The 70093-nt window shown below is 52.6% G+C and overlaps 1 protein-coding gene across 1 annotated transcript; it reads left to right on the forward strand.

Moving 5' to 3' along the window:
• The first annotated feature begins 448 nt into the window (after nt 1–448).
• On the forward strand, nt 449–37659 carry UBE2D2 (ubiquitin conjugating enzyme E2 D2). The gene is made up of 7 exons (XM_075900117.2): nt 449–797; nt 18060–18123; nt 19479–19510; nt 19592–19669; nt 19754–19859; nt 34644–34737; nt 36781–37659. Exons 1-7 carry the CDS (start codon nt 774–776, stop codon nt 36824–36826), a joined length of 444 nt encoding a protein of 147 aa, XP_075756232.1. The 5' UTR covers nt 449–773; the 3' UTR covers nt 36827–37659.
• The last annotated feature ends 32434 nt before the right edge of the window (nt 37660–70093 follow it).

The raw sequence follows: 70093 nt of genomic DNA on the forward strand, positions 1-70093 counted from the left end.
GGGCAGCACAGGCCCCCAGGGGGTGACACGCGGGGCACTGTGGTGTCGGGGGGGGGGTACAGGCTCCCGAAAGGCCAGGAGAGCACGGAGGGGGGCTTCAGAGGGAGGGGAGGATCCGGGCCCCGGGGTGAGGGCAGGAGGGGGGGGGGGGGGAGGGGAGGGGAGGATCCGGGCCCCGGGGTGAGGGCAGGATGGGGGGGGGGAGGGGAGGGTCCGGGCCCCAGGGGTGGGGGGGGGAAGAGGCCCGGGGGGGGGCCCACAGGCTCCGCCCTCTCCGAGCAGCACCGGGCCCGACGCGGAACCTCCCGACGCTCCCCCACCCCCCGCGCAGCCGCACTAGGCCTTCCTTCTACTCTACCTCTCCCGGAACCTCTTTCTTTCTCTTCTCGCGAGAAGTTATTTCACTCCCCCTCCCTGAATCGTATCCCTCCGCTTCTCCGGACCCCTTTCTGGAGAGTTCTGTGTGTAAGGAGAATGGGAAAATAGTCCTTCGTGCCCGAGCGGGCCCCATCACCAGGTGCTGCTCCCCCTCCGCCCGGCTGCCCCGCTGGTGACTACTGGGATGGTGGCGGAGTGATACGGCCTCGGAGGCGGCAGCGCATAAAGGCCCCGCGGAGTGATGCGGTAGCAGCTGCGGCAGCGAGCAAGAGCCCAGCGGCCGCCGGGGGGAACAGAGAGCGAGGCCCGACCGCCGCCCCGAGACTCCGCCGCGCCGCGCCCCTCCCCCCGCGAAATAATCCCGAGCGAGCCCCCCGCACCGGGCCCCTCACACAATGGCGCTGAAGAGAATCCACAAGGTAAGGGCCGCGCGCCCCCCCCATGTGCCGGGCAGGGGGGCCCGCCCCCCCCTTACGTAACCGCGCGGCCCGGGGCCTCTCTTTGTTGCGGGGCCGGCAGGTGCGTTCGGGCCCCGCGGCCTCCTGGCGAGGGCCGGGCCGGGCCGGGCGGGGCGGCGAGCGGGTGACACGGGCCGGGAGAAAGCGAAAGCGGGGAACCCGCGGGGGGGGGGGGGGCTGGGCCTTCCCGCTCCCCGCCCCCCGCCCCGACCCTTCCCGCACGAGCCCGCTTGCTGCCTGTAACGCCGGGCAGCACAAGGCAGGGGCAGGGCTCGGCCGGGCCGCAGCGCGGGCTCCGCTCGGAGGAGTCCAGGTGGGGGGGTCTGGGGTCACACCCGGGGCAGGGAGCCTCGGAGTCAGAAGGGGGGTTTGGGGGTCACACCCGGGGCAGGGAGCCTCGGAGTCAGAAGGGGGTCTGGGGGGTTTGGGGGTCACACCCGGGGCAGGGAGCCTCGGAGTCAGAAGGGGGTCTGGGGGGTTTGGGGGTCACACCCGGGGCAGGGAGCCTCGGAGTCAGAAGGGGCTCTGGGGGGTTTGGGGGTCACACCCGGGGCAGGGAGCCTCGGAGTCAGAAGGGGGCCTGGGGGGTTTGGGGTCACACCCGGGGCAGGAGGCCTGGGGGGTATGGGGGTCACACCCGGGGCAGGGAGCCTCGGAGTCAGAAGGGGCTCTGGGGGGTTTGGGGGTCACACCCGGGGCAGGAGGCCTGGGGGGTATGGGGGTCACACCCGGGGCAGGGAGCCTCGGAGTCAGAAGGGGCTCTGGGGGGTTTGGGGTCACACCCGGGGCAGGGAGCCTCGGAGTCAGAAGGGGCTCTGGGGGGTTTGGGGGTCACACCCGGGGCAGGGAGCCTCGGAGTCAGAAGGGGGCTCTGGGGGGTTTGGGGGTCACACCCGGGGCAGGGAGCCTCGGAGTCAGAAGGGGGCCTGGGGGGTATGGGGGTCACACCCGGGGCAGGGAGCCTTGGAGTCAGAAGGGGGCCTGGGGTTTTTGGGGTCACACCCGGGGCAGGGAGCCTGTTAGGATCTGAGGGAAGCCTCAAAACTTCTCCCTCCTCCATGTCCGTTGTTGCCCAGGAGTTCTCTTTTGTGGCCTTTTTTTTTTTTGTAGGAGTTGCCATCTAACCCTGAAATGCAGGAAGTCCTCCTCAAGTGCAAGCTGGCTTTTATTTAACTTCAGTGTTGTGTGTGGCAACTTAATAGGCACATGTACTTGAGCTTCTAGCTGAGGGAAAAATACCAAGTAAGAATTTTAAACCTAGAGAGGTGATGAGCAACCCAGGCTAGTGAATGGGCTTCATGAGTGGCCCTCCTCAATCTCAGTGGACTGCAAGATTGTCATAACCATACAGTTTCCCGGGATAGGGTAGTCTTGCTAACTGTGCTTGTGTACCTAGAATTTCTGGAGTGTGCCAGTTGAATCATAGCAGTGGTTTCATTGGATGCAGAGGGAGCATAGAGCTCTCATAGTCAACATGTGGCATCAACACACACTTCAGTTTGCATACATATCACTTCAGTAACAATAGGAAAATAAAATGTTTTGTAGGCCACACACAGAATCCTAATGGGCTGCAGATTGCCCACCACTGTTCTAGGGAAAGCCTTAATTGATCATCTTACTCTGCGTAAACATTCTGGGTCCATCCAATTTGGTTTAGTATCTGAAGCTACTGTGTATGAGATTCGTGTATTTTGATGGGCAGGCCTACTAAAGTCTCCTAATCTATTCTTCCCTTTTTAATCTGTTATGCCATTACAGGTTGAACCTCTCTAGTCTGGCACTGTCCAGTCCAGCAACATCTGTGGTATGGCATAATGTTAGCCGGATGTTCACTTATCGTGGGTGTGGCAGAGTTTTTTTTTTCCATGGTCCCATAACGTTTGTTTACAGCCATCGGTCCCTATGTCAACTTGCTGTGCTGTGGTTTAGCTCTAATTTACCCCTACATGTCTTCTGAGAATCCTGTAAGCAATGGAAGTATTGGTAATCTGCTGGGCAATATTGACTTCCCGTGATTGGGCAGGTTCTCTGGTTTGGCATCACTCACGTCCCAAGGGTACCAGACCAGAGAGGTTCAACCTGTATTGGCATCACCGATTAAACTCTTAACTGTTAGTGGAGGGTGAAGTGATCATAGATGTCAGATATTCAGCAGCTCATGATCTTACAATGTCATTGTTATATGGTACATCTCAGTAGATAGTTATTTAACGTATTTGCAGGAAAATGCACCTAAAAATCTTGTCCTTGCAGGCTAAAAATGTTTATAAACTCTTGTCTCCTAGTCTTTTTGCATGAGACCATCAGTTTCTCTTTTACTCTGGAAAGTGTTACAAGAAATTCTTAAGTAGTCATCCTCATAGTTCATAATAAATATTGGCAAGGGACAGCTGTCCAAAAGTAGACTCTTGAGGAATCTTTTGCCAACCTACTTAGTGCGCCACTTGTTTGGCAGACTATTCCAAAACAAGATCCAGCCTGGATTACTGACTTTTGAGTTCAAACCCCATGTGTGTATCCTTCCTGAGTGTTTTCAAGTGTGGATTACTTGTTTAGATTCTCCAACAAAAGTTGGATAAAAGGTACAATCGGTGACTGGAGATCTGTGGGGCCATTTCTGTTCTGATGCACACAGCAATGGACTTGCAGCGCATTTCTGCTGTGATTGCATGGCATTTGTAAGTGCTCAAAGCTTTCTTTTAATGTTTTGTATTGATCAAATTAAAGTAGCTCATTGAGTGCCCAAAAGTACTGCTTTGAGAAGCTTGTAAGCTTAAGATTTGTCTGCATGGGGAAATTTATTGGCACAGTTATACCAGGTTACCTATAACAGTATAATTCCCCCATGTGGATCTGTGCCTGTGGAATTAGTGCCTTTTTTCTGGAGTAGCTTATGTTGCTTTGACAGAACTTTAAAGTGTCTGACTTGGAAAAAGGCACTCTTCTTCTGGGGTAAAACTATATACATGGGCAATTTACCTGCTAACTATAGTAGTTTACTTTCCATGTAAAAAAATAATTGTTTTTTTATAGTCTCAGAGGGGTAGCCATGTTAGTCTGTAACTAAAAAAACTTAACCATGATGTAGCAATGGTCCCTGAGACTTATAGATATGCTGAGTGTGGCCCTGGATCTACAGGTTCACTTAACTGATATGCCTTTTAAATAGCATTTGGTTTATCTTTGCTTTTGGCTGAGTTAAATACCAGTTTAATGGGTATCATTTCCATCTGCACAGGTCAAGCACCCAGATCATGTTAGTGCTGTCTACAAGTGGTTTAGATACAAGTGGTTCAGTGTCCTTATGGCTTTCTCAAAGTTTCCTGGTGTCCACTCATCAGGTCTATGCCAGGAACTGAGGAGTATTCAGAGGGAGTTTTAGCCAATGGTAGAACAACACTAGCACAAATATCATGAACACGTTTAGGCATTAGAGTGGATATTCTCTTTTGTGCTAGGCACTTGTATCAATTCTCAAGTCTAGATCTAAGTGGTTAGGCTATAACATGGCTGCTCCCTTTAATTTTTTCTATCCATGTGTAGATGTGCAAATGTGCACCACCAGTCGAAACACATGCTGCCAGCTAAGGATGCTCTGCTAATTAGCCAAGTGTCATTCGAATCTCTTCTGGGTGGCCACTCAAATGCTCAGCTTATAGGCACACTGAATAGGGCTTACTTTCGTCACTCAACATTTAATTATTTGTTTTAACGACCTAAAACTTGAAAAAAATTGTCATTGTAACAGAGGGAAGACTGAAACTGAATAATTCTTCTTCTGTTCATGAGGGTGCTGGTACTGTGGCTTCCTGTAAATACTGATCTCATATTCCAAGATAATTTTAACAATTTTTGGGGAAAGATGGGGCACTTTAACATAACCATATAAGCCAAATCTTGGTATTATATAATTATCTCCAATAATTGAAAAAAGGTTGTGGCATATGCTGAACAATGAAAGAGGCTGTATGTAGTTTTAATCTAACATAGGAGGCATTCCAGTAGAGTGAAATGCACATTCCAAAATGCTAACTTAAAATGGGGCAATGTTGAGGGAAAGAACATCCTTTTGTGGTGTTCTCCCTAAGCCGTACACTTCTACAGAATTCAAGCTTTCATTGAAAACATTTCTAGCTCTTTACAATAATTTGACACTTATGCCCATGTCTAGGTTGGCTTTTTCAATTTTGGACTGTGGGGAATGAATAGCAATGCGCAATTTAGTGTTGTAACTCCCATGTTGCAGGCACTAACTAAAACTTTGCATTGATGCAGCAGAATTCTTCCCCTTTAAACTGCCTCAGAAGTTGGGCCAGCAAATTCTCTTACCTTTTCTTGCAGAGAAAGTTGTGAGAAGTAGCAGCAGTCCAGCATGAAGATTAAGTCTCTTAGATATGTTAACATATGGGGTATAGGTTGAACCTCTCTAGTCTGGCACCTTTGTGACCCTACCAGTGCTGAACCAGAGAATTTGCTGAACCATGGGAGTTCAATATTGTCTGGCAGAATTACCAACACTTCCATTGCTCACTGGGTTCTCAGAAGAGGTGTAGGGGTAAATTAGAGCTAACATACATTACAGAACATTCCTGGGAGTCAGGACAGGCGGCTGGGACCCTGGGAAATTTGGCCACCCCCATGATAAGTGGCCATCCGGCTAACTCAAATCATACCAGAGCACACATGTTGCTGGACCAGAGTGCCGGAATGGAGAGGCTCAACCTGTATCACTGTTGCCTATAGGAAGATGTTCATTGTGATTGAGGCACTGAACTGGGATTTGATAAAAGGTTCAATTTCTAGTTCTGCCACAGACTGTGACCTTGGGCAAAGTCAGTTGTCTAATTTGTCCTTGGCTTGAAGGGGTGGGTGACTAGCTCACTCATGATGTATTCTAATTATGTAGGGATGAGAGTAACAGAAGTTTGATCCAAAAGAGAAAGCCACTGATCATTTTATCAGGCTAGTATTCTGGTGGGGTGATGGTACAAGATGGTCACTTAGGAATCCGTCATTTCAGAGGTCAAAGTGAAGTTGCTTGGAGTTTGTTGAGCTTTAGATACTTTTAGAGGATCTTGTATAAAATCTGATATGGTGGCCACATCTTACTCAGCAGGTGTCCCCAATAGAATCATTGGCTTTGGAGTTCTACATTCTCTAGTCAAAGTAATGGACTTTGTGCTTCCAAGAAACTTTTGTTCTAAAACTGTTGAGGTCTTAGAGAAATTAAAGGCTGTAAGATGAAGTGTCCTGTTTCTTGGAAAAATTTCCTTCAGGTTGCATAAGGGGCTGTCTCAGCAGATCTTGTCTGCATGTTTGGTGACTCGTATCTAGAAGGTTTGGGAAGCTCTTCCCTGTTGGCAGAAGCAGATCTTCATGGAAACCTGAGGATGTGCAGGATGATCTCAAACCAATATGTTGCCTACAAAAGCTCTTGGTACCATACAGATATTTTGGGTTAGACTCTAAGTTACTACAGAACTTGTTGTGTTAAAAGTAATTTTAAAGTGACAGACTAACACTGTTACCTCTCAAAACAGTCAGGAGATATAGAGTCCATCCTTCCTCTCCACTGTCTGGGGGATACTTGCCCTAACTTTCAGGCCTGTGAAGCCATTTTGCTTGATCTGTTCAAAGTGATGTGCTAAATTCCAGCTCTTCTTTTTATGGCTCTTATGGGGAAACGTCTTTGAGAGATTTTAGTTCTATTGAAAACAAATTATAGGTGGTATTTGAGCCTTACAAAGGGAAAAGACTTTTTATTCGTGTTTTTTCTTATCACACAGAGGATCTGTAGTCTGGGGCAGGATTCTGGATCACTGCAAACATCTGAAGAAATCAAAGTCTAACTTCTTTGGAGAGTATAATACCCCTTAGTCAAGGGACAGCTTTAGGGCATCTCTGCTTTGGAGATAACTTACCAACATGTGGAAACAAGCAAAGGCTAGAGTATCCGCTCAAGTCATAGTGGACCACAGTAATTGCTGGCACAAGATACCATTAGACAGACCTTCTCATAACCATAAGAACTGAATCACTAGTATCTGAATGGATTGTGGTGGTGGCTCAAATGCAAAACTGTGTGTGCACGATGCTAGCTAAATGGAAAGTTAATCCTGTGTTCACACTATGCTCAAACACTTTGACTTACAATATCCTCTGGGTACTTAACCCACAACTCCAGAAGCAGTGCATTTTGGGAGAGTTCAAAAGGCCACTGATATATTGTGGTACACTAGTGGAAGCACTAGGTGAACCATGTATCTGCATCCACACTGACACAGGTTCCGTCTTTACTGGTTAAGCCACTGATGCACAGAAAAATCAGTTGGGGGTTGCAGGCAGGTGGTGGTGGAGGACTAGCCTCTGGGGGGAGGGTGTGCGTCAAGATCCAGGCAACCAGGGGGCTGCCTCTGGCCCCTGGGCCTTAGGTTCCCTGCCCCTGGGTTAAGCATAAATAATAGATTTCAGTTTTAATAAAATTTCACACCAGAGTGAGACTATATAAAGCTCTGGGCACTCTTGATGCATTGAGACTTACAAGTAGGTGAAAATATATGAAAACTGACCACAGCAGCACTCAGCATGAGCAGTAAGTCTTGTTTTCAAAACAGGATGCCTGTATGGAAATTACTTGTTCCTTGCACTCTGTTCTGGAATCCAGCTCTTAAGGGCATCTGCAGGTGTAAAGTAACTTCCATGGGGGAAGGGATTTGTATATTTGTTTATATCCCCAATGAATGGGATGTATGGCTTGTTCTGAACATGCCCATAAATTGTCAATTAATGATCAATGTTCTGTGGCTGGCATGTGAAATACAGTTTTTGTAGAAGTAATATGACTTGTGTGTAATCCCCTATCTGCAGTTTCTGGAGAACTTTTTTCAGAAAGTTGGAAGTTGCTCTAACCAGTTTTAAGGTACAGGCAGGTGTCACTGTTCTGTTTACCATAACAGCAACTTTGCCTAAACTTCCCACTTGCCTAATACAGGTGGGACCTCCTTGGTCTAGTACCCTCAGGACCGGAGTGGTCCTGAACCAGAGTTTGGCAGATGTGGGAGAGTCAAGGCTTCCCTCCTGACTGTCAGTCCTGCTCCTGGGTGCCAGTCCTGACCCCTGAGCTGTTTCCTGCCTTGCTGGCTGTGTTCCCGGCCATGCCAGGCTAGTGCTCCCCACTGTGCTGGTTCTGTGCCTGAACTTGGCCAGCTGGTCCTGTCTGGTCCCAGCAACTTGTGGTCCAGTAGATGTTACCAGTCCAAAGTCTTGGGTTTTAGAGATTCAATCTGTATATACTCCTTACTGAGAGCTACTGTTGTTCCCCACATAACCTTTTGGGCTTTGTAACTTTAAACCTCTGTACCTATTTGCTTCATAGATCTTATATAAATTTTCAAAGTGAACAGCAACTTGAGTATCTGTAGGGTTGAAATTCAGTGAGACGAAAGCTACAGATGAGGATGAAAAGAGAACTTGCTTTATGTCCCATGAGGGATGTTTCATAGTGTTTATGAGCTATGACAGCGGACTGTAAATCTCCTGAGGGTTATAGTACATACTACTTTAAAGCTTTGCTGGCAAAGCTGGTGGAATTTGAAAGTATGCTGAGAAGTAGATGTGATTATTAACTGTTAGGCACAGGCACAGCTTATAACTGCTGAGAGATGTGGTTCATGACTGACAAATAATGCATACTGGCAAACCCAAAAGCTTATATTGCCAGCTGAACTGAACTCCAGTAAAACTGGTGGACCCTATGACTCATTTTAAGGAGGACACCACTGTTGTATTTTTGGAGCTTGGGATAGGACTACACGATTGTGGGTTAAGTTGCAGAACACATCTGATCTTTTTATATCCCTTCTAAATAAACATTAACTTGGATCAAGCTCTTGATATTTTGCTGAGGCTTTCAGGCTTTAACTTAGGACTGTTGGTTTGTGGAATCTCTTGTGAATTGGCAGAACTTGAAACCACATTCAACCTGGAGGCTATAAGCTTTTTAAAAGGTGTGTTTGAGAGCAAGTTCATCTTTATCAGCCATTTATCTGAGGGTTGCACATAGTGCAAGTAAGCTGGTATAGCTAGTGATCCTCAGTTGTCAGGTATTTGTTTTAGAAGCAGTATATGATAGATGACAGACTTCATTATTCACTAATCTTGGATCCAGGTATTTAGAAACTACTGGAGGCTCTAGGATCTTCTAACTCAGTGGTCTCCAACCTTTTCACATCCAAGATCACTTTTTAAATGACAGGACAAGCCAAGATCTAAAGCCCTACCCCTTCCTTGAAGCTCCACCCTCTCTAGTCTCTTCCTCTCCATCACTTGGTATCCCTGACCCTTATACTGCTGCTTCCCCCCCCCCCCCCCCATTCTTCTATAGGAAGAGGCTTTTTCCAACATTTGGCCTGTCTAGACTGGACCAAATGTCAGAAACCCCCTCTTTTGGAAGCCCCCTTATTCCTTGTGGAAAGAGGAATATAGAGGTGACCGAAAGATCATGTTTGCTCTTCCATTAAAAGAAGTGGAAGAACAAATGCATCCCTGGATGCAGAAGAATTTTTTTTTTCCTGGGATATCTCCGGAATCCTGAAACTCCTGCAGTCTGCCTTGCTGGGTTGAGACAGGATGTGTAGGCTCTGGGGTGGGAATGAGGGATTTGGGTGTGGGAAGGGGTGAGAGGTGCAAACTCTGGGAGGAAATCTGGATGCAGGAGAAGGTGGATAAGGGGACACTGATTGGCGAGAGGCGCTAGGCCAGGCAGTGTTGGGGTCAGATGTAGGCTTAGGGTACTAACCAACCCACAGACTTCTGGATATGAGGGTTCAGGAATTTGGGTTGGGGTATGTGAGGGGCTCAGGGCAGGAGGTTCCAGTGTATGATAGGCTCAGATGTAGGGTCTGGGGGGAAAGGGGAGTGCAGGAGTGTTTTGATGCTGTGGCTAGATGGGGGCTTGGCCCCAATTTGGGATTTGTTGGCCAGGCTTCATTTTTAAATACAGGCAGTCCCAGACTTACGCGGATCCGACTTATGTCGGATCCGCACTTACGAACGGGGCTTTCTCGCCCCGGAGGTCGGGGCGAGACAGCCCCGTTCGTAAGCTGCTCCGGTGCCCCTGGTCTGCTGGAGACCGTCTCCAGCAGACCAGGGGCACCAGGCAGGTTCCCGCGCTTCTGAGGCTTTGCCAGAGCAAAGCCTCAGAGGCGCGGCACCCCGCTGCCGCTGTAGCTCTGCTCCCCGTGTCCCTGGTCTGCTGGGGTGGGGGGGCGCAGCTAGTGTGCTCCCCCCCAGCAGACCAGGCTTTTGTTTTGGACTCTGGGGCAGAGCAGCTGGGGCGTTGCCGATTGGTCCTGCAGGGCCGCTCTGGGCACTACTGGACCAACCCGGCAGCACCCCAGCTGCTCTGCCCCAGGTCCTGATTCAGCCACTGCTGGTCAGTTTCAGCAGCGGCTGAATCGGGACGTCTGGGGCAGAGCAGATGGGGTGCTGCTGGGTTGGTCCAGTAGCACCGAGGAGCGGCGCTACTGGAGCAACCCAGCAGCACCCCAGCTGCTCTGCCCCAGGCGTCCCCAAGTCAGCTTCTGCTGAAACTGACCAGCGCTGACTACAGGAAGCCCCAGGCAGAGTTGCTCTGCCCTGGGCTTCCTGGAATCAGCTGCTGATCAGTTTCAGCAGCAGCTGACTTGGACGCCTGGGGTTCTTAAGTTGATTCTGTATAAGTCAGAACTGGCGGTCAGTTTCAGCAGTGTCTGAATCTGGACACCAGTTCCGACTTACATACAGATTCAACTTAAGAACAAACCTACAGTCCCTATCTTGTACGTAACCCGGGGACTGCCTGTACTGTCAAACAAAGTTTCTGCATTCTTTATTTCTGAAAAGGGAAGGGAACCTGTCTTGAGTAAGGGGTCACTGACTCAAGTCAGTTGGGGCCACACAAGTGAGATGCAAAAAACCTTCCCCTTCCCCCCCCCCCCCCCCCGGCTTCTCTAATGTGGCCCCAACTGTGTTGGTGGGAACAGAGGGCATAGTACTGGGGAAGGGTGCCAGTGGGGACAGAGTTCTGTGACTCGGGACAGGGGAATGAGGATGGAGTTCAGAGAGTGGGGACGGGAATAGGGGCAGTTCTGTAGCTGGGGACAGGAGAGTGGGGACAGTTCTGTGGCTGGGGAGAGGGAACGGGGGAGTGGGAATGGAGGTGGGGGGGCAGTGGATGTAGAGTCCCCTGGATCTGCCTTCTCCCAGGATTCTCTGCCCTCCGCAGCCAGTGTGAGCCTCCTCCCAGGCCAACTCGCCTCTCCTGTGCGGTGCAGGGAAGTAGCTGTGCTCCTCCTCTGGAGCTGATGCACTCTCCTGTAATACGCCCAGCAGAGCAGTAGTGCACTTCCAGAAGTGACGCTAAGTTGCAGGACTTCTGTCCGTGGGAATCTGACATACCTCCATTTTCATTTGAGGTAGGTAGTGGGGCTTCTTGGGGGAGGGGGAGGGGCGCGGGCAGGATGCCTCACGATCAACCAGTTGATCGCGATTGACCTGTTGGTGACCACGTTTCTAATCATAAGTCTCTGGACTTCTAAGAAGTAGAGCCTCTTGAGTTAAGCTCAGGCTTTGTTTAGTCTTTAATCGTTCATTTTAGGTCATGGAAGCCCAAACAGATGCTTAGTTGAAAAGTCAATAACATCTAGAAATGATGCACAGATTCTAAACTCTGGAACTTTAGGCACAAAACGGGTTGGACCTCCCTGGTCAGCGCCTTTGGGATTTGACTAGTTCCAGATAAGGGATTTTGATTGATCAGGCGTGGTCACTTTTGGGCCCCCTGCTGCTTGCTCCACCCCCTTCCCTGCAACCCCCACAGCCTTCCTGACTTCCTGGAATGCCAGCTGAGCCGCATGCACTGGGCTCCTGGCTCCTCCCCCCCACCTCTGTTCTCCCCCCACTTTTCCCTCTACATCAGGCCAGGATTCTCTGTTCTGGAACATCTGGATGTTTCCATATCAGACTCCCAGTTGATAGAGGTGCAGCCTGTATTTAAAACCAATTCCCAAGCAATATTTTCAAATGGCAGATGCTCAGTTAGTGGGTGGGTGTACATATGTTGGGGTATACATATTTTTGGCACACACTTGGGAAACTTGTATTGGGGTAGGCCTATTTCTTATGCAGTTGTAACTATGGGAAAGCAGCTTCTCTGAATTGTGGAAAAATGATTAGAGGTAATCAAACTGACAACATTCTGATAGACACAACAGCGCACAAAGATTACCTAGTGCCTGGGCCAGAGGTGGGGATCCTTTTTTGGGTTGGGGCCTTTGACCCACAGAAAAATCAGTTGGGGGCCACACAAGTGAAGCTTTAAAAAAAAAAACCTCACTATCATGGGGCCCTGACTGAGGAGACAGTCCCCATTTTCCCCTCAACCAGAGCCAAGGGGACCCAGCCTAGTAGATTTTGTGCTCCAGCTTTGGGTTGGAGCAGCAGAGGGGCTGGCATGCTAGCATGCACTTGTCCAATGCAAGGCGGGGGGCCCTCAGCATCAGGACTAGCCTCCAGGCCTGAGGTTCTCCACTCCAGCCTAGGATTTGTCTGTGGATCTTGTAATTTTAGGCCAGGTCTACACTCAGGGAGAAATTTGACTTAAGATATACATCTCCAGCTTATATCTGTCAACCTCCCACAATAAGGACATAGAGGAAAAACTCTGCCATCAACTTCCCTTACTCCTTGCGACCCTGTGGAGTATTGGGATCAACGGCAGTGCCATCAGCAGTTGATTTAACAGGTGCTTACTAGACCCACTAAATCGAACCCAGAAGAGAGTTGTCTGGAGCATCAATCCCTGGGTAATTGTAGACAAAGGGTAAGTCTCTTCAGGGTTCAAAGTCAATCCTTTGCCTAGTAAAATTAATATAATCCAGAGCTCTAAAGAATGTCTTGTGGATGTTAATTCCTCATCTTTGTCATTCTGAAGTTTCAAGAATTTTGCCACTTGTTTTCTGAACCAAAACCTGAAATAAAGGACTTGAGTTTCTTGCATCTACAAGATTCAGTGAGCTTACACATCAGATTCCACACAATTCGTTGGGATGTTAGTAGGCCAAATGAGATCTTGCAATTTAGTGTAAGAGTAGTATTACATCATTAATGTGACTACATGTGGATGACTTGATTGATCTGATGAACCCAGGCTTTCATAGGGGAAACTACAATGTGCAACTTCATTCTTAGAGTTCCATTTTAGCGGTAGGAGGAAATAGGTCATTAGAAATTGAGCCATTATGACCATGCTAACTCTATCCTGTGTCCTTATGTACTTATCACATATAAACCCAAGGATCTCATGAGTTCTCATGATAGTAGCAGACTTTTGCATATGACAATGAGACTGCAAGATGCTATAGTGTAGCTTGGGAAAGTAATGTGGCCTCTTCATACAGCACATTTGAACAAGTTAAAACTACAGCTTATATGTGGAACTTACTTCCTCCGCTCTGAGAGACAAAGCACAATGAGGCTTTTAGACCTGTAGTATGGTGGTGGACCAGAAGTTATGGTTTGTATGTATTGGGGATGTACAGTAACTGTTAAACAGTTAACCAAGAAGTATGTGCTTATCAGTTACATGCCGGCTCCCAGCCCCACTCCTGGAGTGGAGCTCTGTATTAGTGCAAGTGGGGCTGGGAGCGGTACATACTGGGAGCTGGCTCCCAGTGTGCACCAGCTCCAGGGGAGCAGGCAGTCACGGGTTGTGGAGCTACAGGTGGGAGCCAGTGCATGTACACAGGGAGCTGGCTTCCAGTGTGCACCAGCTAATTTGGAGCTGACTACTGCCCTGTGTTGTGGGCTCTGTAATATAAAGCGTATACTGCTGAGCTTGCAGTGCAGCTGGCTCCTCAGGAGTGGGGCCGGCAGTCAAGGCTCCCGGTGCGCACTGGTTCTTATACTGCAGAACCTCCCGTATGTAACCGCTATGACTTTCAACAGTTACCTAATTAACTGCTTTTTTAACATCCCCTATTTGAGTTCACGCATACAAAATAAGGAGTTCTAGCTTGACTGAGGTGTAGTAGTCTTGATCCAGTGGATAGTAGTGGTCTAGCAACACAATGTTTAGCTAAGATGGAGCAGGCGAGTTGAAGAGCAGTAAGAGGAAGGGCTAGTCTGGGATACAGGATGTTTTGGGGGGACTGGAATTTTGAGTACTATCAGTCTGGTGTTGGGGGTAATCTCTTTCAAAGTGATAGTCAGGACTGTGGTGATTAGTAGGGTCCTCTAGGACTGGGATAATGAGGTATCTCCACCCAGAGCCAGTATTTGCATCAGCAGTCTGCAAGAGGCCTGGTTGGCTCAGGCACTCAGCTTAATTCCAGAGACTTGGGGGCTACTGCTGTGGGGGTCATGAGTGATGAAGCCATTAATGCTTGATTAGGAGTTGCTAACATAATACCATTCAAGCTTTCATGGTTCTGCTGTAGTGCTGCATAAAGGGGCCTCTCTTGCACAGGGCAACAGGCAATGGGGCTTGCCACTACTCATCTTCAGGCTGGCTAGAGCCTCTGCTGCTCCCTCTTCAGTCCAGCCAAGGAGATGGAGGGGCAGTGGTCCAACTCTGGTTTTCAGACAGCATGATGTACGTAAGCCCTTTTGCCGGGGTGAAGTGGGACTGAAGCACTGCTCTTCCTGAATGAATACAAGCTCACTTGATGAGCAGCAAGCACATCTTGGAGACTCCTAAAGACCACCCTGAGGAGTGGTTTAGGCACCTCACTTGGTAGAGATCACCTATGCAAGCTACCACTGGCACAAGTAGAGCCTTTGGGGGCCCTGTGATGGGAGGTACATACAACCTAGGATTGTCTACTCCAATTTTGGAAACACTTACTTTGTGGAATACTTGAACAAGATCTGATCTAAAAGCCTTTAGTTGCCCATTGTGTCTAATTCATGGCAGTATCTTTGTGTTGCAAAGTCACAGTACGTAAATGAAATAGCAAGTTAAATCTAAGCAAAACTTCACTTCCTTTTGTTAAGGAGAGTATTTAACCATTAGATGCAGGCTTTATTAAACTGCCGTCCTACTGATGGGAAGTGAGGGAGAGAGGAGGCTTTTAAAAGATACTTGGTTTCTTTTTTGGAAACGTATTGACTATACCAATTGTGGGCATTTACACTGCAAACTTTCCTCCCGTTACTGCTAACTAACTTGATCCTTGTTCTTCAATATCACTGTTTCCCCACTGGCCTCAAATACTGTTAGTGATCTAACTACAGATACAGGCAGTCCCCGAGTTACGCGGATCCGACTTACGTCAGATCCGCAGTTACGAACGGGGCACTTCCTCTCCCTGGTCTCGAGCAGACCAGGGAGAGGAAGCAAAGCGGTGGCGGAACGCGCGGCCAGCTGACAGCCCAGACGCGTCTGGGCTGTCAGCTGGCCGCGCGTTCCGCCGCTCTGCTCTACTCTGCTCCCCCTCCCCCTGGTCTGCAGACCTGGGGGACAGGGAGCAGAGCAGAGCAAAGCCGCGGAGCCCGAGGGCAGCAGGATAGCCACGGCGCGTCTGGGCTGTCCCGCTGCCCCTGTGCGCCGCGGCTTTGCTCCGGACGCCTGTGGTACAGCAGCTGGGGCGCTGCCGGTTGGTCCCGTAGCACCGCTCTGGGTGCCACTGGACCAACCCAGCAGCACCCCAGCTGCTCTGCCCAGGTGTCCCCTAGTCAGCAGCTGCTGAAAATGACCAGTGGCTGACTACAGGAAGCCCCTGCCCCGGGCTTCCTGGAATCAGCCGCTGATCAGTTTCAGCAGCAGCTGACTTGGGGATGCCTGGGGTTCTTAAGTTGAATCTGTATGTAAGTCAGAACTGGCGTCCAGATTCAGCCACTGTTGAAACTGATCAGTTTCAGCAGCGGCTGAATCTGGACGCCAGTTCCGACTTACATACAGATTCAACTTAAGAACAAACCTACAGTCCCTATCTTGTACGTAACCCGGGGACTGCCTGTACTCATATCTTATGAAGAACCAGAATGGCTCAGACTTTCAGTTTTGCCTTGATCTCTTTTTAAGGCCTGTGTATTAACCTGTGTTATCAAAGATAAGTCAAGTCATGGTTGATTTATTTTAGGGACTGCGTCTAGTTATGTTTATAGAGGAAATGTGCATAAACAGCAGGTTACTGTAACAATCTTTGATGGAACTGCTTAATGCAGATATTTCTTGATTTTAATCAACGTGAACGTATGGATTAGATGAAAAAGCCACAATACTTAGACTTGCCACCGGTTCCCCAAAGCCCCCTGACCATTCCTCTTCAAGTGATGCTGGGATTAGCGGAGCAGGCCTGGTGTGCTGCTGCTGGCTCCTGTACCCTCCAGGTCTTGCATCCCCTGAAGTGGGAGACAGGGCAAAGTGGATCAGAGGCAGGTAGTGCTGCTACTGAGTGGGGCAGTCCCATTTCTCTCCCCCCCCCCCCCCAAAAAAAAAGGTGCAGGATAATTCAGGGTAGTTGTCCTGGACCCTACAAACGAGGGATGTAATAGTATAGTGGAATCACCGATCAATAGAAGCTTATTAGTTCATGCTATTGACTATATATGAATTTTAAAAAGCAGCAGCAGGATGCAGGCAGGCAGCCTGGCTCAGTCTTCAATCATGCAGAGTCTGGGACCAAACCCCGCTGCCACTCTACACTTAAAAAGCAGTAAGGAGCTGGGCGGACACACAGCCTAGTTCCGTTGCCTTTTAAATTGCAGAGCTGCAGAGGGATTTGATCCTGGCCCTGGCACAAGCCGGGACCGAGGTGGGTTGCCTTCCCTTATCAACTAATTGAGTAGTCGATTAAAAATTCTATTGCCCAAGCTACCTGCAGACAGGGTGGCTCTGGCTGTTGGAACAACCCCTGTCTCTGGCAGGCCCCCTCTGGGGCTGGAGCAGCCCCCTGCATGTGGCAGGCAGGAAGCTGCTTCAGCCCTCCCACCATTATTGGTTAACCTTTCACATCCATACCTGAGTCAAAGGTTGAGAACCTCTGCTGTAGTGCATGCATGGACGGTAATGCTACTTCATACACTGAACTAATAGCTGCTGGTCACTAGAGCTGAAACATGCGGTAACTTGCATTTTCCTATTCCAAGGCCATTTCTATGCTTGGGGGGGAAAGTGATTATTTTTGACGTTCTGCTGTGAATTAAGGCTGATAACTTATGTAACCCAGGCAGGGGCAGCCTGTGCCTATAGGCAAACTAGGCAGCCGCCTAGGGTGCCAGTTGCATGGGGTGCCAAATTACAAATCCTGCCCCTTCCATTTCCCCTTCACTTTCCGGTTGCCTTTACCTGGAGCACGGCTTCCCTGCGGCCAGGACGGGGGTAAGTCCTGTGAGAGGCAGCATGTGGGGTGGGGGGGAGGGGTCAGCCCCAGGGGAGGGCCAGAACTCCATCCCCGGCCCCCAGCCCCAGAACTCCATCCCTGGGCCCCTGCCCCCAACCCCCTGGGCCCCCAGCCCCAGAACTCCAACTCAGCCCCCAACCCTCTCGGCCTCCAGCCACAGATCTCCACCCCCAGCCCCCCTCTCCCCAGCACAGAACCAAAACCCTCAGTCGATATCTGCTGGTGGGGGAGTACCGATTGCATGGTTCGCCTAGGGTGCCAGTTGCTGGTAGCTAGTCTAGGGCCGCCCCTGAACCCAGGCATAAAAAGGTGGGATTTAATGTTAAAAACAAGTAACTTATCAAGGTGGTGGTAGTTATTTCTGCTTCGATTGTAATTATGTAAACAGAAATAACTTGAAGCAAGATAAGACTCTTCAGATCTCATTAGTGCCTACATTGTGATATCCTGTTCCTAATTAATATGGTAGAGAACAGTCTAAAGGGAGGTAACTGAAGTGTAAGATGGAACATAGGGTCTTCTGAGTTTGTTGGCTGAAAGGGAAGCTAGTTCAGCACTGCTCACTGGGGACAAAAGATGGATGGCATAAGTGCAGGTTTTCGTTTTACACACTTACACACACACACACACACACACACACACACACACACACACCACCCCTCCCCCCCTTGGTTAGGAAGTTTGACCATTTTTCACGATGTGAAATTCTGTTTCACTTAAGAATATACCATTGAGGGACAAGTGCTATTCAAGTACCATTATCAGTTTTGAGTAGCAGAATGTTGTTTGATTTTTGGATCAGGCAAAACATCAACTGTCCACCCTTTCTTGCCCTTAGGAGTTGAATGACCTGGCACGGGATCCCCCAGCACAGTGTTCAGCAGGGCCTGTTGGAGATGACAGTAAGTACTGCCGGAGTTGTAAGGCATCAAGCACGCACATTGGGAGGCAATACGGGAGTGGAGGCCTCCTCTCATTTTAGAGAGGAGAGCTAACTCCCAGGAGTCTGCACCCTCAGGAAATACTTGTAAAGTGAAAATCTGAAGTAGGTGTTACTCCACCTGGAACGAGCAATGAGGGGGCAGTTGATATCCTAGTGGGAAGTACTGGATCCCAGTGTAACCTCTGTACTGCAACCCAGGCCATCTTCCATATTTCCTGCCTACCCAGTCTTAGGCTCCTCTGGTGGTTTCCCTCCTAGTTGGATGATTCCTTCTGTCATTACCCCTTATCCTCTGCCCCCATGGGCCTTATGTGGTAGCTGTTGTGGGGAAAACTATTGTCTTGACACACCTTTGCACCAGTTCTTTCCCCAAATCCATAACTCCATAACTTCCACACTGCCTCAATCTCCCCATTTTATATCCAGGTCTCCAATTTGCTCCTGCCCAATACCATTTGTGTCTCCAGGCCATGGGGGAGAAACTGTTTTTGGGGTAACTCAGGCTGCTACTCTAGTTGCATCTGTCTGAAGTCCATAGCTGTTCAACCTGGCCAGAGCGTGTGGAAGAATAGCTCTGAGCATCCTGATGGCTCTGTGCACAGGAGGGAAGGCTTCAGATCTGGGGAGTCTCTGCAGGGGACAATCTCTGCATTGACAGGCCATCAAGGTTTACAAGTGTATCGTGAGCCCCAAAAGGTAGAGATCTGCTTTCTTTTTAGCGGTATTTGTATTGAGCAGCTGGGGGGGCAGGGGTGGGATGCCAGTGCAGCCTCTGTCTCTAGGGAGCTTGGGCCCCCTGCAGACAGGACTGCTGCTGCCCTGCCCTGCCCTGCATTGCTGCTGCTTTGTTAGTCAGCAGCATAGAGTGGCAGGGGCTCCTCAGGAGTGGGACCGGAGTGCACTGGCTGTCAGCCCCACCCCTGGGGACTATAAAATAGTCGAGTAACCAGTAAATTCATGAGGTTAATCGACTGTTCAATTAACTGATATTTAACATCCCTAGATCTTCCCTAATCAGCCGTGTGGCAGTATAGACTTGTACTGGAGCAGAATGTGTGGTGTGTTAGAGGAAGTGTGGATAGATAGTATGTGAATGGTTTGATTTTAAACTCCAGGGATTGTGTAGCTGATAGCTTAAAGTAAGTGGAGTCTTGGGCCTTCATGTAGGAGTTCCCTGGCTCACTGAATTCTACCCAAAAATCTATTTACATTAACCAATGTACACATGCGGCTTACTGACCAGTACTGTGGTGGTGACTACTTGGACTCTTCATATTAGAAATAACACAGTAATTCATGTTTTCCTCTTTTCAGTGTTCCATTGGCAAGCTACAATAATGGGACCAGTAAGTATATGTACTTCACATCTCAATGTAAAGAACCCTTGAAGTTGATTCTCTTCTAATAATGTTTCTTTGTTTTAACAGAATGACAGTCCCTATCAGGGTGGAGTATTTTTCTTGACAATTCACTTCCCAACAGATTACCCCTTCAAACCACCTAAGGTGAGTAGGTTGTATAAATCTTCTTCGTGTAATTGTATAACTTACATTAGTGAATCTCATCTGAAATTTTTCCCTCTTCTTCAGGTTGCATTTACAACAAGAATCTATCATCCAAATATTAACAGTAATGGCAGCATTTGTCTTGACATTCTACGGTCACAGTGGTCTCCAGCACTAACTATTTCAAAAGGTAACTAAATGAGCATTGGTGGTAATTTTATTGATTTGGATTTATTAACATGAAAAACTGCTGCTTGCCTATTACTGATTACTCATGTGGTCACAACGTCTAGCTCAATATCTAATTCCTTGGGTGCCTCATTCTTTGTAGAATTGTAAACTGTCCTTATGGTCCAGTTATACCAATGGATCCTTGATTTATCGCAGTAATATAAGTAAGGGTAATGCTATCTTGTTACCCATTCTGATTGGTCTTTACCTTTTTATTCATTTGAACAGCTAATTTGTCTAGGAGTTTAACATGGTGTGGGAAAGTGCCTGTTGTGATGAATTTTCATGCCACACACATGGCTGTAGTATGTTTTCCAGTAGGGTGCTTAGCAGTGATTGTACAGCTGGCACGTAGAAACTTGTGGTGTATAGGTGCCATTCTAGAATAACCGTATAGCCATATGTAACTAAACAAGCTATTGTAGACTGATCTGATGAGTAAAACATCTTGGAACAGACTTCCTTTATTCAGAGGAAAATATGCATGGGGGATAGTCTTAATCTTTTAGTGGGGCTGAATGATAAAATCATGTGGGCATTGAGTTTGCTAAGATTACCCTGTTCCAAAACAAATTGTCTTGCAGTATCCTCAACTATTGCCCCTATATATCTGGAAAAATCTTAACTTAGTAGGCCCTGTTCTTGTGACTAAATGTCACACACAATGGCATATATGGCTTTCTCTCAGATTAGAGCATGGGTTCCCAAACTGGGAAGCATGCCCCCTTGGGGCATGAAGAAATTCTTGGGGGGAGGGGCATGAGACAACCCAGCACCCCCATCAAGGTTTGTTGCCCTAGTCAGTTTTTTCCCCCACAAGTTTTGCTGCTATGTTGGAGTGGGGCGTGAGGGTCTCAAATCAAAAAGGGGGCGTGATGCTGAAAAGTTTGGGAACCACTGAACAAGAGAATCTTACTTGCCCTATACTTCATAAATTAAGCTATCCTGTGTTAAAGGGTCATTCATGTCCAATTTGACAGTTTTGCGCTCTGATGCAAGTACATGGGTTTCTAGGTTCTTCTGTTTCCTCTAGATCAGAGGTTCCCAAACTTTTTGACATGGGGACCAGAAAATCCATTCATGAGCTTTTGGAGGACTTGTAACATTCATTTGCATATTCATTAAGCAAATGAATATTCAAAAGCTGTTTCTGGTCCTCCCAAAGCCTCCAGTGCCAGCTTTAGCAAAGCTTTTGATATGGTCACCCACAATATTCTTGCCAGCAAACTAAGGGAATATGGATTGGACAAATGGGCTGTAAGATGGATAGAAAGCTGGCTAGACCAGGGTTTCCCGAATTTTTTACTTTTGTTTTTTAGGTGTATCAGTCTGTAGCTGCAAACTGCCTGGCTGGTAGATGTGCTCACGCTGCGAGTGTGTCTACCAGCCAGGCAGTTTGCAGCTACTCGAGGGAGGATATGGGTGGGGGGGAGGGGGGCAAAACGAAATCCCCGGGGCTGGAATCACTCTTGTGCCCGGGTCAGTCGTGCTTCCTGCTGCCCGATTCACTCTCCTCTTCTCCTCCCCCCCCCCCCCCACGACTCCTCCCAATCTCCCCCATCCAGCCCTACTTCCAGCAGCCGGTTTTCCCCCTGCACCCCACCGATCTCCCTTGGCTAGCTCTGCTGCCTCCATCCTGCCCTGCTTCCGGCGGCTGGTTCTCCCCCCGATCTTCCCCCATCCAGCCCTGCTTCCACCAGCTGGCCCCCCATCTCCTCCCCGTCCCAGTGGGCCGATTCTCCCCCACTTCTCCTCCCAATCTCCCCTGGCCAGCCCCACTTCCGGCAGCTGTCTGCCTACCCCACCTCTGATCTCTGCTGGACAGCCCTGCTGCCCCAACCCTGCTTCCTGGCGGCCATTTTGGCGGCCCCCCCAAAAAACCCCACCCCCATAAAGGCAGATCCTGTTAAGTTCTTTTTTTTAAGTAAAAGCTCCAAATTGGGGCAGTTAGGTGGGCTCAGTTCCAGCTACTGTCCTCTATAATGCGGTTTTCAAGAACCTGTGCGTCTGCAGAAGCTGTTGGAAACAGAGCTGGTACATGTGGCTTGCCAGGGATCATTACTAGTCCATGAAGCTGAAAGTGAAATTGTCGCTGCTAGAAGTAAAGATCAAGCGTTAATAGAGGAAAATAAACTAGATCTAAAGTCCTTTGTCACATTAAGATCCCAATTTCCTTACTTATGACCTTTGCCTGTAGAATCTTTCCATAGGTTAAATTTGTCAATGCATGGAAGAATAGGTGACTTTGATCAGCATCTAGTTTTCTTTGTGTACTTTACCCCACAAAGCTCATTTTTCTCTACAAGGAGGGTTCTAAAGGAACAATGAGCAGAATATATATATAGCATATATAAAGTAGAAAAAAGGGTAGTAAAGAGGCTGGAGACAATACCATTAAAAGCAAGTATAAGATAAGCGAGCAGTTGCAGAAGCTGGCTTATGTGTAATATGTGGTATGAAATAAAAGGCAGGGCTCTTGCTACGTTTCAAAGGCTGAAGTGCTGCAGTGGAAACCTGTGTGAACTGGGACTGCTTCAGTCCTGCTCGTGCAGTTTCCTTGCTGTGCCTCTGCTTCCCCTGCAGAGATGGTGATGGGGGAACAGGCTTTTAAGCAGACATCCCCAGCATCAGCTTCTGCTTCCCCACTTTCTGCCTCTGGTACAGGCAGCCAGGGTGGGGAAGCAACTAGTAAAGTCACTACTCACTGACTAGTTGCTTACATCCCTAAAGGTACTTAAGTGAAACACATAATATAGGCTTTGTAAATCACTCCTTACATTGGTGAGTAGAAGAAATATACGTAGCCTGACAGCAGACTTGTGTACGTTTCCATTCCTCAATTTTTTCACCACTTTCTTGGGACTTGAGTCTGTTTTCTATCACTTCTTGCCGGCCCCCCCCCCCCCGCCAGCCATTCCCCCCCCCCCCCCCCCCCCCCCGTGAATGACTTCTTTGGAACACAGTTTCTCTGGTCTCTTCACCATCTCTTCCTAAAGTTGCCAGCAAGATCCTTTCTTTGATTTCCAGTCAGAGGACTTCTGATTAGTCTCCTCGGGTGCAGTCCCCCACCATTTCATCAATTTAGTTATATTCTCCTGGAGTCCAGACTGGAAAACTTGGGCTTTACTGCATGGTAGCTATCCTAGTCACATGGAAATTCCCTTGGACAAAATGTCATCATGGTTTAGTGATCCTCCCTTGTTAGCCCTGTCACTTTCCCTTGGAAATTGAGCCTTGTGTGGAGGTAAATACAACAGAGCATACAGCCCCACATTCAGAATGGAGTGACTAGTGTGTTAGAGCTCCTCATCCCAAAATGGAATTGATAAACGTATAGCTTCCCCAAATGGTCGTACAAGGACAAACCCACCAGCTCACTAAAAAGGAGGCAGTGGGAAGTATTGGTTCTGTCATGTCCTTTCTGAATGCCAGCTCTGTGTAGAAGCAGTAGGGAATCAGCTGAGTTTCCCTAGAAAAAGTTCAGGGATCTTAAATTTTGTTCTTTGTATACAAATAAATAAAACAGCCTAACGGTTTATGCAGTTACTTAGATAGAAGTAAGGGTGACACTAGCTCGTTACCCTTTAGGATTGGTCTTTACTTTTTTTTATCCATTTGAACAGCTAACTTGTTTAGAAGTTTAACATGGTGTGGGAAAGTGCCTGTTGTGATGAATTTTCATGCCACACTCGGCATGGAACTGACCGGGGCAGCAAATAGCACCTAACGGTGGCGCCTCCTCATGCCATGTGACTTTGGACAATGTTCCTGTGGGCCACCAAAAGTCACCATGGACCACCATTTGAGAACCACAGGGCTAGTTAGAACAGAACAGAGCAGTGCAAAATAGGATGCTAGTGGGTAGTTGAGTGGCCTACTTGCTCCCCTGTCATCTGCCCCCCCCCCCCCCCCCCCCCGCTTCTGTATGAGGCAGCAAAATGGTGGGGACAGGAGCCGGCTTAAAAGCTGGCTTCTCCCCCAGCTCTGTCTCCACGGTGCTGCCACCTTAATGCCTCTATTAGAGGCAGCGGGGGGGGGGGGGGGGGGGGGAGAGATAAGGAAGGCTGCTGCAAAGCAGCCTCTGCCGGCAGCGGGCTGAGGCTGCTTTGGCAGCAGCCTCTCTTCATGGTGGCCAGGGCTGGCTATGTGCAGGAGCTGCTGCCGGAGCAGCCCTGGCTGCTGCGAAGAGGGGCTGCTGGACTCAGCGCGAGCTGGGACCAGGCAATCCTGACTCGCACTGGTTCGGGATGCTGCGCCTCTGCATTTTAAATGTTGCAGTAAGAGCCTAGTGACTCTTACTACATGTAAAATGTAGGGCTGCAGCATGGGTGGCTCCCAGAGCTGGGACTGCTCCATACCAACTCCAGCTGGCTCCAGGAGCTAATCCCTCTGCAGAGCAGCCCCTTATTAACTAATCATGTAGTCAATAAAATGTGGATTGACTTAGCCAGATAACTGCAGTTCAACATCCTTAATGCAAAATGTTCCATTTCAGAGGATGTAGAATTTCTCTATCGCATGTTCCTTTTCTGTTGGCAGAGTTTATTTTCTCTATTTCATGTTGTTCCAAGTCTCTCAATGCAGATGGTCCGCATGCAAATGAACTGAACTCCTTGCTTGAGATCTCACTTTCAAACCTGATGGAACAGGAATGGCCTTCATAGCTTTCTCCCTCAGTTTATTTAAAAAAAAAATCAGAGGTATCCAAGTTGGTCTTTAAGGTGCTACTAGACTTTAAGTGTTTCCTGTTACAGACTAACAAAACATGTAGATGGGATCATGAGTTTTCATGGGCAAAACCCACTTCAGGTGCCCACAAAAGCTCATGATACCATCTACATGTCTTCTTAGTCTTTAAGGTGTTACTAGACTATTTGTTGTGTCTTAAGTTTGTTTTTTATAAACTATGGGTATGTCTACACAGCGAAGTTATTTTGAAATAACTTTACTAGCATCTACACAGCCAAACTGCTATTTTGAATTAATTCGAAATAGTGGAGCGCTTACTTTGAATTTGGTAAACCTCATTTCGTGAAGAATAACGCCAAATTTGAAATAGCTATTTTGAAATAAGTGCTGTGTAGATACTTATATCGAAATAGGGGGCCTCCAGCCTTCCCAGGGTGCCCTGGTGGCCACTCCAGCCTCATCCAAGAACACTCTTCTTCCTCCCCCTTGCCGGAGCCCTTAAAGGGGTTGACTCTGGCCATAGTGCCTGTGCCAGCCCAGAGCCAGCAGTCATTGCCCCTGACTCAGTGGCCCCAAAACATGAGCCAGCCAGCCCTCCACTGCTTCCCAGGAGCAGTCTGCCAGCTCCCAGGAGCCTTCCTAGTCCAGGGTGGAGATCATGGACCTTATTCAGGGTTGGGGGGATGCCCTCAACATCTATGATCTCCTCACTAGATGGAGGAATGCGGCTGTCTATGGCAGGATAGCTGCCAGCTTGGCCCCCCAAAGGCCACATGTGAACCCAGGAGCAGGTTTGCATGAAAATCAATTTGGTCCAGCAAGACCCCCAACCCTGAGCTTCCCTTTCCCCTTGCTTCCCCCTTCCAGCTCCCTCCTCCCAGGTTCCCCCTCCCCTCTCCTGCCCTCTCTTCCCGTCTCCTGCCTCCTTTCCCCAGTCTCACCAGAGTTTCATCCTCCTCCCCCCCTCCCCCCCGCGTTTTGTTAAAGAGTTTGTTCATAAAAATACATGTATTTTGACATCAGGAAGGGGGGTTAGGGAGAGGTAAGTGAGAAGAGCGTGAGGGAGGAATGAGGCACAAGCCCCCAGTGGGGCAGACCAGGGAGGCTTAGTGCTCCTCAGGGTGGAAGCTCTCCTTCAGGGCCGTCTGGATACTGACAGCCCCCCAATGGATCTCCCAGATGGCAGCCTGCAGAAAGTGCAGCCAGGCTCCCAGCACCGCGTCCATGAGAAGCACCAGAGTGCCCAGGGGCAGCTCCGGCTCCATGTTGCAGAGTGCTGTGGTGTCCCAAGTGAGGGCAACCAGAGCATGCAGAGACCAAATGCTTTGCTGTCCCTCATCGAGGTAGGCAAGCAAGCGGGGAAACCTGAGAACCGGCTGTCTGGGGAGGGGGAGGGGGTGTCCCTTTAAGCACAGGCCTCAGCCTCCAGCAGCAGCGACACAAAGTAACTCCTGACCTGATGTCCTACCCAGACCTGCTTCTGGCCGGCCTTAAATGCGATTCAGTGGACGTGCTATTTCGGAATAGGAAAACGCTATTTCAAAATGCATTTTGTGGGTAGATCAGCTATTCTGAAATAGCACCTAGGCCTTTTGCTGCCAGAGGACATGTCTACACTACAGCGTTATTTCGAAATCTGCTATGTTTGAACTGAACTGGAGTAATTTCACCTGGAAAATTACTTTTAATTGCCTCATGGAGTTGTTCCTGAAAATGTTAAATCTATACACATTATTATTAATGGAGATTGCCTATCTCCTAGAGCTGGAAGGGACCCTGAGAGGTCATCGAGTCCAGTCCCCTGCCTTCACAGCAGGACCAAGTACCATCCCTTACAAATGTTTGCCCCAAATCCCTAAATGGCCTCTGCAAGGATTGAACTCACAACCCTGGGTTTAGCAAGCCAATGCTCAAACCACTAAGCCATCCCTCCACCTAAATTTTGAAATCCAGATTATCTTCAGACTCGAATTTTGGTGCTTGCTAAGCTCATGTAAGGTTGTTTTGAACCTCAGTTTTCCTCTTCTGGTAAGTGTAATCTCATCCAGTAGGATTTTGGAGCTACAGGCTTTTGCCTCTGCTTTTTCCTTATGAAAACAATGGTAAAAACATTAAAACTTGTGCCGTGTACCATCTACATACACGAGAACTTAATGCTAGCTTGCTCTTAAGTAAGCAGCGGCTTAAATCTGGATTCCTCTATAGGTTGAGCCTAGGGATGTAAAATCCTGTGTAACTGGTTAAATGGGGATGGTGGGAGCTGTTTTTGCTGGGAACCCCGTCCAAGCCACTTGGCTTACCACAGCTACTAAGCATTATTCCACAAGGGTGATGCTTACCAGTTAATCATTCACATCCATAGTTGAGCCTGCTATATTATTCCTCTAGCTTTTTTGAATAGCAGATTTAATATAGATAAAGTCCAGTTAAAATATTACATTGATTGGTTTCAAGTCAGGAAATTAAGTTGTACTCTCAATTGAGCCGATGTCCTCAAATTAAGAACTGCTGTTTTTAATTCAAACTGTGTTGAACATAATCTTTCTTAACTTTTTTTTTTTAATATTGAACTGAATTCTTCCAGGTGCATCAAACACCTCTAACTCTTAGTGTAAACAGCTTGACACTGCTAGTATGTGGCAAAGCTGGTCTTAGATTTTTCTGAATGAACCTCAACCACCATTCTAGACTTCAGAAAATGGGTAGTATTCCCAATTCTCACTCTTAAACAGAACCTATTGATCACTGTATAGCCTGAAAACTGGAGGTGTAAGTTCTACAGATTAGCTAAGGAGAAAAGGCGCCTGGATATCATGACTCTGGACAGTGCCCTGTATCTGTAGTGTGATACTTGAAACCAGTTGTATCTTCTAGGAGTAAAAGTTCTGTTGCTTAAGCCCAGTGTTGTCTTCAAGTCGTCATTGTCAAGTCTCAAGTCTTAACTTAAAAAAAGTCAAGTCACTTTTGTACAAGCCATCAATAACGGCATTTTTGGACAATTTTTTCACCAGGTCAACTTAACAAAATTAGCGAGTCTCAAATCACAAACAATGAACCCGAGTCGAGTCTCGAGTCAACAACTCTGCTTAAGCCTATGTGCAGTATATAGCCTGTCTCTCAACAAACATTCACCTCCTTAGTGCATGAGCCTTGAATTCTGACTTGCAGAATGGGAAGACAAGCTGGAAAATACAGTTTAAGGACCTGTGATTGCTTTGGTGGAATGGAGCCTGTCATGTAAAACTCTTTCAGACTGACTTAAAATGTATTCATGACTAGTAAATAGCACCTGCTATTTTTAGCATATTGAATATCTCTACTATGTATAGCCAAATTCAGACTGTAACAGGACAGGGGATTAAGGTAAGAGTTGATTGGGATTTTTGGGGAGCGGGATATAGCTAGGCCCATATTAAATCCATTTGAAGTTGTACTTGTGTATTTTTAATGTAAGTACTGTTTGGCTTGATTGTGGTCTTGTACAGCTGTGCTTGAGGCAGAACTGGGAGGGGGGAGGTCACTTTATGCATACCTACCTCATGGCAGTTTGAGACAGAACACCCCTCAAGCCAAAATGGCCAACTGCTCCAGGGGATAAGTCTGCTAGCCAAACACTTACTGCTCCTGGGGGTTTCCCCATGCTGAAGGACTCCTCAACTTGTCACTTAGATTAATTAGCTCCTCTGTGCTACTGGAGTGGTGCAGTGGGATCTTGCTGGTGCCAAAAATCTTATCCCAAATTTGTGAACTACTTGAAGGTGCAGTTCTGTGTAGTCCAAAACAAGTACTACAGAGTTCATATGTCTCTAATAGATTTCCATTACAGATGCGCACCTTCCTGAAAACAGAGGTACGTGCAAGAAGGAATTGGATTCTCATTACTACCGTTTGCAGTGAGACTTAGCTCTGTGGCTGCTGGGCAAGACAGCTCTGTGGAGATGACAGGACAGAGCAGGATTCTGTTCCAACAAACACTGAAATGGTAAATGGAATAACCAGATTGGCATGGTTTTCCAGAAATGCTTTAACGGAAAAGTTTTCCGTTAAAAGCATTTTCAGAACAGAGCGTCTAGATTGGCACGGACGCTTTTCCGCAAAAGCACTTTTTGCAGAAAAGCGTCCGTGCCAATCTAGACGCGCTTTTCCGCAAAAAAGCCCCGCTCGCCGTTTTCGTCATCGGGGCTTTTTTGCGGAAAACAAATCTGAGCTGTCTACACTGGCCCTTTTGCACAAAAGCTTTGCGCAAAAGGGACTTTTGCCTGAACGGGAGCAGAATAGTATTTCTGCAAGAAGCACTGATTTCTTACAGTAGGAAGTCAGTGCTTTTGTGGAAATTCAAGTGGCCAGTGTAGACAGCTGGCAAGTTTTTCCAGAAAAGCGGCTGATTTTTCTGGAAAAACTGGCCAGTCTAGACACAGCCAGGGAGTATTTCACAAGGTTTTCTAACTTCTGGCTATTATGTTTTAGAGGGGGAAGGGTTTTTCACCTCTTCAGTCTAACTTTCATGGCAACAGTAAAAAGTCAGGTTATCAAGCCAGTCAGAATTCCTATTTCTTGGGGGTAACTGAAAGTAGTCAATCTCCTTTAAAGTACTAATTTCTGGTATATACTCTTGGATACCCATAGTAACTATAGGATTTGCTTTTACCACTGTTTCCTTTGCCAGCAGTCGGTTCTACAAAGGTTGGGGAGAACTTATTTAAATGAGAATATGCACAGGCCGGAGAGGAGGAATGCTGATGTGTGTTGAGAAGTATGCAAGTCAGATTTGAAATGTGGCAATAATCTTTCAGTAAAGAATAGCACAAATTGCAGATGAGCTGGAACAGATGGAGATTAGAGGTGAAATTCACTGGTGTTTGGACTGAGTTAAATAAGAACATGGTCTAAAATAAACTTTAAAATACTAACAATTGAAGCTTAAAAGCACAACTATGTGAACTAGAATGCCTGCTTGGCAGTTGAATCTCGAAAATGGCATCCTATGATATCTCAACATTCTGGAGTTTGCTAATACCGGGTCATAAACTAAACTGAACAGAAAACTGTATAGGGTGAGAAGTGCTTCATCTAAAGGCCCCATAAAATCTAGCAAGTGAGTGGGTGGAAAGAGCCCAGGGTTGCCAGATGGTTTCAACAAAAATACCGAAGACACTTGACATTACATCACAATCTAAGTTACATCTTATTTAGAAAATACCGGACACTTCTATTTTCTCATTTATATTAATTTGTTTCCTGAACAGAGAACTCAAATATGGGACTGTCAGGTTCAAAACCGGACACCTGGCAACCCTAGGAAAGACCCAGATGACTTTGTATTCAAACTAACATACCTGAGGTTATACTATTGGCCTTCCAGTTGAAGAAAATGAATGCACAACACTAATAGGCAGTGGTAGTAATGGAGGACTTCACCTACATGCATATAAGCCGGTCAGATGGGTTATGGTATAGAAAAACTTGTGACATTTAATGATTTTTGTAGAACTAGTTCTGGAGTACAAAGAGAGGCTGCTCCTTAGTCCAGAGCAATTCACAAGAATTGCTTTAGGAAGTAACTGTAGTTGAGCACTATGTAGTAGTGACTGCAGCATCATTAATTTTTTCTACAGTAAAGACAGACAAACTAGCATGGGGGAGGGAGGCGAATTTTAAGTTAAATTTCCTCCAGTCAAAAGTAGGGAAAACTGAAATGGAGGTTTCTTAAATGAACCATATATTTGCCAAAAAGAAAAGGCAGTAAAAAGCCACAGCTATTTGTCCATATTTGTTTACTATGTTCCAGAAGTTACTGGAGCAAAAATGTTATCGTACAGAAAATGAAAGTCAAGCCTAGTGATGACAAGAACACTTAACTTCATTAGGCAAAACACCTAGAAAGCAATGAAGGCTAAAATGGACTATGAAATGCAAATAGCTAAATGTAAAAAACCTAACAAGCACGTTGGAGCGGTAGGAAGCTTGCAAGAGAGCTAGGAGGTAGTTGGGATCATCAGATTAAGGGTGCAATTGAACATAAGGATATGGTGGAGAAACAATCATTTGTTTCCATCAGTCTTCACCACTGAGGCTGGGGTGATACCCACTCATTTCAAAGTCCTGTCAAGGACTTAGGTGCTGCTACTGTTGATTAAAGTAAAGCACAAGTGATCGGGACCGTGTGTCTATATCCAAGAATTACGAAAGCACTTAAGAATGGCAGTTGCTAGCAAACCACATGACCTCATTAAAACAGCTGCTCTGCTGGAGGATTGTGGTGTGACAGATGTGTAGGTTGGCCTTTTTCTTTAAAAGGCCCGAAGGCTATGTTGGGAGTCAGACCAACAAAATGTTAACAATGGTGTCCTGAGGTTCTGTACAACAGCAAATGTTTGTCTGATCTACAAAATCAAGATAAATAAGGGAGAGAACTTGCAGGTGTCTGAGACCTAACTAACTGATGTCAACAGGCTACACAGTAGCAGATGAAAATCTCAAATGCAGTGTGTTGCAAAATGGAAAAACCTGCTCATGAAGTGGGGTGGCTTCTAAATTCTCTAATTGCTTAGGTATGGGGGGGGGGAAGATGTGGACATCAGTGTGGACAGCTCAATTCAGGTGTCTGGTGTTGTGCAGATTAAAAGTAAGGTTAAAATCCCTGAGGGGAAAGGATGGGCAATGGTGACACAGCTGCTGTGTAACTGAGATGACCTCATTGGAATACTAGCTTCTAGTCATGTCACACTTAAAAAAATGGGGGGGCCCACTAGGGAAGTGGAAGAATTGAGGTAGTGAGTGATTAGCCAATCAAACATCATGTGAGGGAGACTGAAATGACCTCTGAGTGGAGGGGAATAAAAGGCTCGCTACACAACAATGACACAGAAGCTGGAACAGGCAACTGCTTTTCATCACTTTACTCTGCTACTATAAGGGAACTTCAAATGAAATGGAAAAATTGATAAAGAAAACTCTTTCATGTAATACATACTTAGCCTATGGAACTTATTGCTACAAGGTACTGAGATCAGAGTTGAGCAGAATTCTGAAAGGACTGGATGCTTTATGCGTAACATCCAAATCTACAGTAATAAAGATTTCTTTTGAAAAAATAAACCATGTCATGTCAAGCTAACCTCTTGACGAGTATTAGAGTGCTTGTATGGGAAGGCTTTTTCTTATTCCATAACTATCTGCTACAAGAAATCTTGTCTTTCTCCAAAGCATCTCCTAGTGAGTGGGTTGTCACGATATTGGTTTCAGGCTAGTACCACCAATGGTCTAGCTGACCATTCCTGAGCTTTAAAGGTTTCTAAAATTGTGTGTTCAGATACTGAGGGTGCAGAAATTGTTAATGAAGAATACCGTTTTGTCATCCTTTTAAATGACAACTCCTTCAAGGATTTTGTTTCCTGAACATAAGCTGTTCAGTGAAAATTCAGCTAATCAGTTAAAATATTGTGGGTATTACAACCTAGAAATGGCTGAAGAGACTGGTTAGTAACAAGGTGTTTGAGGAAAAGAATCACTAATCTAAGCCAGAACAAGAAATAGGTTGCCATTCATAAAGACCTCACATTTGAAGGAATTTATTCAGTATAGAACCTGACTTTGTATCAAACTTATTCTTTCCTAAAATAGCTCTAGACCTCAAACTATAGTTTGACATACACATAGTAAAGGGTCTACAATAATAATGCAGTTTTCACTAACTCAGGCATCTGTGATCTACTACTTGCTCTCTCAACCCAACAACTTAGCTAGTGACAGCAACCTGTCCCAAATACCTGGGATCATTTCTTTTTAACTCTAGCTCTGAAGTTAGTCTTTAATGGTCATGCTAAGGGGAATGTGTGGAGAAGTCTGTCCTCCTCTTGCACTCAGCACACGGGACAACCATAAGTGTGGTCTTGTAGAAGACCCTTTTGTACAGAGTTTCCAAAACCACCATGAAGCAAACAAGTACTTAATTTCATTTTGCACTCAGTCTGCTAGTGTAGATACAGCCTTCTAAGATTTGCTAGCGCTATTAATGTCCTGTTAGTTCCTCTACTGGTTTGACCTTCCTAGTCCTTCCCCCGGGGACCTGAGCAGTCCCAAAGAAGGGTGTTTACTGGTCAGGCCTCCAGGCTTTCCCTGGGACTCATTTCCTGGCCACTGCCTTGGGAGAACCCAGGCCTGACCGTCCTGGCTCTGCTGCCACCAGCCTGTTTGCAGGGCTCTGCTTCTGGCTCCCTGAACACCTGCTCTGGGCAAGGTGGCAGCTGCTCCTTCCCTGCTCTTGGCCTTGTGCCAGGCAGCAGCTGCTCCTAGGGCTCCCTGCCCCTACCCCCTGTGGGGTGTCAGCCGGTCCTAGGGAGCTGTCGCCCAGGTCACTGGCCCGGAGGGCTGCCTCCTGCCAGACCGGTTTTGCTCTCAGTCTCTGTGGCTGGGGCGCTGCGGTCCTGTTGCCAGAGGAGACTTTCAGTCTGTCATAGTGACTCTGATGGGAGTCCTAGTAGGGATGTTAACAAATGTGTAACCACTAGATTTTGAAATGGTTACACGTCTACATTTGGGGTGGGGTTGGGCTGGTAAAGCTTGTTCCCCCTCAAGCAACTGTCTCACCTGTGACCTCCACTCAACCCCCCTGCTGCCTCTGGGAGGCAGCAAGGGGAGAGCAGATGGCTCCATAGAGCAGGCATGTGTGCATGCGGGGAGCCAACTTAAAAGCTGGCTCCCCATGGCCCCTCCCTCCTGCTGCTTTTGTGAAAGGCTGTGTAGGGGGAGGTAGCTCCATGGGAGTGACTTCTGCCTCTTCTCTCCCCTCCTTCCCCCCCATGCTCTGTGTGTGTGTGAAATATTTGCTTTAACTGTCGGGTCTTTTTTGCTCAACAACTTTGGTGTCTCCCCCCCCCCTTTTTTTCCTCAGTGGGGTTTTTTTTGGGGGGGGGTGGGGGGGGATTTAGTATTTTTGGTTAAACCATCTGGCAACCCTAGGTTTAATTGGTTAATCATGTAAACTACACACAAACATCCCTGGGTCCTAGCATACCTGAGGGGCGGGCTGCATACCTGAACGTTGCCATCTGAACTTGCCCAGGCTGTATGTGTGGCAGGACTACTCCTGTTGAACCATGATTGGGGCTGAGCTGGTGGTGAGAATTATTGAGCATCTGAGCTGGTCAGGGGGAAGGGGAGAGAAGGAAGCCCTTGTCTATACTACAGTGGTAGCACTTGCTTATTGGATTAGTCGACTAGTCCTTAACCTTATTTTTAATACGTGCCTAATTTTGCTGTTAATAAACAATATAGACACTCCCCCCCTCCCCCCTCATATGTTTAAACCTCAGAAATATCAATGTGTCAATCTTGCACTTTGGAGGGCCTATTGGATGTCTCAGGATCTTGGAAAGTTTTTACAAATGATTAAGTAGGGCTTTGCACCTAGTTCAAACAGAGAAGGTCTTCACATTCTAAATGTCTTCCCTGTTTGCACTAAATGCAGAGCAGTGTTTAAATAATGGCCAGTAGTCTTCCTAATCTAGATATGGCCTCGGTGGTTTGATCTTAACTTAAAACGAGTAATATTCTGGACAGATAACATTAAAGCATTAAAACAAAGTTGTGAATAATTGGTCTTAAAATCTCTTCCCCTTTTCATTTGCTCTTTTACTATATCATATAATTAATTCTCCAGTTATCTTCCACCTAAGCCAGGACCTAAGTTTCTTACATTTCAGGCAACTTTATATACAATACCTGATTTTTATTTTCTAAATTGCATGACCCCTTTTTCAAGGTGAGTCCAACTTGTAGTTGGACCGTTCTGTCTCTATTAGCAAAGTGTACTCAGAATTATTTTATCGTCCTACAAAACCTTAGTTCAGCTGTGAAATGGTAATTAGTATGTAAAGTCATTGGGCTAAATTTTCTGAAATTTACTATTCATTACTGTTAACTTTTTTTTTTTTTTGTATCACCACCTCTTCATTCCAGATATCAAAGGTTAAAATAGCAATCAGGTAGGTTTACTTTCTACAGGATTTTTTCAGCAGCACTTAAATTGTAATGCAATGTTTTTTCTCTCTAGTACTTTTGTCCATCTGTTCTCTGTTGTGTGATCCCAATCCAGATGATCCTTTAGTGCCTGAGATTGCACGGATCTACAAAACAGATAGAGAAAAGTGAGTATAACAAGTTTTTTAGCTTTCAAACACTTCAGTTAATGTGAAAACTGCAGAATCTGTATTCAAAGAGCCAAAGGTAAAGGAAATGGGATTACTTTACAAAAAAACTACTCTAAACTTATTACATTGTTATCCTTTGTAAACCCTTGGTCTTGTCAAGACATTGTCTCTACAGTGCCTCTAAGCAGTGCTCACTGACACTAGTCTTCCTCTAGTAATATTACCTAATGGCATTTCTGTATGGAAGTCTGTTTCTAGTTTCTCTATTCAGGGACTTTTAAGTAAGCTATATCCTCTCTTCTCCTCCACCCCCCCCCCCCCCGTTAATCCCCATCCTCAACCCTGTACTAGGTGCTCTGCCCATGTGCAAATCTGTTTAGTTGCTTTAACTACTTAAGCCTTCATGATAGCCTGATAAGGCTACAAAAGCCCTCAAATGTAATTTGTGCTAAGGACCATATTTTACACAGATTTTGCAGCATCAGTTTGTTACACACTTTAAAAGCCCTGTCTGTGCTTCAGTTCTGTATAGCCAACAGGAGAACAAGTTATTACAGAGTTCTGATGTCCTAGGTAGTGGTGGTGATACATGAACATAACTAAGCAGTACCCCGATTCACGTTCTTACAGCACACTTGGTGCAAGGGAAGGATAAGAGTGGTGAAGAGATGTGGGGGAAGCTTTAAAGGAGCAAATTGCAAAAATCAGAACTCTTGCATTAATGAACTCAAACTGCTTCAGTTTAAAAGGGAACTTGTCTGAGAAATTGCTTAATGATGATTGTAAACTAATCCCCCCCCCCCTTGAGCTGTTCCACTCCAGAACTGATCAGCAGTTCCCTTTCACGACCATCTAATGAAGTCAAGACAGCACTTCAGCAACCTGTGAGTAGGGAGGGAGGTGAAATTAAGCAAGTTTCTGGATGTGTGAGAATTCAGAAGCAGATATTGGGGAAAGTCAGTGTATCTTGTCTGCAATCAAAGCTGCATTATTAGTATTCAGCAGTATGGCAAGAGGTACAACTATAAAAGTTACAAATCCATTGTTTGTATATTCTTGTATAATCTGGGAAGGAACATGAAAATACATTAATCTTGTGCTATTGACGCATTTGAACTTGGCTTTAGAACGCTTCAAACAGTGTTAAAGTTAATGGGTTATCAAAATAAAGCTTTTATATTGCAAGGAACCATTCTTAGATTCAGTTTTATTGGAACAAAGATTGAGTTCTGTAAGATAAGGTGGTCAAGGGCCTTCTTGTGAAACGTTTGCAGAAGACAAATGGGAGAAGATGTGGAACAAAGATGTTCCACATATCAGCAGTACTTTTAAATTGCAATATAATATTTAGACTACCGGTATATCCAAAATGTCCTGTGTGCACAATTCCTGACTGTAAAGAGTGCACTGGATGCAAAAAGGATTGGATTGGAACTGAGAGAAGCAGGTTGCTCCTTAGCAGTTGACACGTCCTCACCCAGGTTTCGTTCCCCTTGGGTCAATTACTGAACCATAATAGTAGGAGCCAACATGAACTAATGCTAACACTGTTCTGAATCTGGCAGTATCTCGCAGCCCAGCAGCTATGGGAAACTTACCACTTTTTCCTTACATCAGAAGAGGACTGGAGAGAGAGCAGAAGCAAAACCTTGCCAAAACAATTTGCATCATACCAAGCTTTGAGTATCATGAAGATAAAATGTACAAAAGTAACATGCTGTTGCCCAAAGATAGTGGTTAGAAAACATGTAAATTTAAGTCTTCCTTTCAAATAGAAAACTAGATCTTTTATATGTCTGCCCCAAAGATGCTGGTGCTTGCTGAAACAATTATAAACACTGCAAAGTTTACTCCCTGTTCTGTTACAGGGTTACGTTGGCACTTATTTTTGTGTAACTTTATTTTCAAAATACTTGACTGAACATGCTGATGTTGACTAACTTAGCTTAAAGGCATGTGTAGAACATTCCACTGGAATATTATTAAGTCTCTTGCATTTGAATGGTTGATGTTAAGCAAATCCTCTTTTTATATATACAGGTACAACAGAATAGCTCGGGAATGGACTCAGAAGTATGCGATGTAATTAAAGAAATTATTGGATAACCTCTACAAATAAAGATAGGGGAACTCTGAAAGAGAAAGTCCTTTTGATTTCCATTTGACTGCTTTCTATGAGCCCACGCCTCATCTTCCCCTGTGCACATGTTTACCTGATACAGCAGTGCTGCGTGTTGTACATACTTGGAACAACAAAATAGAAATACTGTATTCCCCGTACCAACATTGACTCCTAGCAAAGAAGTGTGTGTGTGTGAAAAGCCAGTTCTTCAATCATAACCTAGTTGTGAGCCTAAAAGCATTCCTTATTGACTTAAATTGGGTAATAAAATGAGGAGAGGGAGGAATGGTGGGTTTCTGGGGATAGTTCACTGACTTGTGGGGGATTTTTAAAAATGGAATCCTTTTAAACTCATGACAGTTATGGAAAACAAGGTGAAGAACTCAGAGCTGTTTCTGTATTCATTTTATTCTGAAGGATCTACATCTTAGGTAAAAGTTGCGACCAACAAGATAAACTTGTACCCACATCCTGTGTTTAAGGTCTAAGTTTAAATGGTCAACATTTAAATGGATTGGAGCTATTAGTGCATCAAGTGATGTTGATTTATTTCAACTCTTCTCTCCCCTCATACTTTTTTTTTTTGGTTTGTATGTGGTTTTCTCAGTTAATACATAGCTAATAGCTCATATTTTCTTAAGTTTTTTAACTGCTTAGGTCTTTCTGGATGTAAGGGTAAAAATTCATTTGACAGAAAACTCGTGTATATTTAAAGACCCAACTGCTCCCCTGGGGCTTGTACGTTCAAGAATGATTAATCTGTGTAATAAACTGATTACTACAGTCATTACATATAACTTTGTGTGAATAGGCTTTTAATTTTAAAACCAGTTTGTTACAGGCTAAAATGAGTGGTGGCTTGTCCTTAAACATCTGCATTCACAAACAGCTGCATTTTAGAATCCTGAAGCAATTCAGTTTGTCTTAAAGGCTATGCACCTGAACACGACAAACATAAGGGTTAAGCGCTTATGTGAAATCAAGATATGTAGTGTGCCAGCAACAAAGCAGTTTACTTAATGAGGATCTGAGCAACATTTTACAAAGCCTGATGGTATTATTCCCACTTGTATGGGACTTAACACAATGCATATGTAGGTAAGTGAAACCTTATGTAACTAAAAGTAATGGATGTAAAAGGGTAAAAATGATCAAACACGCATCAGCACAAATGTTCATAAAATGTAGCTTTTACATGCTTACTTTGCACTGAACATTTGCAAATGTTCATATGGTTTTAAATTGTACTTGTATGTGTCTTTTATTTGAACAAAGTCTTCACTTGAACTTAGTGAAAATGTAGTTTGAAATTTTACTTTGTAAACAAGTGTATTTGCCAGCAACATTCATGTGAAGTAGGTGAGTCTGCAAACTTATCTCCTTTAGAATAATTGTAAACCAAGCCATCAAAATGAAGGAGAGGCTGTAGCCGCCAGCTCTCCAGCCACGGGGGTCTGTCCCATCCATTTTCAAATGCATCTTTACACTCTTGCACAAATGAGGAATAAATGTCCACTGCTTTTGGTCTAAATTTGTTCCAGTTGTCTCATCTCTCACTCAGTGTCCTTGGTTATGCATCTCTGCATGTAAATATTAGCAGCCTCTGGAGCTTTCTATGCAGGGGGCTACAGGAAAATCTTGCATGTATGAGTCTTGATAGCAGGCACGGTAACTCTTACACTTGGCAGACTTGGGCATTTCTATACTTGCTGCATGAGGAAGAAGCAAAGTGTTTGGATTAAAATGCCTCTGAAACAGAGCAGAGTTTCACTTGCAGAGATCTACAGAATGTACGGTCCTATATTGAACAAGTGGTGTGCAAAGAGGACCGAATGCTTCTTGGCAAAGTACTGTGATGTACTGTTTTGTGTGAAGTAACTTGTACTGAAATGACAAGTTGGGCAATACTTGCTTTTAGAGAATGCTTCAATAATGCATCATTGTTTGCTCATATTCCTGTATTACACCCACAGAAAACATGAGCCGTGATGGGGGCCTACAGACTGGTTTGATTCACCTACCGGTGCCTACTGTTAGCAGTGATGAGAGACAGCCACATAGAACAGGAGTTTAATAACTTAAGCTACAGCTGCAAGTTTCAGTATAGTAGGAACTTCTAGCAGTTATCCGGCCTCGTGTGTATATTTAAAGCTCCAATGTTAAAGGCACTAGCACCCTACTGTGGCATTCAGGGAAATTACCGGGTACAAAAGTTATAACATCCTATATCATGTTTGCTTTTTTCTTACCTCCTTCAATGATGAGCAGAACTAAACCATGCTCACCTTCTGGGTTTGAGTGTCTTGTATAAAGTTTCCATAGTCTGCTGTAAATGTCAGCCTGAAACAGATCATTTAAATTAATCCCTTTAATGGCATCATAAAGTAAAGAGATCTAAGCTAATGCAAAATCAAGGGGCTGTTCAATCTTCTGCATAATTCTAGCTTGCATAGGGCTAGTGTCACTTGTAGGGAAGTGACTTCTGGCCTTTGCTTTGAAGGGAATTCTGGCTTTTAATCTGTTGAAACTAGAGCTCATGTACTCGAGCATCTTTGCTCAGGATGACACCAGCTTTGTGTCACTTAGTAGTGGTATGTGTATGCTGCAACCATAGGTGTGAATAGCAGCTTGTGTAGATGCGTGCCTGCTGGCTGTATTCTAGCTAGCTGGTTTAAAATAGCTGCAGCCCTGGCCACACAATTACATGCGTCCATTTGAGAAGGTACACTTCAACTAGCTTGCTGCAAATTGGAGTCCAGGTAACGGGAGTGTTTGTATGGGCTGCATTCACACCCCTGCTACAATGTAGACATCCTGAAGCATGTTGCAAAAGCTTCCGTTTCTGGGTTCTTTGCATAGCTGCAGTTGTCCAAGCAAGCACCTAAAAGAGCTCAGAGCAAAGACAGGGCCATGCTTCAGGAAAACAGAAGGAAGGATAAATGGTTTTAGAATGTGAACTGTCACTAATATGTCATCCAGCTATCTTCATTCCAGCAGCCTTATGAAATCATCTACCAATGCTCTACCTGTAACAATGTGTAATGTTCTAGAATTGTAGCTCCTGAGAATTCAGTCACATTGCTGCTTTACTCTGTCACTCTATATAAGCTTAAATCATAAACTGGATTTTTGATTGTGAAAACTTGATTTACAGAACTCCCCTCACTTGGCCTGCTGTAGGGAAAAAAATGGTCATTTAATATATCCATTTCAATGTGGGACACTTGGAATGAGTTTGGATGGCTTGTGGGGGTGGGTTTTTCTAGTGGAATAGCTTACAGCAATTCTAGGGGTATTATAACTCAAGTCCAGCTTTTTAAAGGTAGTTGGGCACTGCTACATTCAGCATAGCAACACCTTGCTGACTTAAGAGCCTACAGTACTTTTAAAGGTGTTTAGGTACGTCTAAATTCTTTTGAAAGGGAGAGGCTTTTAAATTGGGTGTTAGTGTGCTCTGTGTTGCAATGCCTATTTCAATCCTTCGTGGTGGTCAAATTTTATTTTATGAAGTTAATAGGATGAAATTGTGTCTAGAACCCACCCTACTATAATTATCGAACAGACAATGGCGAATGTATCTGTTAAACAGATATGTTACCTCCAGCTTGTTGCTAAGCTCTATCCTCCTGCAGGGTAAGGAATGCAGTAATCTGCTCCCGCACTTACACGGATGCTATTCAGTTACTAGGCTGAAATGCTAAAAGGAGTGGCATGGCGACGTGTTCGAGACTTGATGGTATTATGTACCGTAAAATGCCCCTTCTCAGTTTGTTTCCCTCTAGGGTCTGGCTTCATCTCTGCCACCGTTAAAGTGAGTATTCGGCAAATGAGTGCTCTTGCTACTCCAGGCAAAGCAGTATCTGTTTTTCCCCCCAGACTGCAGCAGCCACTGACATAAGCCCTGCCTGCCTTGATCCCAGAGTCTTTCTGTTCAGAGCAGTTAAGTAGCTCCAGTGATGCCCTGCCAACCTGGCACTTCGATGTGGCGGACAGATCTTAGGCTCTTTGTCCATTGCACTTTCCCCCCTCCCCATGCACTTACTGTCTGCTCTGGCACCTGGGCATATGGGATGTGCAGTGGACAAGTCAAGCATCTTTGCTCAGAAATGACAAACCTGTCAATATCACTTTGCTGTAGATAGTTTGAGGATGACACATCAGCTTTGCTGCCGCTGAGTGTGAATGTAGTCCTAGCAGAGAGAGGCCTGTGGTCTAAATAGGCCTTGGCTTGTGGGTAAACATCTCAGCTGCAGTAGCATCCTATTTCCAAACTTCTAAACACGGTCTTCCTCCAAGCTGCTGAGGTCAGCTACCCTGTGGCTCTCGCGTTCCCTTGGCCTATGAAACCCAACCTTGGGTCTTGCCCCCAAGTTTCATAATTAGGGTTGCAGAAGGAAGCTTTTCTGGGTGGCCGTTTCTGCCAAACCTACATAAAGGAGCAAGAAATGCTTAGAAGGATCTTGTGGTGCCTATATTTTAGTACAATTTTGAGCATTCTGGCAGTGCACGGTTTGGGGGGAAATGGCTACTGCACTTCTGAGTCCAGGAGTATATCCGTACATCTGCATGCAGTTGTAATGTCTTACAACTCCCCTCCATTAAACAATTGCCTTAAACTTTCTGTGGCTTGGTTGCTTCTTTTGCTTAACTTTGTTGGTTTCCTTTCTTAAAATTTGTCTCTTTCCTTCCTCCCCTCTGACTAGATTCTTCTACCTTCACTTGTATCTAGGCCCCAGCCCCTTCCTTCCTCATCCATCAACTGATGTCTAGGCTGGCCTGCAAAGAACAGTTCCCCCAAGGCTGAAATCAGTAGTGCTAGATGCCAGTATTCCATCTTAAAATGTATTCCGCACATGGATTGTGCACTGAGGCATGCTATGTGTACACCAGCAGAACCAGTGTCTGTGGGTGCTTTGTGAATCGCCTGGATGGCAGTGGAGACTCTTGTTGCACACAACTTACATGGAATGCTGCTAGCTGCCTGTAAACTTAACTTCTGCCTGCGCCTTGCGCTGTGCTCTTTTCCCTGGGAGCGGAGAGCCGCATCACTCCATAGTACCACCCCTTGCTTTCCAGTGAGCAGCAGGGAGACCAGAGCGGATAGCTGCCATCTCCTTTAAGCATAAAGCAGTGTTTACGGGCTGGCGCGTTGCGGTGAACTCCTGTCTACGAGCACAGAGCTATCTGCGGCATTACTGATGCCCAAAGTAGATCTCTCAGTGCCCTGAGCCACACTTTGGCTTCTTGCCTTCAGGTTCTTGTTCTCTTGCTCAACAAACTTTTGCTGTTGGTCATGTATTGGCCTCAGTCTGAGCTGTGGAGTGGGCGTAAGAAATGAGTGACTTTAGCAAGTCTCTCCCTTACCCTAGTTGCTGTCTTCTGTGACTACCTGTGCTTGCCTTTCAGGAAGCTAGCTCATGAAGGAGAACCTGTTCTTTTGGGGCAGTGGGCATTCTTAATGGATCACATTTACTTCACAGAACTCATTTGACACAATCTCTATTCCTCCTCCCCCAACACTGGTGTCCCAAATCCCTTCACCAAATGAATCATTTAATCTGGAAACTAGAGCCACTATAGAGTTGCCGATTTCTGAGGCTGTTCTAAGGCGGCTTAGCCCCCATGAAATCTGCAGGATCTCTGACTTGGAGTGGTGACCTTTGTATCTACACAGAAGGATTGTGACTTTCATACCAGCTGTGCAATTTCCACCTTAGTCTCTAGTTCTCCCTGGGCCACTCGAATTGCCTGTAACTTGTTCCCCTTTGGCCTTGTCTCAGCTGCATGAACATTCAGCGAGGTGGCAATGGCCACAGTTCTTGGGGGGGGCGGGTCTGTTTCCTGTTGGGTGGCAGGGCTATTGATAACTCAGCCCTTTAAAGAGTGTTTCCTAGGATATGGCTATCAGCTGAAAGGCTTTTCCCCTTCCTATTGAAAGTGACAGTGAAAGACACTGTTTAATCCAAAAGATAGGCCTGTGGTCCATCTCTTTCCTTGTCCTCCCTGATGTGAGATGGTAACACTTTCCCTTTTAGACTTGCTGCTTTGGGGTCCATGAATGAGGGTTTTATGGAGCCATCTCTGAAGCATTGAGGAATATCTAGGCCTGAAGGGTCAGGCTAGAAAGGAACTTGGACCTCGTTCATGTGTTGCTGAACCCTGCATGACTTAGACCAATACTCGGGGCAGGTGGTCAGGGTAGGAGCATGTTACCCCACACATCTGCAACTGCCTGTCCTAAAGGATCTGCTTAAGATTGGCCAATGTGATTGCTCTGTCCCAGCTGATCCTGGGGCATGAAGCAGGAACTTCACGAAGAAGCAGGCCTGCTGTTCAGACTAGTTGAGGCCACCCTCAAATCTTGAGGCGCTGTGTGTTCTGCAAAGCTGAGTCTTCAACTCACCAGCTTGAGTTGAGCAATGCCTTGGAGAGCAATGCCAATTTTCCCTAGTAAACTTATTCTGGATACATTTGCTGGTTCTCTCTTTCCTGGTATTAGTGTACATCTTTCTTCCTCCTTTGCCTGGACAAGACATAGCACACTGAGTTTCCTGTTTGGTCTCTGGGTCCTGCTCAGAAGCTAGCAGGCATTCCCACTCTCAAATCTGCCGAAGACTGACTCACTCATTTGAGTGTTAGCAGCCTGATGGTGGTTAAGCTCACTGGGGGGGGGGGGGCCTCCCAGCTGTACAGGATTCAGCTGGGCTGATGGCGGGAGGGAAGGGGAAGAATAGGAAATGCAGCGGAGGTGAGGGGAGTGGTACAGATGCTTTTGTTTGTGTCTGGCTGTCTAACCAGAGGAAGTGGCAATACCACGACCTGTTCTGTCTCAAATGCAGAAAGCAACCTAGTGCCTAAGAGGGAACTTCTTGAGAGGAGTAGTCATTTTGAGAAAATAGTCTGGAGCAATGTTGTTCATAGCCATAGGTATGGCGAGAATGGATGCTCTTTCCCTTGGCCAGGAGAGAAAGGAGTGTGAGGGGCTTGTCCCAGATAAAACTGGGATGTTTCTAACCAGGCTGCCCCCACCAAACACGGCAGAGGAAAAATATCTCTAGCGGCCTTCTGTCCAAGAAACAAAATACTGAACATTTCGCATGTCCAGTATTTCGTTTTCTACTGGATGGAAGATGCAATTACTGGACTGTCCAGGCGAAAACCAGACACCTGGCAACCCTAAGCATGACTTGTATCAAAGCACTCCTGCAGCCCCGACTGGAATACTTGCCTACTACTGCTGCTGCGAGCGCTCTGGTCAGCTTTAAATGTATCCACATTGCATGTTGCCAATGCTGGGAGGTCTGTCCTGTGGAGTTCTGCACCTGCTTTATTTCATGCATATGAATAGTCCCATTGAATGCCGCAGAGCTATTGAGGTAACGCCGGTGCCAGACTTTGCTAGGGGCCTTGGTAAAGATGGGAGCTCACAATTTTGTCGTCCTGAGCATCTTGGTGGTTATACAGATTCCCACTCTCGCAGTGTAGATAGGCATCATTCGAGGGATGGGGACTCTGTGGTCCTCCATCCACCCAGTCCCTTCTGGGAGGCTGTAGGCTTTCCCTGGCTGAGGCACTCTGGGATAGCTCCCTTTTCCCAGGACGTGTGCACACCGTTGAGCAGTGGACATGCACCAGCACAGGTGGTGCGATTGTGTGTGGTTTGAACACCTAAGCCTGCAGGGCAGGCAGGGGAGAGCCCGGTTGAGGATCAACCCTATATGGCTCCACTTCTCTAGAACGTTCTGGTAGCTGTTGACTTGAATGTCAGTACTGGTCTAGTATCCGTTACTAGCACAGATTTATAAACCTGGGATGCCTCTGGGTTCTGATGGCAAATCAAGACTGGATGCCTCTCTGGGAGATGCGTGTTAGCCAGAGGGCCCTGATCCATCACTAAGGCAGTTGGCACGATAGCCATGCTGGTCATGGGACTTGTAGGGAAGTGACATTAATAGCTTGTGACTGACGAGGCCCTTCTATGCGATCGGACCCCTTCTGGCTGTAATCAATGGATCATCAGACGTTAAAATCTCGTGGTATTCAAACTTCTCACTCCCCATCATGGATGTTCCATTAGCTTTTTATAAACCCCATCATAAAACGCCGCACAGCAAATGCATTGGGAACACCGCCCCCTCCACCAACCACACACGCACCAACTCCTCTAGGGAAGAGGGGGCTTTGCGGTGTCTGACAAGCTGACAAACCCATGAACGGCGGGCAGAGTAGCTCCTTCCCATCCCGAGCAAGGGAGGTGCGTTCCAGGCACTGGCGCTAACGGCAATTGATCCATTATGTCACGGTAAGAACTGCTTAAATATGGGTAATGTGGTGTGTGTCCATCCCACCATGGGATTCCCTTGATGGCTGAGAGCAGTGCCTACTTGAGGCTCTCCTTTGATTTCAGCGGGCTTTGGTCAGACTTACAGAATCATAGACTACTAGGACTGGAAGGGACCTTGAGAGGTCATCAAGTCCAGTCCCCTGCCCTCACAGCAGGACCAAGCTCCGTCTACACCATCCCTGATAGACATTTATCTAACCTACTCTTAAATATCTCCAGAGATGGGGATTCCACAACCTCCCTGGGCAACTTATTCCAGTGTTTAACCACCCTCACAGTTAGGAACTCTTTCCTAACATCCAACCTAAACCTCCCTTGCTTAAGCCCATTGCTGCTTGTTCAATCTTCAGAGGCCAAGATGGACAAGTTTTCTCCCTCCTCCTTATGACACCCTTTTAGATAGCCATTTTCAGGTATCATGTCCCCCCTCAGTGTTCTCTTTTCTAAACTAAACAAACCCAACTTTCAGCCTTCCTTCCTATCTCATGTTCTCTAGACCTTTCATCATTCTTGTTGCTCTTCTCTGGACCCTCTCCAGTTTCTCCATCTTTCTTGAAATACGGTGCCCAGAACTGGACACAATATTCCAACTGATGCCTAACCTGCGCAGAGTAGAGCGGAAGAATGACCTCTTGTGTCTTGCTCACAACACACCTGTTAATGCCTCCCAGAATCATGCGTGTGTGTGTGTGGGGGGGGGGGGGTTGGTGGTTTTTTGTTTTATTTTTGCAATAGCGTCACACTTGAACACACGTCTGAGGAGACTCTGGGCTCTGATAAAGTTCTCTGCTTCAGGTGTGTATTCTTTTTTTATTTTATTTTATTTTTTTTAAGCCCAGATCTACTTTGACTTCAGTGCATTAGGTTCTGCTCTTCCTTTCCGCTGCAGGTAGAACTCTTTCTCTTAAACTGGGCTTTCGGTTGTCCCCTGTCGGCAGTAAGATGCTTTTGTTGTTGTTTGTCTAGCTTACAAGCTAAGCTCATGGCCCTGTGTGCTCTTCACCAAAATAAAGCCAGCTTCTGCCGCAGAGCCCTAGGCAGCAGGCTCCAAATCTGTGGCAAATTCAGGCAAACCAAAGCTGGAGGGGGATAGTGGTCGCCAGCAGGAAACTGGCCACGTGCTCGTGTCCGTATACGAGTGTTGGGTGCTGTGAGGATGGGGTCAGTGAAATCTGTGTAGCACTTAAGGCAGAAGGCACCATCCTTCTCTGTAGCTCAAGGGTCACCCAACAGCAACTAGCAACCCCCTTACCAAGGCCAAAAAGCAGAATTAGGCCAGAACTGTGACCCTCCAGAGACTCAGCGGTTTTCCTTCGCCAGAGATGGTGGGGCCAAGGTGCACCGACAGCCCTACATGGCAAAAGGTGCCTGGGAAGGGATAGAGGCGGTCAGGTGTCTCTGGTCCCCAGGAATTAGTTGAAGCCTGTTTATACACAGCCTGTGATACCTTCAGTAGGTGGCTTGTTAACTGTACATATGTGCAATATTCCCGCCTGGAAAAGTAGTTCCTAATCGGATGCTGACGATTGGAGGAAAGTTTATAAATAGGCTGTGTCTGCTACTTTGGAGAGGTTGGTCCCTTTTTGTTCTCTAACTTTGGATCCCTTTCCATCCCATCGCCTCCTGCATAGAAGCCCAGCAGCCCTTTTCAGCCGTAATCCAGCAATGAATCGTATTTCACTGTTTCTTACACACATTTTGGGCTGACTTTTTTTTTTTTTTTTTCAAAGCTGCCAAAGGCATTTGGATGCCCAGTTGCCATTAAAACGAATGAAAATTGGAGCTCTCCATCCCTTGAGTTGCTTGCTTAATCTCAGGCTGAATTTGACACTGAACAGCTCCCAGGTTTTGGCTTTAACTCAAGCAAAGGAGTTTGAAACGGCTCAGGGACCACGCTGTTGCCACTTAGCGTTCTGGGGGCATTTGAAAGCTCTCTGCTTTTCCTCTTCCAGCTGCTCGCTATTCCAGCCCTGTCACCTGCCTCCTCATCCCCATCTTCACTGGATGCTGCCTGAGATGTGTTTTTTACAGTGGTGCCCTGCTGCAGGCTCCATGCTCTTGCTAATAGGAATTGCAAATGCCACTTGGCAGGAAATGAATTTACCTTGGGAACACTTGCTTACCCTGGAAGATTTAAGTCTTTGTTCTTTCAGTGTTTTGTGTATCCAGGTTTTCCGGGGGCAGGGGACACAGTATGCTAATGACCAAATGAGATGCACCCTCATGGAAACCAAAAGCTGCTGAATGATAAATTGCTTAAATCACTGGAACGGGGCAAAGGAAAGTACTTTTCCTTTTCAACTCTGGCTAGTTCCTCTCCCTCGTCAAATGTGATCTCCCAGACTCAGGCCAGCTTCTTGAGGGGAGCACTCTCGCATATGCTGACATGACTGCCCGAGTCGTGGGGAGTAAGTGTAGGAATAGTAGATGTTCTGAGGTGCAAGGTCCGTCGTCCTCCTGCGTTGCAGTGAGCGGGTGCATGACGGGGCAGGCCCAAGCAGCCAACTCAGAATGTAGCTTTACACCAGGACTACTCAACACGCAGCCTGTTCGTTTGCGGCCTGCCGTGCGGTTTGGGTTACGTGGGGCTCAACATGCTGCCTGCAGGTGGGAGCCAAAACCAGATAAACATATTGGTCTTCTGTTGATGTGCGTCTTAGTAGTTCAATTCCTGGGTTGTCACTGCTCATTCAAAGTGCTGTCATATGGGTGGACATTGGCTAACTATTGCATTTGATGATAGCAGCACTGACTGAAATGAGGCCTGTGTCCTGTGTAGTTGTGCCTTAATCTTTGTATTCATGCCGTCAGTGTGAAAGAAGCGATGTAGATGCAACCACACTTAAGTTGCAGCCCTCCATGTGCTGCAAGTATCATAGCTCCCGGGCTTCCAAAGTTGCAGTCCTGCTTTACACCACTGGCACCCCCAGCCCTTCTCCGATTAGTGCCCGGTGTGGGGAGGCGGAAGGGCACTTTACATCTGAGCTGTTTAAAGGGGCTGTAGCTACAGGCCTGTGGCATCGTAGCCGTTTGTCTTCACGTTACGATGGGAAGTTTCCCTTCCTTATGAGCATACCTGTATTCCACTGCTGGCGGAGTTGAGATTCTCTTACCCAGTGCCCGTCCATCAGGCCTGTGCCTGCACCCAGCTGGTCTTGTGCCTCTCCACGGCCACCAAGGGCAAGGCAACCCCAGCTGCCCTCGGTTGCTCCTTCCCATCCATGGCTGTGAGCTGGAACTTGCTGTGTCAGAGCCTCTTGGCTCTGGGAGTGGCTCACCCTTTGTAAGCATGAGCCTGCCCTTGGAACTGGACGCTCTGATCCTCTCCTCTCTCCCCTTCACAAGGAAACGCATGTTGCTTGCAAGTTCTCCCCAAGGCCTGGGCCCAGTCCCTGCAACTGAGCTCAGATCTCCCAGGTTTTCAAAAGGCTTTTTGGGCAAGGCAGTGATGTTCCTCGGGCTGGGCAGGCCAGCTGGTTACTGCAGCTAGCCGTGCCTCCTGGAGAGCCTTTGCCTAAGATGGCAGAGAGCAAGGGAATCTCACTTACAGATCTTCCTGCTGGAGAGCTGCCTGGGGCAGAAAGGGGAGCAGGTTCAGCAGGTGTTCCTGCTGGCTCCTCGGGGAGAGGATGATCCCTCTTCCCCGAGTCCTGTCCTGTTACAGCGCTTCAGCAGGCAGGAAGAAGAGAGCCCTGAGCCTGCAGAGGGAAGAGCCAGGCCTCCTTCCCCTGGTGCTTGCGTGAGGAGCCTCAAATCTGGGCTGACAAGGCTCCAAAAGGTGGAGCGTAGAGCTATGCCCCTGCCAGGGGTAGCTACAGCAAGGGCTGCAGCAGAAAGGAAGGAGTGCTGCCTCTTAAATCCCCCCCAGCTGAGAAGTGAAGCATCTTGAGGCGCTACCAGAAAGGAGAAGCAGGCGCCCGTCTCTATACTCTCCCCCTCCAGCACGTAGCATCCCTGCCAGCTCCTCGAGGCTGGACACTGGCCATGGTGCTCTGCTCCCAGTGCCCGGAGGCTGCCTCATGTCCTTTTCTTTTATGAGCTTCCTACATAAGGGACAGGAGGGCGCAGCTCAGTCCCTGGCCACATGGCCCACCAAAGTCTGGGGGCACCAGCTGCCTAGGATCTCCTGCAAGAGCTTGTCTTTCCCCAACAGCACTTGATCCCAGTACGACGTTACCTCCCGCACCTTGTCTGATACCTGGGCACCAACCCAGCTACAAACCTCAGGTGACTTGACCCCTCCCAGCTGGTCACACGGCACTGGGTGGCTCTTTACTCTCCGTCTCAACGGCAGCACGACCAGCCCAGGACTTGGGCCCTGGTACGGGAAGGAAGATGTGACGAGATGGCAGCTGCGGCCATTGTGAAGCAATGGCCGGCTCGGGCACCTCCGTGTGCACCTGTTTGAGAGTCTGAACCATCACCACTGATCACAAAGCAGCGTTTTCCAGTTCAAGCAGCCGCAAGCGCCGTGGCATGGACAGGCGGGGCTCAGTCTGGGCCTCAGTTTCCCCGAGCTGTGTGCTGCGGCGGGCTTAACGGCAGGTACGTGATATGGGACACCAGCTGTTTTCAGACCGTAGGAGGGGAGGTGAGCCGGGGGGGGGGGGCCCTTTAACGTTAAGGGTAAGTTGGCAGTGGAAAGCCATGTTTGCTTTACCCTTTTGAGAACCCCAACCGCATCCTGGTCAGACTGGGTCTCGTGCACTCCCTGCTTTCGGGCTAGGAAGAACTCTCCTGTTCACTGGTGGAAGTCGTACGTTGCTCCCAGCCAGGAGTCACGTCCGCTTGCGCTGGCGACGGGCTCTGAGTGGATGCGGAAGATGGCTCCTTCCTCTGTATTGTCGGGAGCGATGGCCTCCGCTCGGCTTGAGGCTAGACTCCAAGGACCGCGGTGTCACCTACAGCCTCTGGGTAAAAGTTCACCGCTCCCAGCTGGAGGATTCCCCCATTGTACCCTGTCTCCTGGGGGTTCCCGGTGCCAAGCCAGGAGGGTCCCCTCACGTCTCAAGCAGAAGTGGGCTGTACCCACGGAAGCTCATGATGCTGTAACTGTTAGGCCCGAAGGGGCCCCAGGGTCGCTCCTTGTTCGTGTGACAGCGAGGCGGCCGTGGGCGTGGAAGTGGTGGCCACAGCAGTGAGGGGCGCCCTGGAGCAATGTGCCTGCCCCTAGCTGACCTTGAGACGCAGGGTTTCAATCCGTTTCCGCTGTCCTGCGTCCGCCAGTGGTGCAGCAGCGGGTCGCCTGCCGTTCGTGTAGCGCCGACTGCTTTCTCGGGCCCCCGCCTCGTTTCTTAGGCTGCTGGGCAAGGAGCCACGTTCTGCTGAAGTTTCCATCTCCCGAGAGCCAGTGATTCCAGCATGGGGGTGAGCAGACTGGCTCCAGGCACTGGGCACTGCCAGCCCTGCCCAGTCTGTCCCGCCGGCTGTGCAGCAGTGGGGGCTGGTGGCAAAGCCCCCTAGTGCACTTACGGAGCAGGGGCTCTAGCTGTACAGTGGGGTCCAGCCCCCATGGAGCCCTGCACGGCCAAGGGTGTTGGCCACCTGCCCCTTATGCCCACTTAGAGGGTTATAGGCCATGGCCTCCTAGAGCTGGGGTAATAGAGACACCGCTGTGTGCTGGCTCCAAGACCCTGAGCCAGTAGTCACCCTCTACATCATCAGAAGGGGTCTGACCGCTCCTCTTGGCGAGGGGGAGCCAACAGGGGCGGTGCACTATGTGGGGATTGCAGGGGCAGGGCGTGGTGAAGGCTGGTCCGGGGAAGGTACCGTCACAGTTGCCGATGGCGGGGAGTGGGACAATGCCGGGGGGGGGGAGTGTTGGGCTTTGGCGCAGGGAACGCACCCACTGTGGGCAGCAGGGGAATGACACTGGGACAGGGATTGCTGGCAGTGCTGCGAGGGGAGGGTGCCAGGCCCGTGTTGTAGCCTGAGAGCTGTGGGAGCCTTCCTGTTTGTGCCAGAGCAGACCTTTGTCCTCTTCTGAGGAATGGAAGTGAAAACTCGCTTGGGCCTGGCGGAGTCTTGTGCAGCGAGCTCCCCTCCCTCCTCCTCCTCTCTGCCTCCTTCTCCCGCTTTGTATGTGAGTTTTCCCTTTGGTTTTATTAGTCACCTCCCACGAGTTCTCAGCATCCCTCCCTCCCTTAGCCACGCTGTCCAGGAGTGAGGCAGCTGCAGCCTCCCGCACAGCGTGGGGTATTGCTGTGCCTCCTCTCGGGAAGAGCGGGGCGGTAACTGAACCCGGTGGGGGTAGAGAAGGACGGGACGCTAAACTTGCAGCCCTGTTGCATGGAAAGCCAGCACGTGGCACCTGCAATGCAGCCCCTACTTGTTGCAGTGGGATTTTTGCCACCAGCTGGGGCTGCTGAAACAGCTGTAGACCTCTCAGCTGGGGCACAGGGGCCCCGGGGCACAGGGAAGGGATGCGCTTTGGATCTGGGCATCTGGCTCTCGTGGGGCTGGGCAGCGAGGGGGTGTCCTTGGGCTGGAGGAATTCACCCCCGCGGGGGCTAACAGAGCTTGCTGGCGCAGACAGCTCAGGGTGTTGGCTTGAGATCTACCACATTGCTGGGGGGGGGGGCTGGGGGTGTGGGCAGCAGTCTGGGGTATAATCCCTGCCGGTCCTGCCATTCCCTGGGCTAAGGGGGTGCTCGGACAAGGCATTTCTGGGTAACTGTTTCTCTGCTCTCCAAGGGCTTGGCATTAGGCATCTCTGGCCTTAACGGCTGGGACTCCTAAGCACCCGCACGAGGGCCCTGGGCTACAGGTAGGCTGCTGGGCAGAGCCAGGTCCATACGCCTTGCTGTGTGCCTGACACGCTGCCTCTAGGGTCCCCCGGTGCTTTGCAGCCAGCTCAGAAGAGCCGTGGGGGGGGTCTGTTCTCCCGGAGGGGGAAGGGAACGCTGAGCAGCATTGGAAAGAGGGCCTCCGGCTGGGCTTTTGCGCGTTGGGATCTTCAGCTCAGAGCGGCACCGTTTGCAAAGGGGAGCAGCAGCGACCAGCCAGGAGATCTGATTGCGCTGGGCCAAGTTAGCTCCCCTGCTCCTGCTGCTGTGGGCTTGGCTCCTACCACAGGCAGTGCTACCCCCCGCTGCGTGGTTCATGTTTCCCCTCTCCAAGGCCGGCTGGGTGAGCGTGGAAGTGGCTTTGCTGCTGGATTTCTAGGATCACAGCCCTGTGCCCTCAACCAGCGCCTGGCCAGCTTCCTCCCGGGCAGGACCCCCCACCCCTTCCCGTCACGCTCCCTGGGCTACCTCCTCTGATGCAAGCCAGGGATCCAGTTCTGGTCTTTGACATATCGCTTGGGAAACCTGCCTAAAACCCATCGTCCCCGCCTGCTTCCAGGCACCTGGGCCATGCTCCTTCGACAGGTCCCTTTACGTGCACAGCCGTGATAAGAATATGCACGGCTGTTACACTACTGCTCGTGAAAACGTGCTCAGGGGCTGGATCACTTGATTTCCCCCCCCCCCCTTTTTCCTGCCTGTTCCTTGGGGGATGCCTGGCCCTGGCCAAAGACAGGACACGGGGCTAGATGCCCTTTGGTCTCACCCAGTCTGGCTGCTCTTATGCTGAGTTGTACTGCAAGTCCTGCCAGGCCATCCCCCGCTGCAGGGCCCTGGGGGAGTGGACCCAGCCAGGGGGTCCTGGGCCGTTGGACATGGCCTTGTGCGGTCGAGGAGGGGGGAGGAGCCTGTTTTGTACTTGCAGCCAGGCCGCGCCATGAGCCCCGCCGTGGGGCTGCAGGTGTTGTAGCTGCCTCGCTCCCGGGATCCGCGACCCTCAGGGCTGAGGTAACCGCTTCTGTGGGAGCAGTTTGGGGGGGGGGGGGGATGAGCTGGGCTCTTCCAGGTCTGAGAAACTTCCTCTGCTCCGCAGCTAAATCGGATGATAGACCGGGGCTTCCCGCTGCCAGCCCCTCCCCTGCCTTTCCTCCGCAGGCCTGGGGCTGCCTCCCCTCGCCGTCCCTGGAGCTGCGTTCCCTGCTTATCTACCCCCTGGCCCGGCGGGTAGGGAGCCGACAGGCCTGAGGAGGTGGCCGACTCTGCGCCAGCCTCCAGGTTTCTCTCACCCCTGGAACCAGGGCTCCAACGTACCTCCGTGGCCTGGTGTCTGTTCAAACAGCCTGCGGCTCCGTGCACTCCCATGGCCTCTGCGGGTTACTGCGTCCCCAGCAGCTCAGGGCTCCTGCCGGGAGCCACAGCCGCTAAGGCCACTGAGCGCCTGGGGGTGCCCATCCTGCGGACCCAGGTTCTGCTACTGCCCCGCTGCCAGCTGGGAGCGCTCTGGCCTGGCCCGTGCCCAGGCTGGGCTGCCCTGGGGGGGGAGATGCACCCACTCAGCTGCACACGCCGAGGAACCTTTTCCCTCTGTGGGGGGAAGGAGAAGGGACCCCAAAGCTGGATGGGAGGTGGGGAGGGGATGGCTCCTAAAAGGGGACTGCACTGGGCAGTGACGGTGGGTGAGTGCCAGAGTTTGCCTGTGCCCGGGGCAGGGCATTTCTGCAAACACTCGGCTTAGTCCCAGCCCCCGTCTGCCTGTCACGTTAGGGGGGGGGGGGGGCTGCAGGCCGGCCCAGTATCCTGCTCGCCTCAGTTTCCTTCCTGCAGCCTGCACCCCAGTGAAACGTCCTGGCCTGGGCCCACGTGTCATTCCCCCTGGCCCCACGTGGTGGCAGCAGAACCCCGAGTAACCAGCGTGGCTGAGGCCGGGCAAGTCCCAGGCTGGGCTGGTTGGGGTGGTTGCAGGAAGAGGGGATGAGCCGGCTGCCCCTGGCCCGTTCGGCAGGATCCCCCCCGGCGCTGGGGCACCACCACCGGCCATGTTCTCACACGCCTCTGCCAGCCTGGGGTGGGGGGTTTTATCAACCATGTGTGGAATAAATGTTTGCATGCACTGAGGCCTGTGTGAATGTGCACCACCCGTGCCCACTCAACCCCAGCTCCGGGCCCCTGCTGGGCCGCCACACAAACCCCCCGCCTGCAGGGAACACTCGCCCCGGGGGGCAGGGTCTGTGCGTTGGTCCCATTAGGGAGCAGCAGCTCCCGGCACCCAGTGGCCCTGGAAGTGCCAGCTCCCGTGGAGGGCAGGCGCCTGCCTGGAGCGGGTGGCGGGAGGCAGGGAGCTTGTGCCAGATGGGCCCCGTGCCCAGGGCCCCGTGCCCAGGGCCCCTTTGGAACTCGCACCCCCCCGGGCTGTGGCTTTCACTCCCCCAACCAAGATCGCATCCACCCTGCCCACAAAGCCCTCAGCAGGGGCCACTGGGACCCCGGGGGAGCCCCGCTCGGAGCGTGCCCCCTGCCGCGGACCGGGCCCCAAACGGCGGGGGCCAAGCTGGGGGCCAAAGCGGGGCAGGCGCTCCAGCTCAGTGCGCAACAGGCTCCTGGGTAGGGTTTGAAGCGTGCGAGGGTCAGGCCTGAGGGGCCAGCCTGCTGCTCTTTGCTAGGCCGCGGGCAGGCTGGTCCCCAGGCCAGCAGGAGGGCGATGGAGGCGCTCGGGCAGACGGAGCGTGGCTGGGAGCGGCCTGGCTTCTGCGCGTGGCTGCAGCTGCAAGCAGGGACTCGTAGCTCCGCTCTCCTGCCAGGCAATGTGGCGCCGAGCCGGGCGGGGACGCTGCGGTGCCCCCGGGAGCCCGAGGGGATGGAACCACGGGGAGCAGCAAAGTGAGGGGCTGGGCGAGGGCCAGAGGAGGTGTCTGAGCCGCGGGGCGCGGCCGGTTTGGCTTTGGTGGCTCTGAGGGCAGGCGAGGGCGGGCCAGGGGCTTTGAACCTGGGTCAGCCAAGGCGTGCGCCGCTGCCACTCGTGCTATGGGCAAAGGCGGGCAGGTCTGCCCCCCACGGCTGTTCCCCAGTGGCAGCTGCCCTCACCCGGGGGCCGGGACCAGGCCCATGGAGCGTGCCCACAGCACGGGCGGGGAAGTTGGGTTTTGCTTGGATGATGGGGGCCCGGGCCCCTTTCCCGCCGGCCCAGCCCTGGGGGCACACGTCTCCCACGCCTGCCGGGGCCAGGGACGCAGCCCTGAGGTGGCTCATAGGTTCTGCCTGTTTAACGACCGATGCCAGGACGGCTCCCTGCCCCTACCCAGCTGCTGGGAGGCGTGGTGGGCGTGCGGCTTGCTCCTGGCTCCTCTTCCAGTGGGCGTGGCTCAGGGTGGGCGTGGCCTGGAGAGGGTGGGTGTGGCTGGGGGGGCGTGGCTTGCCCTGCGGGGGGGGGGGGGGGGTGTAGACTTGATCTTGGTTTCTCTGCCCTTCACTTGGTTTCTCTGCCCTTCACTTGGTTTCTCTGCCCTCCTTGCGGCTCCCTGGGGCCGGGCACAAAGCAGCCTGGAGGGCTCAAACTCCGTTTACCGCAGGGCCAGGGCCAGTCCTCAGATCCTCCCAGTGGGTGGGCAGGCACTCGCCTCTGGCAGGGCTCTGGCGCGGGGCTTTCCACGCATCTCCCCCCCCCAGCCCTGTCTGCCACCCTGAGCGATTAACACCCCCGGGGACCCCACCGCCAGGAGCGCAGCAGGGCAAGAGCGGAGGCTGCTGCCTTGTTCTGCTTCCTCCTGGTGAGCGCGGGGGGATCCGGCCCCTGCTGCTGCCCCGCCTCAGGCCCCCAGTAATCCCCAAGCGCCATGGGACGGGGGGAGGATGTGAGGGGGGTGTAGGGGGCTGGCTGTGGGGGAAGGATACGGATACTGCCCCAGGGCCTCACGGGCCAGCAGCGTGAGACTGGGCCTGGAAGCCCTCAAGGGCACGTCTCCGAGCCAGGCCTGGGCCCCGTTCCCGCGCTGCCCGGTCACTTCTCGCCGTCCCTGCCCGGGGGACTGCCCTCCTCCTAACCCCCAGCCCGGCTAGCTCCCTGGCCTGTCATCTTCTGAGGCTGTGAATAATTCACTCCCTCTGGCCAGGCTGTTTCCTCGCAGGTATTTATAGCCTGTGATCATGTCTCCTCTGCAGCCGCTCTCCCAGGCTGTGTAAATTTAGCTCTCGCAGGCTCGCAGCCTCCAGCCCTTGCAGCGGGGTTTTGTCCTTCTTTGTATTTGCCTTTGGCTTCGCTTGTGGCCTTCCCAGCCAGCGGGGCCGGAGGGCAAGGGCGGCGCTGACGCGGGGGCGCCAGCACAGAGCAAGGCGGGAGCTTGCCAGCACGGTCACAGCCCAGCTCCGGCCTCCTGAGGCCTTTCCGGGACTGGCTGGAAAAAGGAGCCCACGGCACCGGGCTCCGTGGGCAAGCGCGTACGCCCGCTCGGGCTCCGGGCCTTTGGGCGCTCCCAGGGGAAGCGGCGGAGAGCAGCCTGCTCTTCTTGCCCCGGGGGCGGACGTTCCGGGTGCGACTAGCCCCCAGCCCCTCGGCTTCGGCACAGATGCCCCCTCGTGGTGAATTTCACGCCCCGTTAAGCCACTTCTGCGCTCGGGGGCCAGTTCTGACCATCTCTCTGCGGAGGAACATAAGTAACAGCGGGGGAGGGGGCACCAGGCTGCCAGCGAACCAGCTGTGAATATTGGCCAGAAAGTGATTGGCTGAAGGAAGTCACCAGAGAACTTTGATGACTCTGAGAAATTCACAATCTGTTCATAGACAATTCGCCAATGGGGGGGGGGGGGACCAAGGGGAGAACTGAACAAGTGAACATATATGCCCAGTTCTACCTGAAATGCGCCCACCTCTGGGTTGGAACATAGCAGCTGCTTTAATGTGACAGTTTGGGACAGGAAGTGAAGAACGCCCTGCGACATTAATGGGGAAATCTAGCTGGGCAGTAGTAACTACACAGATTGAAACCCTTGTAATCCTGCCTTGCAAAAAAAGCATCAAGTGATTGTTAATGAGCCCTGTGGCTAGGCCCTGGTGTCCCATCGGAGAACTATTGTTGCTGGCAGGGCCCAGACCTGATTTGTAGGGGGCTATGTGACCTAGTGGTCAGGGAGCCAGTTTGGGCATTAGAACAGCTGGATTCTGTTATCAAGCTGCCCTACCCTGTGCCTCAGTTTCCCCTACCCCTTGCCTCAGTTTCCCCTCTGCTTTAATAAAGTCGTCCCTCCGTGCTGCGGAGACCTGTCCTGGGCTCAGTGCGTGGAATGCCCTCGCCACACAGCGCGTTTGGGGTAACGAGCGCCACTTGAGACTTTTTGGACCAACCTGTTTTTTTGTTGAAAAGGAGCCTTTCGAAACGGTTGCAAACTGAAAATCAAGCTCTCGAAAAACGGTTGCAAACTGAAAAAGCCAAACACTTGGGGGGGAGGGAGGTGACGATTTGGAGATTTTGGCCTGATTTCAGAGGGGGAAAACTCGGGACTTTTGTAAGCATGGGCAGGGCAGGGCAGGGCAGGGTATGGAAACTGCTTCCCAGCTCTCGCGGGTGCGTGGAGGAGAAGCGGAGGCGAGGTTAGTGCGTGTGCCGGCTTGAGAGGCGCAGGCTGTGACCAGGCTAATGTCCATGGCCAGCAGCTACCGCGTGGGCTGGGGTGTCCTTACTCCGCCCATTCCCACAGGCTCAGATGCAAGAGCTAACGCAGCCGGGCCCCGATCAGAGTCCGCTGGCTATTGCGGGCTGTGGAGGCTGCCGTTTGGGGAGTTGGGTTTTCGGACGTGAGGCAGGCGCAGGGCTGAGCGGGGAGCCCGCAGGCCAGCCGAGGAGCAGGCACTAGCAGAGCTCCGCGCAGCAGGACTTTGGGCGGCGGAAAGGGAGGGCGCTGCCCAAAGATGCAGCTCTGTGGTATCTGCTCGAGCCAACCCGGGAGCGGGGGGCCCACCTGGCCTATCTCGTCTCCGCCTGCAGGGTGCCCCTGAGACCGGGAGCCCCGGAGGGCAATGGGCAGGCGGGGAGAGGGGGTGGGAAGCCAGGCTGTCCAGTGCTGCAGGGACAAAGGCCAGGGCTCACTTCCTGCAGGCAGGTACGGGGCTCGTCTCTGTGGCTCCAGCTGCCCGGGGTCGCCCCAGCCCTCGCAGAGTCTCCTTGGGCAGTCCGGAAGGTGACCCTTGCGGATCCTGCGGGACGGAGCTGCCCCTAAACACCAGGGGGCTGGGCTGGCGATAGGGGTGCCAACTTTCTAACCACAAAAACTGAACCGCGCTGGCCTGCCCCTTCCCGCACGTGCTCCATCCCCCGCTCCCTCCCCTCGCTCATTTTCACCAGGCTGGGGCAGGGGTTGGGGTTCAGGAGGGGTGAGGGCTCTGGGGTGGGGCAGGTGGTAAGAGGTGGGGTGCAGGAGCAGGCTGTGGGCTGGTGAGTGGGGCTGAGGCATTGGGAAGGCAAGAGGGGGCTCTGGGTTGGGGTGCAGGAGGCGGGTGAGGGCTTGGGTGGGGCTGGGGTGAGGGGTTTGGGGTGCAAACCAGGAGGGGGACTGGGGTGAGAGTTTGGGGTGCAAGAAGGGGCTGGGGCAGGGGTTTGGGGTGCAAAACCTGCTTTGAGATGCAGGGTTCTGGGGGCCGTTACCATAGGTCTCAAGAAGAGGCCACGAAGCTCCGCCCCCACCGCTCTGATTGGCTGTGATTCCTGGCCAATGGGCGCTGCAGAGCCAATGCTTGGGGCATGGCGGGGGGCCGCCCCCCAGATTTTAAGAGCCTGCTGGGTGGTGTGGGCTGGAGCCAGCAGGTCCCTTTTCGACAGGGCGTTCCAGTCTGACCTGGACACCGGGCCGGCTGGGGGCAGCAGTGGGGCAGCAGTGGGGCTGCTTTGCTGCCGTGCGCGGCAGGGCTCAGGCCGGAGCAGGCCTATGGGCTCTGGGGCCGCATGGCCACGCCGGGGCAGCGGGGCGCGTCGGCTGCCGGCGAAGCTGCCCCCAACCTGCGAAGGGCCCTGGCCGCTTTAACGAGGCCCAACCCCAAAGTAGCAGCTTGCTGGGGGGGTTGGAAAGGAAGAGATCAGTTAATTAGCTCTAATGGTGTCAGGCTGGGGAGGTTGATTAGCATAATTAATCCAGCCCTGTGATTAGCCTGGAGGTGCCTCCTGGATGCATCCGGAGGACGTGGTGAATCTGGTACCACACTGGGGGGGGCTTTGGCTTCAGGTCAGTTCTTCTTGCTGCCCCGCCCCCGAGAGCCAGGCGGACTGGGGCAGGGCCGGGGGCCTTTCCCCCAGAGGTGCTCCCCCCTTTGGTGCTTGCTCTGGGGGCCGGGCCCGAGGGCCGCTCTGTGTGTGCAGCCCCCAGGCGTGGGTGGGGAGATCCCAGGGGGTTTAACCATCCCCCTGGCTCCGGGGGTGCCAGCCACTGCAGGGCCCCCCTGCACCGCAGCCCGGGGCCCAGCTCCAGGCGGGCACCGGTCAGCAGCAGAGACAGGCCCTGGCCACGCTCCCGGGCTGGGCTAGCCCCAGCGGGGTCCCGGACCGGCCGTCATGGGCGTGGGCCTCGCCCGGAGCTGCTTCCTCGCCCCCGGGCCTGGCGCCCTGTAACCTGGGGGGGGAGGCGCTGCTGTGGCCAGGGCTCGGGGTGCAGGGCTCGTGGGCCGGGGCACCCTCCTGCGGATGGACAGGGCCCGAGCCAGCCCCCCCTCCCCACACGGCCTTGCGGCTCGCGGGTAGGTGAGCAGCCCTCCATGGGCGCCTGGCAGGTTGGCTTGGGGCGCCTCCCCCGCCCAGGCTGTTGCGCCCTGCCTGGCAGCCTCCCCCCATCGCTGGGGGGCAGCCCCACAGGGGCACGCGGGAAGGGGGCACCTGCCTGGCAGCCTCCCCCCATCGCTGGGGGGCACCCCACAGGGGCACGCGGGAAGGGGGCAGCCGCTGTCATCAGCACCCGGAGCCCGGCTGGGATGGGACACGCAGGCCCGCGATGCGCAGCAGGAATGTCTCCCTCCCCTGCCGCCTCAGCTGCTGCCGCCCCCACAACCCTGCCCCCATGCTGGCAAAGGGGCAGTGCCGGGCCGGGGCTGGCCAGGCGAGCAGCTGTTCAGGGGGGCCCGGCCTCCCGCTCCCTGGCAGGAAGCCCAGACGAGGAGGCACCAGGCAGCCTGACCCCCATCCCCCCACCTGCTCTAGGGGGGCAAAGCGGCACCCTGACCCCCACAGTGGGGCCAGAGGGCAGAGCTGCTCATGGCTCAACCCCCCCACACCACGCCTGGGGGCCCGTTGGGCTCCAAGTGCCTCAGGCAGAGGGGGGCTCCAGCTCCCCCCCCCGTGGCTTGGAGCCACCCGCAGAGCCGTGCCCCCTGCGCCCTCCGGCCGGGCTCCCCGCAGTGGGAGGGCCCGTTGCCCCCAGCAGCTGTGCGGCGGAGCCAGGGGGCGGCTCAGCTGGCCCATCCCGAGGGGATTCTTGGACATTCCCGGGCTGCCATCTGGGTTCTGCAAATGGCCCGACGCGGCCTCCAGCTGCCACGGGGGCTGTTAGCGGCTGGTCCCTGCCCGCGGGGGCTGTTAGCGGCTGGTCCCTGCCCGCGGGGGCTGTTAGCGGCTGGTCCCTGCCCGCGGGGGCTGTTAGCGGCTGGCCCCTGGTCGCGGGGGCTGTTAGCGGCTGGTCCCTGCCCGCGGGGGCTGTTAGCGGCTGGCCCCTGCCCGCGGGGGCTGTTAGCGGCTGGTCCCTGCCCGCGGGGGCTGTTAGCGGCTGGCCCCTGGTCGCGGGGGCTGTTAGCGGCTGGCCCCTGCCCGCGGGGGCTGTTAGCGGCTGGCCCCTGGTCGCGGGGGCTCTTAGCGGCTGGTCCCCAGGCCCCGGGGGCTGTTAGCGGCTGGCCCCTGGTCGCGGGGGCTGTTAGCGGCTGGTCCCCAGGCCCCGGGGGCTGTTAGCGGCTGGCCCCTGGTCGCGGGGGCTGTTAGCGGCTGGTCCCTGGGCCGCGGGGGCTGTTAGCGGCTGGCCCCTGGTCGCGGGGGCTGTTAGCGGCTGGCCCCTGGTCGCGGGGGCTCTTAGCGGCTGGCCCCGGGCCGCGGGGGCTCTTAGCGGCTGGCCCCGGGCCGCGGGGGCTGTTAGCGGCTGGCCCCGGGCCGCGGGGGCTGTTAGCGGCTGGTCCCGGGCCGCGGGGGCTGTTAGCGGCTGGCCCCTGGTCGCGGGGGCTGTTAGCGGCTGGCCCCTGGTCGCGGGGGCTGTTAGCGGCTGGCCCCTGGTCGCGGGGGCTGTTAGCGGCTGGCCCCGGGCCGCGGGGGCTGTTAGCGGCTGGCCCCTGGTCGCGGGGGCTGTTAGCGGCTGGCCCCTGGTCGCGGGGGCTGTTAGCGGCTGGCCCCCGGGCCGCGGGGGCTGTTAGCGGCTGGCCCCGGGCCGCGGGGGCTGTTAGCGGCTGGCCCCTGGTCGCGGGGGCTGTTAGCGGCTGGCCCCTGGTCGCGGGGGCTGTTAGCGGCTGGCCCCTGGTCGCGGGGCTGTTAGCGGCTGGCCCCGGGTCGCGGGGGCTGTTAGCGGCTGGTCCCTGGCCGCGGGGGCTGTTAGCGGCTGGCCCCTGGTCGCGGGGGCTGTTAGCGGCTGGCCCCTGCCCGCGGGGGCTGTTAGCGGCTGGCCCCGGGCCGCGGGGGCTGTTAGCGGCTGGTCCCTGCCCGCGGGGGCTGTTAGCGGCTGGCCCCGGGCCGCGGGGGCTGTTAGCGGCTGGTCCCGGGCCGCGGGGGCTGTTAGCGGCTGGCCCCTGGTCGCGGGGGCTGTTAGCGGCTGGCCCTGGGCCGCGGGGGCTGTTAGTGGCTGGCGCCCCTGGTCGCGGGGGCTGTTAGCGGCTGGCCCCCGGGCCGCGGGGGCTGTTAGCGGCTGGCCCCTGGTCGCGGGGGCTGTTAGCGGCTGGCCCTGGGCCGCGGGGGCTGTTAGTGGCTGGCCCCTGGTCGCGGGGGCTGTTAGCGGCTGGCCCTGGGCCGCGGGGGCTGTTAGTGGCTGGCGCCCCTGGTCGCGGGGGCTGTTAGCGGCTGGCCCCCGGGCCGCGGGGGCTGTTAGCGGCTGGCCCCTGGTCGCGGGGGCTGTTAGCGGCTGGCCCTGGGCCGCGGGGGCTGTTAGTGGCTGGCGCCCCTGGTCGCGGGGGCTGTTAGCGGCTGGCCCCCGGGCCGCGGGGGCTGTTAGCGGCTGGCCCCCGGGCCGCGGGGGCTGTTAGCGGCTGGCCCCGGGCCGCGGGGGCTGTTAGCGGTTTGTGTCTGGGCCGCGGGGGCTGTTAGCGGCTGGCCCTGGGCCGCGGGGGCTGTTAGCGGCTGGTCCCCGGGCCGCGGGGGCTGTTAGCGGCTGGCCCCGGGCCGCGGGGGCTGTTAGCGGTTTGTGTCTGGGCCGCGGGGGCTGTTAGCGGCTGGCCCTGGGCCGCGGGGGCTGTTAGCGGTTTGTGTCTGGGCCGCGGGGGCTGTTAGCGGCTGGTCCCGGGCCGCGGGGGCTGTTAGCGGTTGGTCCCCGGGCCGTGGGGGCTGTCCATCTGGCCCCCTTCCTCCACACGAACCCTTCTGTGACTCGCTCCTGGTCTCCCCGGGAAGAGGCTGGGCAGCAGGAGAGCAGGGCACGAGGAGGCAGACGGGTCGCAGGTTCCATCCCCCCGCTCACCACATCTCTGTGCCTCCTTGTAGCGCTGGGGCTGCGGGGGGACAGAGCCCCTGTACTGCCATCCCTCAGGGAGCCGAGGCGGGCGGCTTGGCAGAGCCCCAGCTCCTGATCACGGGGACCAGCTGGTGAGACACAGCGAGCCGGGGGGCCAGGTCATCGGTGCTGCGGAGGGCGCACCGGCCCTGCCAAGGGGCCTAGTTAGGAGACGGGAGTTTTGTGGCACCAGAGAGGCCTGCTCGTACTGAAGCCAATGGGTAGGGGGCGAGCGCTGGGCAGCCCAGTCACCGGCTTAATGGGGCATATTTCCCCATGAGGCTGGGAGCCAGAATCCTTGAGAGGTGGCCTCCCTCCAGGCACAACCAGGGCATAACAGCGCTTGGGCTCACCGGGCTGAAGATGTCCAGGGTCTCCTCGTCTCACATGCTCCCCGAGGGATGGCGGCAGCTGGGCCTTCATGTGCACCTGTCCCCAAGACCTTGGTTTACAAAGAAGCAGAAGGAAAGATTTCTTCCCACAACGCACAACCTGTGGAACTCCTTGCCCCTGTATGTTGTGAAGGCCAAAAGTATAACTGTGTTTAAAAAAAAAAGGAATTAGAGAAGTTCCTGGAAGATGAGTCCACCTGTGGCTGTGAGCCAGCATGGCCAGGGAGGCAACCCCATGCTCTGGGTGTCCCAAAATCTGACTGCCAGAAGTTGGGCGGGGGTGACAGGGGATGGGTCACCTGATAATTGCCTGTTCTGTCCCTCCCCTCTCCCACATCTGGCCATGGCTGGTGGGCAGGACACTGGGCTAGATGGACCATTGGTCGGACCCACCATGGCCGTACTCGTGGTGCTGCCGGGCCTCTCCGGGGCCCCAGTTCTGATAGTGACCCTGAGCCAGCACTCACGCTGCAAGATCCGCCCGGCTGTTTGCAGAGCTGAGGGGCGTCTGTCCACCTGGGCCGGAGGCTCCTTTCGCCCCCGGTGTAGACCTACCCTCTGGAGCTAGTTCAGCGGCTCGCGACCTCCCCAGACCATCCCCGTCAGCGGTCGGATTTGCACCCCCCAGCGTCGCTTGCTCCCAAAGCCGGCCGGGAACGTGCCAAGCAAGCCTGCTGACGGGGGGCAGGTGCAGAAAAGGGAGCAGTCGCCCCCGGCCCTTTGGAATTGCCGCCGGAATGCCAGGCCGCACGCTTCACAGCCCTGCGCCGCAGGCTCCGGCTGGCTGAGGGCCGCCCACGAGGAAGGAGAGGGAGCCGCACGGTCCGGCTGGCTGAGGGCCGCCCACGAGGAAGGAGAGGGAGCCGCACGGTCCGGCTGGCTGAGGGCCGCCCACGAGGAAGGAGAGGGAGCCGCACGGTCCGGCTGGCTGAGGGCCGCCCACGAGGAAGGAGAGGGAGCCGCACGGTCCGGCTGGCTGAGGGCCGCCCACGAGGAAGGAGAGGGAGCCGCACGGTCCGGCTGGCTGAGGGCCGCCCACGAGGAAGGAGAGGGAGCCGCACGGTCCGGCTGGCTGCCCCTCCGCCCCAGGCCCCATATAATTATAATAATGTTACCACAGAATTCCAAAATCGACACGAAGCGTCGGCTCCGCCTTTCCGCGTCCCGAGCTGTAGGAACAGCCCCCGTGCATAGGAAATTGTAGCTGGCGCTGGCTGCGCTGGGGCTTTCCGTGGAGCCTGCTGTAAGACGCGGCCGCGCCCTGGAGGAGCTGATGTGCCCTAGAAGACCCGTGTGTCCCCCGGCTGAGCCCTGGGGCCTTGGCTTTCCAAAGGGGGTGACCGTGCTGTGCCCCAGCCCCGGGGGCAGTGCAGATGGAGACAGGGAGGATGGTGAAGTGTCCATGTGCTTTGGCGAGGAGGCCAGAGCCTGGGTTATTTTAGCCCACGAGCTGGCTGGCTCCGGCGGGCCCCGGGACGAGCGGTTTGTGCTTTTGAAAACGCTCGCCCGTGTGGAGGCTGCGATTCCCCCGCCAGACGCGGTGGCGGATGAATGGGGACGGGGGGGATTTCCTGGCACAAACGAGCAAACAGCAAAATAACCCCGTCAGGGGGCTTCAGCCTCCCCGGGTGGGAGCGTGGGGCTCTGCTCCGACTAGCTCCGAGCTCCCGGCCCGTGGCGGCGCAGGGCCTGGTTAATACTTTAGGAGCCCGCGGGCCCCCGAGGCTGGGTGGCTCACACGATGGCCCTTCATCTCCAGCAGGCCTTGCTTTGAGCGGGGCGCAGGCTGCTCCGGGCCCAGCCCTTCTCCGGCGTTTCTCCCCTTCGCTGAACGGCGGCTCAGAGAGGCGGCAGCCGGCGCGGCTCTGGGCCAGGCCGGAACCGGGGTGAGCCCTGACGTTCCCGTCTGAAGTGGGGGGGCACCCCCAACGCTGCATAGCAACAGCCTGAGCCTCGCCGCGGGCCCCTAGCCAGTCGGCCAGTGGAATTCGCCCAGCCCAGCTGGTAATCAGCTTCCATCTCTCCCCAGCAGAGCCAGCCCCAGCAAACTGGCCAGTGAGCCCGGGTCTGCGTGAATGCAACGCAGCTGCCGCATGGCGGGGAGGGAGTGGATGGATGCGACACAGCCTGTTGCACAGGGGCATGTGTGTGGGCGAGTGCCACCAGCCTGCCCGGCTGGGGTTGTGTGTGGGAGTGTGGTGCAGCCAGCCACATGGGGTAGGAAAAGCTGACAGGGTTTCCAGAGCTTACAAAGTTTGCAGGAATAGTTAATAAACCTGAAGCTTGTCGTGATCAGCAGAGAACTCCCGAAATCCTTGTGATGCTCCACAGAGCGCGCGCGCGCGTGTGTGTGTGTGTGTGTGTGTGTGTGTGTGTGTGTGTGTGTGTGTGTGTGTGTGTGTGTGTGTGTGTGCCTTTTGCGTCTCTGGAATTTGTGCTTGTTTGTGTCTGTTTCTAGCTAGCTAATCTGATGGCCCTCACCGTAAAATCTGCCACCTTCAGAGTGAAGGTCCAGGGCCGGCTCCTGCCTCTGTTCAAGTCCCTTTGTACTGCTCTGGTGCTGGCCTGGGTCCTTCCTCACCCCCAGGGGCAAGGGCTGCTCTATGTTACACCGGCCAGCCCCCGGCACGCTGAGTGACACGGAGCGCCTGGCTTCCCCTTCCGTGGCCCCGCAGCCAGCGAGGAGCCTGCTCAGTGTCGGTGCAGGCAGGTGTGTGGCGTGTGACGTAGCCGAGTGTGCTGGGTGTTGGCACTTGCTGAATGGGAGGGCCCTTAGTGTCTGCGAGCACAGGTGTGCAGTGTGTGTCTGTGTGCGTGCCAGTGGCTGTGCATGGTTTGTGTGTCTGTGCTCTGTGCCCGTGTCTGCACGTGGTTTGTGTGCGCGCGCTGTGTGTGTGCTAGTGTCTGCGCATGGTTTGTGTGTGCGTGCTGTGTGTGTGCTGTGTCTGTCTGTGCTGTCTGTGTCTGTGTGTGTGCTAGTGTCTGTGCATGGTTTGTGTGTGTGTGCTGTGTCTGTCTGTGCTGTCTGTGTCTGTGTGTGTGCTAGTCTGTGCATGGTTTGTGTGTGCGTGCTGTGTGTGTGCTGTGTCTGTGCTGTCTGTGTCTGTGTGTGTGCTAGTCTGTGCATGGTTTGTGTGTGCGTGCTGTGTGTGTGCTGTGTCTGTGCTGTCTGTGTCTGTGTGTGTGCTAGTGTCTGTGCATGGTTTGTGTGTGTGTGCTGTGTCTGTCTGTGCTGTCTGTGTCTGTGTGTGTGCTAGTCTGTGCATGGTTTGTGTGTGCGTGCTGTGTGTGTGCTGTGTCTGTGCTGTCTGTGTCTGTGTGTGTGCTAGTCTGTGCATGGTTTGTGTGTGCGTGCTGTGTGTGTGCTGTGTCTGTGCTGTCTGTGTCTGTGTGTGTGCTAGTCTGTGCATGGTTTGTGTGTGTGTGCTGTGTCTGTGTTGTCTGTGTCTGTGTGTGTGCCAGTGTCTATATAGACATAGTTTGTGTGTGTATCCAGTATGTGCATGTCTGTGTGAGAGCTCTAGTGTCTGCAGTGCGTACCTGGGGTGTCTGTGAATGCTAGTGCCCAGCTGAGTGTGTATGGGTGTGTGAGTGAGTGTGTGTCAGTTCCTGTGTGTGGGAGTGTGCGAAGCGGCTGCAGTGCGTATCTGGGATGTGTGTGTTGTGTCTCTGAGCGTGAGGCCGGGTGTGTTGTCTGGTGGGGGTGTCTCTGGGGCGAGTGCACATTGCACGTCTGTGAGTGTGTCGGGGGCGTCGGTTGTGGCTAGCAGTGCGGCTCGTCCCCTCGGGCACGACTCATTTGCGTGGCCGGCCGGGCTGTTTCCCGTGGCGGCGGCGGCAGCGAAACCAGCACAATCGAGCGCTCTGCGGAAGCCGCCAGCTCCCCGGCTCTGCTCCCCGCCGCGCCGTGACCTCTGCCCCCCGCCACATGTTCGCCATTGAAGCGGGGGCTGTTCCGTGACCCCTGGCCCCGCGCTGGCTGGCCCTGAAACAGGAGCCGGCCGATGGGAACTAGAAACACGACGTTTCCCTCCCTGGGCCGCTCCCATTGTTCCAGGAGTCGAGTGTCGGGGCTTCCGGCTCCCACGCCAAGACGGGCTCGGGGGGCGGCCGTGGGGACGGGTCGCCCAGGCGGGAAGCGGGCCCAGGGCTGGCTGGCCTTCGCCCCGCCCCACGAGGAGCTGTGTGCGCACTGTGGGCCCCGTGCGGGGAGGCCGGGCCAGGCGCCCGCTCCGTGGCTGAGGCGGTCCCGGGCTGAGCGCGGGGCGGTGGGCTGAGGGCGGCGAGCGCGGGGAGGAGCGCAGGCCGGCTGAGGAGGAAGCGGAAGGGGCTGAGGACAGGGTGGGAGCCGGGCTGGGCAGTGGGAGACCTGCCGAGGGGTGCTTGAGCACCAACCCCGCACAGCAACTCTTCCCCCGACGCTAGCGGGCAGCCACGCTGAGATGCGAGAGGCGTCTGGCGGAGGCGCTCTGGGGAGAAGTTCTTATGTCCCCCCCGCCCCCCAGGAGCCGCCGTGTCTTGAGGCGCTGGGGCTGGGCAGGAGCGTGTGTCGGAGCAAGGGGGGAAGGGCCCAAGGCCGGGTCTCAGTCCTGTTCCCGGGCGCGGGAGGCCAGGCCGAAGGGGGCCTGTGTGAAGAGCACTGAGCTGCCCACTCCCCACGGGCCCACAATGCTGGGGGGTAGGGGGGGGACCTAGCTCGCTGGAGGAGGGGGGAGCTGCCTAGCCAAGTGGCTGGGGCCTGTCAGCAGAAGTGGGGCTCGGGGGGGGGCGGTGGCTGCAGGGGAAGGTGGAATGGCGGCCCTAGGAGCAGGAGCTGGCAATGGGCTGCCATGTTCTACCCCTCCCCAGGCAGTTCTGTCTCTATTGCCTCCCTGTGTGTGGCACCGTGGGACGCAAGGGGTTAAGTGCCCCCAGGGAGCCAGAGACACCCCCCCCCCAGAGTGGGAAGGGGTCCCAAGCTCTGTGCTCTTGGAAAATGCGGCTGCTGGTTTTGGGGGGCTCTGGGTTTAGCGCCCCCCCCCCGGGAAACACAGGGGCCATGGTGGGGTGGATGTGCCCTGAGAAGCTGGCAAGGGGACAGCTGCCTGCCCCCATGGGCCATTCAGAGATGGGGTGGAGCTTTGCAGTGCCCCAGCCCCCAAGGTGAAAGGGGGCTGACGGGAGAGGGGCCTGGCCTCCGTGAGGGTCACCAGACCTTCGGAGCTCTGGCTTCGTACTGCAGCCGCCTGGTCTGGGGACTTGCAGACCCGGCGGGAAGCCCCCGGGAAGTGAGGTGTCCAGGCAGAAGCCGAGCCGTGAGACCTGGGGACCACAAAGGTGGCGCCGGTCATGCCACGGCAGCACTATCTTCGGTGTCTCGTGGCACCTGGGTAACTAACGGGGGCACCGATTGCTGTCCGGGTGGGAGCTGCAGGGACAGCCCTGTGGGAGCTACTGGGCCCCGTCCCTGGAGCCGTGTCGCTGTTACGCCCCCGCCACGTGCCAGGAGCCTGGATCTCGGCTGGTAGCGTTTTATTTTGTGTCGTGGACGCGCCTGGCGCTGTACGAATGCCACGGAGCTGGCGATCTGGGTGGATGTGGCCCGTGCAGGCTCAGAGGCCTGGCGCAGCAGCTGGGCCCGGCAGGGCTGATCCGGGAGCCGCAGAACGGTGACCTGTGGCCACGGCAGCAGGAGAAGGCAAGCCGTGGGCAGAAAGGTGGCGGGGGGAGGCCTGCTCGTGCAGGACAGCACAGACCCAGCAGGGCTGAGTGCCGCGCGGCCCGAGGGAGCAGACGCCGAGAGGTGCCCAGCCGCTCCAGTCCTGAGGGCCGGGCGCTACGTCCCTTAGGAGTCTCAGACCCTGCGATCCAATGGGAGGAGGAGCCGGGGAGCGGCGCTGAATGTCTGCTCCCCACGGGATGAAGATCTGTGGGACTGTGGGTCCCTGGGGGGCTGCTACACCGTGCGGGGAGCAGAGCCTGGCCGGGGCGCACACCTGAGCCCTCTGGGGGTGCATCTTCCTTCTCCCCAGGACGGCCGGGGGGCTCCCAGCGGCCCCTCTGCATTGGGTGTGGCACGGCCGAGAGCTCGCTCGGTTCCTTTCTGTCCCCCCCGTCCGGCGCCCTGGAAGTGTGCGCCCTGCCTCGGCTTCCAGGAAAGAGGCTCGCTTCCGCTTCTGTCCGTCCGGCAGCCCAGCCACCTGCTCCGGGGCCGCGCCTGGCGGGTCAGAGGCTACTTCCTGCCTCCCGCGCCCAGGGAGCACCGTGCAGGCTGCGCCGCCAGGCCGGGGAAGGGTGAGGCTGGACGGGAGGAAACCCAGAGCCAGAACCGTGTGTGCAGCTGGGGAGCTGCCAGGGGCCACCTGTCAGGGCACGGGGAGGGAGGTGACGGTGGAGGGCGACATGAGCCCCAGGCCGGGGGTGTTTGTGCTGCCCCCAGCACCAAGCTCTTGTGCAAGGCTCATGGAGGTAAATCAATCCAGCTTGGCTCAGCTCCGGCCGGCAGCTTCCAGCTGCCAAGGTGGCTGCTCAAACCCTCTGCCACCTGGTCCTCCACCCAGCGCCCAGCAGGAGCCGGCTACCGCCAAGTCACAAAGCGCTGCGCTTGTAGCGCGTGTCAAATGCTTACGAACAGGCCTCGTCGCCACCCACCTGGGAGTCGTGGCTGGTTGGCTTTGAGCGAGGAAGGGCCTTGCTCCGTGCCTCAGTTTCTCACCCACACATAGGGGCGTGGGGGGCCTACACCCAGGCATGGCCTGGCTTTCCCGGGCCTGGGTTTTCACACGAATGCAGTTGAACTAAGTGCAAACACCAGCGTGAAGATGCCCACGTGCCGTGGTTGGCCCTGGTTTCACTAGCGCCACGTCAAGAAAGGCGGTTACCCACCCGGTACGACTCTGGCACGTGGGCAGGGCTTGTCTCAACCCCCCACGCCGCTTGCAGACGCGGAAACGGAGGTAGCCCGAGAGGAGGGGCGTGGCTCCACGCCGCGTGACTCACGAGGCTCTGCAGGGACCCCCTCGCCCTTCTTTGATAAAGGAGCTCTCTGTGCAGACTGAGCCTCCCACGTCTCCCTCCTCTTGCC

This window comes from Pelodiscus sinensis, chromosome 16, assembly GCF_052426305.1.
Source record: "Pelodiscus sinensis isolate ZL-2025 chromosome 16, ASM5242630v1, whole genome shotgun sequence".
NCBI lineage: Eukaryota > Metazoa > Chordata > Testudines > Trionychidae > Pelodiscus > Pelodiscus sinensis.

Bases quoted from the DNA above. Each gene is read 5' to 3' on its own strand.
- UBE2D2 (XM_075900117.2), top strand. From the start codon at position 774: ATGGCGCTGAAGAGAATCCACAAG. The intron at 798-18,059 runs GTAAGGGCCGCG...TCTTGCCCTTAG, and splicing joins CGCTGAAGAGAATCCACAAG to GAGTTGAATGACCTGGCACG. The intron at 18,124-19,478 runs GTAAGTACTGCC...TCCTCTTTTCAG, and splicing joins AGGGCCTGTTGGAGATGACA to TGTTCCATTGGCAAGCTACA.